The 50,969-nt window shown below is 41.9% G+C and overlaps 1 long non-coding RNA gene across 2 annotated transcripts; it reads right to left on the reverse strand.

Moving 5' to 3' along the window:
• Positions 1 to 1,874: 1,874 nt before the first annotated feature.
• LOC111773556 (uncharacterized) lies at positions 1,875 to 29,357 on the reverse strand. Of its 2 annotated transcripts, XR_011438761.1 has the most exons (4): positions 29,026 to 29,357; positions 28,811 to 28,937; positions 24,224 to 24,397; positions 23,860 to 24,101 (listed from the first exon to the last, which is right to left on the reverse strand). It is a non-coding gene; the product is annotated as an uncharacterized lncRNA (long non-coding RNA). The 2 variants fall into 2 exon arrangements; XR_011438762.1 differs by lacking the exons at positions 23,860 to 24,101; positions 24,224 to 24,397 and adding an exon at positions 1,875 to 2,264 and having other exon boundaries at positions 29,044 to 29,305.
• Positions 29,358 to 50,969: the final 21,612 nt, after the last annotated feature.

Consider the following 50,969-nt stretch of genomic DNA (forward strand, 5'->3'; position numbering starts at 1 on the left):
AACATCAGTACTCCCTAAAAGGGCAAGAATTAAGTTAAATGAGATAATATAATGGACAATACAGCACTGGGAACGAATAAGTATTTGTTAATAGGAATCTGTTTATTCACTAGAAGGACGACCGTACAGTGGAGTAGCTGCACAGAAAGAGGGAAGCCTGGGGTCCGTGCTACTTTATACGGCTGAGCTAAAACAGCAACTCCTCACTCTGTCCACGTCTGCTCCTGGATGAGAACCAGTAACTTCCAAACAATGATACAACCTAAGGGGAATTCAAGCAAGGACTCCATCTTTCTCAACTCCAGTGATGTGCGTGTGTGCATGTGTGTGTGTGCACGCGTTTGTATGTGTGTTGGGGGAGCAGGCGGTGGTGAGATAGGGGAAAGGCCAAAAAAGGAGTTGGAAATTTCCTTGTCATTTTAATAACTAGTTGAGCCAGATACCAAACTTTGTGTGTAAAAAAATATTAGTTTGAGGCCAGCAAGGGGAAAATACGCTTCCAGTAAATTTACAAAATTAATTTTGAGTTAAGGGAGAAAATCCCAAATTCAAACCAGATTCAGAAATTATGACTTCAGCTTTTCCAGAGTTTGTACTGATTAGGCTTGTTACAAATTAACCAGAGGTAGAATGTATTAGGGAAAAAACATAGGAGAGAAAAATAGAATTGATGAGACTGCTCAAACTCAGAAGATGAAATTTCCTGTCCCAACGTTTGCCGCTAATAAATGAGACTCAAGTGAAGGGGTGCAGTAGTTTCTAAGGAGGAGTGAAGGGGTGAGGATTAGGGTTTCACCAAGGAGATTACCAAGGGAGTCAGTTGTTTTGGGCTGGAAGGTCATAAGGAGTGCGTACCTTTGTAGGGCAATAGAGGGAGATGGTAAACTAGAATGGTAGAGCTGGTGGTTGTAGAATGAGGCAGTGAGTCAACATTTATATACTGAGTATCAACAGCTTCATAAGCGTTCAGTGATACACTGACGCATAAAACAGAGCATCAGCACTCAGCGTGTCTAGTTTGGGGGAAAGTAAACTAAAAGCCTAGGTGAGACAAAAGAAGATAAAAGGACTTCTCTAGAACCAGAGGGTTAATAAATCTTGATTGACTAACATTTGAGTAAAAAAAGTAAGAGCTGAATTCTAAAACAGAGGATAGAAATAGAATTTGCCACCAAAGAGGAGGACTCCTGACAAAAAAATTCATTAAATGTCAGGTATACTGGGGATGTGATTGAAGGCCTCCCTTGGGCTTTGAACTTGGCAAAGGTTAGAGGAGGAGCATTTCTCAAGCGCTCCCTTGCCTCCTGCAGAAGCAAGGTGCATGGTGTACAGGAAGAAAAGCCAGGGCACGTGCACCTCTGGACAGGCCTCTGAAACGGAGCATAGTCTTCCTGCTGGGAGTTGTAGGGTTTCTCACCAGCCCTCTCTTCACCGCCTGAGCTGCAATTGCCAAAATGAACAGATTATCACAATTTCAGCCTATGCAACTATCTCACTAATGCTCATTTGCTGACTTTAATGAGTTTCAGAACCAATTTGTGATCATACCATCAGCTCAGGTTTATCACTGAAAGAAAGCACTGGAAGTCTCGTTAGAGAGGTCAGCTCTGCAGAATGCACACACATTGATATGAAAATGAATTCAAATGAATTCTTGTGGGCATTGTAAGGCCTCCAAGTTTCCCAACGCCATTAAGCACAGAAATGTTCTGTGTTGGATGACCTGATGAGCCCGCTCATGTAAGATACCTGTCTTGCAAACTACATTCAAGTATCCTTTTGTTCTCTCTTCAAATTTCACAGCTTCCTCTGTTCTGCCTAAAAAGGAAAACTCGCGACTTCGAGCTGTTACAATAAAACTATTGGCAGCGTGTAAAGTGAGAACAGAGCCTTGCCTTAATTTATCACACCACACAGATTTATTACACATCAGAGTAATCATAGCAACACCATGACTTTGCCGCCTGATAATCTCCTCCTCTGCTCCAGTAGGAGTGTGGTAGAGGGAGCTTGCAGGGCCCCACAGACTTCCTGTATGGTGCTAAGCGCCGCCGGGCACGCTCTTGGCTCAGTGCCACGAGATGATGTGGTACTACTGGGCCATGCAGCGCCAAGATGTGACACAGAGCTGGGGAGATGTAGTGTTTGGACCAAAAACACTAGAAGCCATTTGCCAGGTCTGTGAGAGGAGTGTTTCTACAGTTGCTCATTGCTGGGGGAATAAGGATTCCCAACTCCTTTCTTCTTTGAAGAGCTTCCTCCACCTGAAATATGATGAGAACACAGTTTGAGAACCATGGAAGTGAGGGGGTCCTTTACAGGGCATTTTACCTGCCTTTAGGCAGCACCATACTTAATAGAATCTGAGACCATCAAAGTTAAATCTGTTCAGAGTTTCTGAGGCGCAATTAACAAAATGCAGGGTTAAACACAATCACCCCTCAGGCCAAGGGTCTCCTTCAGGGTGCCAGCCTTGCTCCTGGACTGCCTGCTTCTCATCTCTTCATCCTGGCTCCGAGTCCTGGGGTGCCCAATCAATCTTGGCTGCTTCCAGGGAAACTGCTCTGAGGCTCTAGGGCACTCAGCTTGCCCATGGTGACAGTGACATCCTCACAGAGGACAGCGTCCATCAGAGGTGCCCTCCTGCTGCTCAGCTCGCTCTGGAAGCCTCTCATTAGGGTTTCCAATTTTTAAGATAATGGGAACTTAATGGGGATTATTTTGATTTTCTCTCACCAGCCAACGCTTTTGTAGCCGGAGCCCTGCTGCCCCCAGCTGCGCTGCCTGAACAAATCACATTCTGAGTAAGCGAGAGCTGTGGCCCAGGAGACTGATGACATGACCTCAGAAGCGCACAGGCCAATCCTATTGCTCAGTTTTCTTTTCTCTTATGCCAAGAGTTTACCCGTAACAGCATCTGGATTGCTGGCCATCTTGGTGACCACCTTGGACCCTCCATTTTCCTCCATCAATTTTTAGAAAGAAACATCTTTAACAAATCATCAATGGTTTAATCCATTAATTCTAAGCATTTGGGAAGATCAGGGTCCCCACTGCTCATCTCCTCCCCAGCACATTTTATAAAAATCAAGAATTTAGTCTGCCCACGATCCATGACCTGGTTGGACCCTCAGACAGAGATTTACCCTCCAAGGACAGTTCCAAGACCCAAATGATTAGAAAACTATGTAGGATTAACCTTCACAGGAATCAAATGACTTCAGTAAATATTTTTGGAGACCATTAGGCCCTGGGGATCCAAAGACATTGTCCCGGTTCTCTGCCAAAGCTTTGATTTTCTTCTCGATAAACAAATGTAAGTTTGTTTGTTCTCGCGTTGGTAAGTGGCGATCAGTGGGGTAAATTGGCCCTTGGGGATTTTTATCCTGCCAGAATGATGGCGAACCACAAAAATGTGCAAATCACCATCCTTGGTGGACCACTGTGCCCATTACCTCTCACAGGATAGGCTGGTTTGGGGTGTCCCCTTTCTCTGTTGGCTGTTAGCTATTAGGACTCAGAAAATCCTGAATCTTGGAAATCACTTCAGTCCTATGATTGCTGATTCCTGGCATGTAAGCAACCATGTCAGTCTTCCGTCTGAGGTTCAATGGAGAATTATCACTGTTGACTTGAACTTCTGGCAGTAGGTCTTCATCCCCCAACTAACCACAAAGCAATCAGTATGGAAACCAGAGAGAAAGAGAGGTTGATAAGTCACAGACATTGAGATAAACATGGTCCTAGGTATGTTCAGAGAGGCAACAGGCCTGGATGCTTCAAATCACATTGCTGATCACTTTTGATAGAGGACCCAAGACTGTTTTAACCAAACAATTGTTTTGAGGATGAATGTATAAGCCGGGGAATCCACCGTCCAGCCATTTTGTGAGATGGTTGTCAATAGGTTGGCCCAAAGAGAGGAAGAAAGAAAGGAGTACCAAAGAAGGCAAGGACGATGCAAGATGGGAAGTAGGTAGAAACTACAACGTTGTAAACAAACCAAAAAAGCAAAATTATGTCGGGAGTGGGACTCATTTTTAATTATTTGATGATGATTTTTTTTCACTTTTTTTTTTTCAGTATAAGCTAAACTGTGGACATCCTGGCCACTGGGAATTGATTTCAAGTAGAATCAGCATGTCACAGGGCCCCCCAAGGAGAATTTGGATCAAAGTGTGGTGGTGAGGGTCTGGACATTGAGGAGATGGGAATGAGGCAGAGGCTATAGTCCCCAGTCACCCGACTTCAAAGGATGCCTTTGTCACTGACAGTGTTTAGGAGCACAGACAATGTGCAGACACTTGGCCCGCCAGCCCCTGATGCTGACTGATATGGCAGTGTCACTGTGGAGCACGAGGCGGGAGCTCATTTGCTGCCCTCGTCAGTCTGTAGGTGCTGACTTTGCTGATAGAGGCTCCACCGCAGCCGCAGGGCCTCTTCCCACTTCCTCCTCTTTACGCTGCTTTTCTCATCAGAGAAGCCAAGGCCCACTCTAGCCTGCTTTGCATCTCTTACATCAGAGGTTTGGGATGGCAGATTGCAAACGATGGTTGCACTCTTTTCCTTTTGTGCTCTTGAAGTTTGAGCAGAGAGGCAAAGAATAAGTGGCCCAGTAGCAAACAAACGCCTTCATTTCCAAGATGAGTCTGAAATGAAGGTTGTCTGAAAATGTGGCTGGAGGCAAAGACAACGTTTCAGCGCAAAAGCTGAACAGGATCTCATAGCATCTCGGTTCTACAAATTTTACTTGTTTTGTTAAAAAGAGAAGGAAAGGAAAAAAAAAAAGCCAGATATTATCCCTTTAGGTGGCCTGGTATGAAGAAGAATCTAAAAGGTGTTAACTATTTTTTTTAATTGCAGTCCTCAGCAATTCAACTGGGAGGAGTGGGTTTTGTATTCCAACACAACTGGTTGTGCCCCAGACATGGAAGGAAAGAGGTGAAAGTATTTTATGAAGGAAAAAGTAAAATAATTGTTTTCTGAAATTTTCTACCTTGATAAAAATTAAAGTTTAATTTACAGGCTAAAGGAACATCCTGTTGAATCTTCATCACACCTCAGCTAACACCCTGCCCCTTGCCTCAGCTCTGTCTAATTTTGGCACCTTTCATCTCAGAATACACCATAAATACTAATTAATTTTCACAGCATTCTGAAGTTGGTCAAGTCATTCCAACTTATAGTGATGACAGGTTGAGCAGTAGGTAGCAATTTTCCTTTGTTGTCATTACCCTTCCTACATGCTGGGGAACTGAGGCATAGAAGGCTTCAAGGTTCTGGACCAAATCAGTGGTGTTCCAGGAACCAAGCCTTGAGCTCTTCTGCCATCTCTGGGAAGTGGCTTTTTGATTCATCAGCGGTACTTTCCAAGATTAGCACTTGCGTGTGTCAGCACCTGAGATGACTCCCGTCCAGGGGGGCCCAGGTTCTTGGCCTCTGCTTCATCTCAGAAAAGTTCTCTGGCAGTTGAAAGTGGGGTGGTTGGGGATGGAGGGTGAAGCCTCGGTGAGTCTGAGGGTTGGGCGCTTGAGTGGGTCCTGGAGGGGAAGGAAAAGGGCTCTGACGATGAATTAATATGACTAGAAGGGGTTGCCTCGGAGACTCAGCTTTGTCCTTCAGACTCTGATAAGACGCTGTCAGGACTTGCAGTACCTCTTCCCTTGATAATGAAACATCACAGCACCATGGCCAAGCCTGACCCCTGGCCCCACTGGTCCTGCCCCCTTGGGTGTTGCACACATCCCGTAAACTTTGGAATGAGGCCACCCTGGGTAGGTTTTCTTGAGGCCTTATTTGTTCCCACCTTCAATAGAGATGAACGGGACCCTTATTCCTAGATTGATCAAGGTGGTCCTAGAGTAGCTAGATAATTCAGTATCAGCTGCACTTTGATCATCTTTTTTAAAGTGCCACAAGAGGAAGATGGACCATTTCCACTAGATAGAAAAGATTAGACCAATGGGTGCTTGTTTCCTCCCGTCCTCATGATCTCTTGCCTCAGAAAAGTGGGAGAAAAATAAACTGAAAAATAAAAGTCATTCATTCGATGAATATCCCCTCCCCACAGAGTAGTCCAACTCTGTTTCTCAGCAGGAAAAGGGGAAAGAGGGAGCGGGAACTGACATTTACTGAGTGCCAACTCTATGCTGGGTACTTTCTATAAATAATTTAATTTAATCCTCCCTCACAAGACCCTACTACATAGGTATTATTATCCCCATTTTTAAAGACTTCTTTCTTAGGCTCTTGTACTTAGGAAGCCATGAGGCCAAAATTTAAAACCCGGGGCTTCCTGACTCCACGATCTTGCCATGAACATCGTTATCATGCTCCACTGCCCATTTTGAAGGAAGACTGACTTGATCCTGCTCTCAGGCTACAGGAGGAAGACAGCAGTTGGCTACTGTTGTCTTATACAACATAGTTATCAGAACGTCCTTAATGACAGGAAGGGTCAGGATGTCCAACTTCTTTCAAAACCCCGTTTGGCTGAAGGATCTGATTCATCGAGTGAACACCGTTCTTTCCAGGGTGTGTGGGGTGCAGGTCTTTGCGAAAGGCAATTCGCCTCTGGAGGGAGGTTCTCTACCACTGTTTGTTGAAAAATCCAAATAGAGTTTACCCTTAATCACTTGTCAATCAATTTAGGGGTACCTTAAACTAGAAGGACCTTCAAAATCATACTACTCTTACCCTCATCATAAAAATAATTATAGCCAAATTTATTGAGGGCTTATTATGTGCCAGGAACTATTCTTTAGGCTTTAGATGTGTTATTTAATCCTTCAACGATCCTGTGAGGAAAGTACTGTTATTTTCTCCATTTTACAGATGAAAGTAGAGATGAAAGGCACAGAGAGGTTAAGTAACTTGCCCAAGGTTACACAGGAAAGAAGTGGCAAAACTGGGATTTGAACTTCCAAACCTGGGCAACTTTCGACTATACTTTCTGCTGTCTGTCATCAGGGAAGATTGTACATAGAGAGGAAGGGTCATTTCTGAACTTGGAGAAAGAGATTCTTCTTTCCTCATTTCCCATTTCTAGAGTAAAAGCAACTTTCTGCCACATAAAGCTCTAGGTCCCTTTACCCACACCCGTGTTAACCTGCTAGAGAAGTCTACCGAGTTGACTCCTCAGTCCTTCATGACACAGCCTCGTTCCTCTCTTTCCGTCTCCTCAGCTGGTCTTCAGCATCTTCCTCTTGTGATGGGAATGAGGGGTGACTGTAGACTATGTAGACTAGGATCTTCTTTCTCCGCTGTGGGTCACCACCCTCTGGTGTGGTCATTGTCCTGGACACCCAGAGGCAATAGGAAGTGGCTGAAATTCTACTCCTTAAACACAAAGGATCCCACCCTCATCATCGACCTCACCAAAGAGAAAAGGCAGTTTACCCACACTGACGATGGTGGTTGAGGTTAATGAACATGTTCTTGTATGGTCTAAATATAAGTATGTGGAGCCCTCAGGGGAGAGACCAGATCTTCAAAGAAAGGTCTTGGGGATCCCAGCCTCTATGGCCATGAAGACGGGAGACAGCGAGATTGCAGCAGCCTCAGCTTTTGATTCTGACTGCGAAACTCACATCTGCCTCCCCTTTCATGTGTAAACCAGGATTGCAGAATTACTCACTCCACTCAGATGTGTTAAGAAAGCACAGTGTCTTTTTTTTCTCTAAATCACTCTGATATCCCTTATGAGCCTCCACCTGCTGGGTAGCAAGAGGGGAAAAACTAATTTTAGTTCAATAGGTTTTAAAACTTAGTCATTCAATTATTTAAACAGTTTCTTTAGAGTCAACTCTGTGTCTTTGGGTTAAGGCTCAGTCTTTCAGATTCTTCCCTTCTGCTTGCTTCTCTGTAAATGGTACTTGTGGTTCTGAGATGTGGCTCCTGGCTCCCTCACCCCACGGCTACACCCTCTCAAACATGGTGCCCCAACGAGGGGTTTCCTGGGAACGGGAAGGAGTGCTCCTGCCCTTGACGTTCTCTTAATTTATTTCATTCTTCAGGCAGAGACCTGGAGAGGAGAGGCTGGCAGAGGACAAGGGGACTCCGGCCTTGGCATGGGGTTTTCCGCTCCATGTTCTTCTAGAGTCAGGCTGGCAGAGGAGGCCTGCCAGCCCCTGTCACAAGCAGAGGAATAGTCTCCTTATACTAAGGGGGAAACTCTGAAATCAGAGTGCCTGGTTCTTGAACTTCTAAAGGGTGTAGATTATCCAGGTCGTTTCCTCAAGCTTGTTGCATGTAACCGTCTTGACCCACCTGAGGCTTTACACCTGCAGGCAGGGCCCCTGGGATGTGGGCTGGAGGAGCGATTTAGAGGGGAATTACAATACTGTGTTTTCTGAATATTGTCCCCATTATATCAGTGTAGGCTTGGGGTAGTTGAAGGGGAGGGGGCATTCTAGAATGTGCTTAAAAGCAAACCCTCAAAGGAGAGGCAGACTAGCACAGAGCTTGTGCACAGACCAGGGAGCCCGATTGGGCTCTGCTATTTCCTTGTAGTTTGAATAACTTTGTGTATATGTAAACTCTGTTTTTTCCCCATCCTTAAAATGGGAAAACAGTGGTATCAACCTCATAGGGTGATTGCACAGTTAACTCTGCCAACATGTATAACAAACTTAGATCTCGGCTGTCCCATAGTAAGCACTCAGCAAAGCTTAGCTATCTAGATGCCAAACACATATGAAGTATAACAGACAACAGATTTTAAGCCTTAGAAGCTTCGTAAGTATGATGCAGGGGAAAGAATATGGATTTTCAAAATAGCCTAAGTTGTATGATGTTGAGCAAGTTATATGGCTACTGTAAGGCTTGGTCTGAAAAATGAGGATGAAAATATCATAGGATAGCTGTCAGAATTAAATGAAATAATGTGTGTGAAACACTTAGCAAAAAGTTTGGCATATAACTGAGGCTCAACCGATGTTTCTTCCCCTTTCTCTTTTTGTCAGTAACATGCTCTCTGATAATTGTTTACTGTCATATCCTCAACCAGGAATCTTAAGCTTTTATAATCCCCAAATTGAGCGCATAGGAGAAACCCAAGAGATTCACTGCCAGATTCAAACGGGCCTCCAAATCTGGGGCTCAAGACCCAGAACTTCTCCCTGTCGTGTGAGGCTGATCAGAGGACAGTTCCTGTCTTCTCATCTTCAGACCTTCCAGGCATATATATCTCTCCCTTCTCTTTATAAAAGCTACATTGTAGTCTGTTGGAGGCATTTGCATCTGCTTTACTCACATTGCTCAACCCACACTTGGAGAGAAATGTGTTGCATAAATACTAGCAGATGAATTTTTTAAATATCACTTTTTCTCTCCTGGCACGCCGTGAGAGAAATGAGCAAATATAAACAGAAGCGTATCACACTCAAAACATAGCAGATGGGTTCCTGCTGGGGATCTGGACTTCCCTGGAGTTTACACATTTGGGAGATGTAGGATTATGACAAAATCCCCTTGTAACGCTCTTGCTTTTTGTTTCTTGGGTACAATATTAATTGCTTAATGACTGGGCTTAATGTATACTTTCAGCCCCAATTTTCCTGTTGGGGAACAAGCGGGATGCTGTAAGCACCCTCTGCAGGAGGCATTCTCTTCCTAAGCCCAGCTTAAATCGGGTTTGATAAGGAATCAAGGAGGAGAGAAAAAGAGAAAGTTTATCTTCACTCCATGCTGCAAGGGCAGGGGAAAAAAGGAAGCTCTTCACTTCCTATGTCAGATGGCTTCATGCTTATGACCAAGAGTTTATTATGGATATTAAAAAACGGAAACTGATTGCACATGCTCTCTGACTAATCCTGATTTGAGCCATCTCCATTCAGACTACACATCCTGAGAAACATACCTATACCTGGGGAGTTGATCGTGAGCAATCCTTAACTCCAGCCCACACCTTTAGCCCAGACTTAGTAAGTTTAATAAATAAGTTTCATTTACTCATTCAAAAAATTTTATTGAGCATGTACTATGGACTAAGCACTGTATTAGGAGTGGGAATATAGCCATGAAGAAAACAGGTATGGTCCCTGACTTCACAAAACTCAAGTCTAGTGGGAAACAGACACTTATGTTATAATCTAATCATTCTATCTTACAGGTATTAAAAAGCACAGTAAGCCAATAGTTTCCATTTCCATCAGCCATAATATGGCCCAAGGACTAGGCTTGGGGAAAATGGGAGGTAGGAGCTCCCTGTGGCCTCCTGTTGTCAGAGCTTCTGTGGGGTCTTTAAGACTGCCCCACGGAAGAGCTCCGTACCCACAGTTGACGTGGCTGGCCGCTAGTCTTCATCGGTTGTCCTTAGGGCCTCTCAAGAGAATGCTATGGATGATCCTGCCTGCCCATAATGGTGACTTCTGGATCTCAGAGAAAGCCCCACCTTTAATCATTACTTATTAACCCATTTTTTATTACAAGCATGTTTATCTGTTAGATTTAACAATGGAAGCAGCATGATGTAATGCAAAGACCACAGGCTTTGAAGTGAGCCCTATATTCTAATCTTGGCTCAAACATTATCAGCCATGTCCGCTTGGGTGAGTTATTTTACTTTTCTGTACTGTAATTGCCTGATATGCAAAATGGAGAAAAGAGCACTTAACTCTGAATTGTTGAGATTCTTAAATGAAATAATCTCTAAGAAGAGCTTAGCATGGAGCACGTTCTCCTCCATTATGCTCAGGAACTGTATTCTATATGACATAGGACTTGCCTTTGAAAGAAAACGGTATTTGCATGAAATATTTAATGCCATCATACAACTAGGAGCTATTTGGTAAATGATAAATTATCCCCGTGGCTAACACTGCTCATCCTGACAGGTGCCAACTCTTTCTGCTTCTGCTGCCCTACCTCTGCAGCTCAAAACCTACCTCTCTAGCAAGTGACCCAACCAGGGAAACTCCAAAGAAATCAGACTGCTCCAATAAGACATCAGAATAAGAGATGGCAAGACACTTTATAAACGTTTTAAAATGAGATCCTTAGCTTTGTCACACTAAGTGTAGCCAATGTCTTTTATTTTACTGTTCTTTTCACTCATTGAAAATATTATCTGTTATCTCCAGGATGCTTGAAAATGTTGGGCTGGACACGGAACTTGTGGGCCACATTTGGCAGGCAAATATACTGGTGACATTGCCTTAAGCAATTTCTATGTCCTTCAAGACTCCTGTGCCAGAAATCTGTCAGTCTTTTGGCTCAAGAGGGACGAGATTCCCCAAGGAATCCGACTGGCAGCTCCCTCTGATTGTCCTACAGCTTCGTCCTGAAGCTCTCAGTTTATTGATCCAGATGTTAGTAGGATTTACCACATGGCTAGCTGATGGGGTTGATGCAAAAGCCTCCAAATTTTATACACTAATTAAATAAAATCTTATAGTTTTAAAAACTGGAAACAAATGTAATGTCCAAAACATAGAGGATGATTAAGTTAACTCCATGGATTATTAGTCAACCATTAATAATCCTGATTACATAATTTTCCATATGATGACAGGGAAAAACAATACTATATATTTAGCAAAAAGCGGTGTGCAAAATTCTATGTACGGAACGAGAACAACTGTGTTCAAAGAATAAATCTATGCCTATAAAATGACTGCAAGGAAACATTCTAAAATAACGTTTTGAGTGTTGGAATTATGGCTAATTTTGTATTTCTACTTTTATTTTTCTAATAAGCGTATATTGTTTATATCATCTTAAAAAGCATTTTGAAATGAAGACTTCTGGGGCCTAGAGTATGGACTTCCCTGAGATGATTTTTGTGAATTGTTTTCCAAGAGGATTTTCAGTAATTTTACCAGTTGGCTCAGCTGAGTGTAACTCGAAGCGAGCAGAAGCAGCACTTTTTTTTTTTTTTTTTTTGGTGAGAAAGATTGGCCCTGAGCTAACAACTGTTGCCAATCTTCCTCTTTTTGCTTGAAGAAGATTGTTGCTGAGCTAACATCTGTGGCAATCTTTCTCCAGTTTTTTGTGTGTGGGACACTGCTACAGCATGGCTTGATGAGCAGTGCATATGTCCGCACCCGGGATCCAAACCCCTGAACCTGAGGCCAGGGAAGTGGAGCACGTGAACTTAACCACTATGCCACCAGGCCAACCCCAAGCAGCACTTTTAAGGAACTTAATGGAGACCAGAAAGTTTACCTTGATCAAGTCTTGGGTTCTGGTCTTTCTTTATAGTGTCTGTTGTTTTATTTCTAGCTGCCAAGCCTTGTTAGATTTAAGTCTCCCCACTTCCTCTTGAGATCAAGCTTGGCTCTTTCAAAGTCATGGCATCTGGTTGTGCTCTAATGCGGGATAGGGGTGGGAGGGCTGTGGGGGTGAAACTGAAGGCGGAGTCCAGCCCCCACTGCAAGGTCAAGTGAAGCGGAACCTGGCTGCAGGCTTGAAAACCCAAATCAACTTATTTTCTTTCCCTCTGTTTTTAAGCTAGTCCCCAAACTTCCTCGTTTTGACCTAAAACGAGAACCAGACAGCTTGTGAGTAAATCCTGTCATCCTCATGATCTGAGACAACCTTTCTCGGGGACATTTTATATATTTTTTTTCCAAAAGATTCTTCTGGCAGCCATACAACATTAATATTCCTGGATGCATCTTAGCCCTTGTTCCTTGCACACAGGGTTTTCCTTTCTGGCTTCTTGCGACATTTTAAAAGTCTTCAAGAAGGACTGTGGGCTGGCCAGGCTGACCCCCATGAAATCAGACCATTAGGCATGTTCCAAGGACACAGCATACCTTACTCCTTTTTCACTTAGAAAAGTGTAAAAAGTAGGAGTTATGTCCTAAGTTACCAGGACACATGCCCAGTGGCTTCTAAGCCAAGCTGATCCCGATGAGGCTGCATCCCCGATCTCTCCGGAAAGCCATCGCCCAAGTTGCCCATCGTGTTCGCCCCATGTTCTAGCCATAGCCTTGAGCTGGCCATCTAGCTCCACTATTATGCTTCAAGATAAGGTTTTGGGAAAAGGATGCATTCTAAAAAATCCCAACAGAGAAGTACAAAGAAGTAACTTAAATCGTGCTCTGATTCTTGTCACCCGGATATCATGTGACCAGAAAAGGAATGACCCTGGAGCAGTATCATTTTTCATCCCTGATTAGCAGCCTTGTAGCAACCTGAACAAAGAATTCCAAGCCCTAGGACTCAGAACTTGTAAAGAGAAGAGGACAGCAGTCAGGTGACTTGTCCAGCTGAGTTTTACTAGACAGCCCAGTGTTCACAGTTCCTGAGGAGCCCCAGCTTAGCCTGAGTCAGCCAGGGCGGGCCGAGCAGCAGCGCTGATCTCACCTTTGCAAGCCAACCAAGTTCCCCGCCCCCTCCGCCCACTCAGCTCTTGTCAGCCACCTCTGCCAACTCCTTCATTTTGTTTCTATTTTTCTCCCTCTCTCTCTTTCTGGGCAGCCACCTCCTCTGCTGTTTACCCCCCAACACACCCGCTGATTGCAGAGCTCTGCTGTTGAAGGGTGCTGACTCATTTGTTACTTGGGTATTTTGGGTTCATTACTCTTCAGCCACTTTACCGAGAAGAACCACACAGAGCCAAAACAGAGAAGAGAGGAAATGGGGGCGTGCAGATGGAAGGGGGTGGGGCAGAAATCCAGGAGCTGCTATGGAAAAATTCAGTGGAGGTGCTGTTGTCAAAGCTTGGGCTCAGAGAACAAGGCCACTCCAAAAGCAACAATGGGAAGGAAACAGGGCTTTGATTAAAACTTCATTGAGAGGCCTGGACACACACCCCAGCGTTCTTCCACAACGGAGATGGTGTGTTCAGGAATTCACAAGGATGGTCATTGCTCTTTGGGAATATTTATGAGCAACCACACCCAAGCTGTGTCGACTCGGCCAAAGCAAGGTGGAAGGATGCAGTTCTGGGACAGCCAAGCACCGCCTACAAAATACAATCCAAGTCATTTGCCCTAACCTTCAGTCTCCCACTCCCACTCCACGTGCCTTTGGCTCTACTATCTAGATTTGCTCTGTGGACAATAATCCACTGTGGAGTTGCTGCTGTCCTGAGCAGAAAGACACCACTTATGTTGTGAACAAGGGAAAAATCATGTGTGACAGGTCAGCCGGAAGGTCAGCCAGAAGATTCATAAATATATATGTTAGAGAGGCTTCCAGAAAGTTATTGTTTAGAAATTAATTTTCCTTAAATTGTTTCCCCCTAAGACTACGCAGTGCATGAGGCTTCTGCTTGCATTGTAAGCCTGCCTTGTTCTAGTTCCAATCTCTTTAGTAAGAGTATTGAGTTACTGTTTGTGACATTTGCCATCCGTTTCTAGTTTGGGGCTTGCAAGATTAGCATGCTGGGAGTATTCATTCCTTTCTAATTATGCATTCTTGAATTCAACAAATATTCCTCAAATGCTTAATGTTGGAGCTAGCACTTCAGGTCCAGAGCTCAGGCATGTGATAAAGCTGAGGCTTCTGATGGGCAGTTCTAGAACAGGAGTCTGACCTCTATATAAGAGAAAGAAACTGGTAAGAATAGAGGGAGGACTGATTCATGGTAAATCTTGTGATTTTTGAGTTTGGGCTCTTAATTCATTCTTATGCAGCATGGTATGCTAAAATAGTAGATTGTACCTAACAGCGATTATATGCAAACCATTTTGCTGGAAATAGTGAGAAATGCAAAAAAGGTATATGATGGAAGCCATGTATTAGGATGATGCAACAGAAAGACAGAAGGATCCAGGTAGCATTATTCCACCATCTCAGCCCAAACAACAACAAATCAGTATCATATAGATCACATCCTCTGATCTATTAAAAAATAGTTTACTCTAGTTTCCATACATTAGTAAATTTAAAAATACTTCTAAGTAACATTAGGAATAAATCATAATTGATGGGTCAAAGGAAAAAATCATAACTAAAATTAGCTAATATAGAGAGCTAAGTAATAAAATATATTTTAGAACTTGTGGGATGCAGGAAAAGCTGCAGAAAAATTTGCAGAGAGAAATTTACAAAAGCTTTAAAATGCTTATTTAGAAAAAAAGAAGACTAGAAATTAATGAATCATGTGTCCAACTCAGGACACTAGATAAAGGAACAACAGCATACACACAAAAAAAGTAAAAGAAAAATAATACAGAGGAGAAATTAAATAGAAAACAAAGTTACAATAGAAATGATCAAGGAAACAAAAAGCTGGTGCTTTCAGAAGGCTAATAAAACTGACAGATTAAAATCACTACATATATAACAGAATCGTTTAAAAATAAGACAATGCTAGAAACTTCACGCAACTAAATTTGAAAACTTATATGAAATGACCAGTTCCCTAGAAAAATGAAACTTACTAAAACTGACTCAAGAAGAAATAGAAAATCTAATTAGAGAGATATAGCTATTTTTTGAATTGGTAGTTTAAAATCTACCTACAATAACAAAACAAAACACGTGAGAGTTAGAGGGGTTTAAAAGCAAATTCTAACCAACACTTAAGAAAAAGATAATCATAATCTTGTAAAATCTATTTCAGAGAACAGAAAAAGAAAAAAATGACTACAACTTATTTTATGATGCTGGTGAATTTTGATATCAAATCCAGACAAGGATAAATAGGAAAGGAAAATTGTAGACCAATCTCTCTTAAATGCAAATGTAAAAATCCTAAACAAAATAGTAGAAAATTAAATCCAGCAATGCATTATTATTAATAAATATTATTAATATTTATGATCTGTTTGGGTTTATCCCAGAATACAATACTAAAACATTAGAAAATTTATTAATATAACTCACTACATTTATATATTAAGGGAGAAAAAAACCAAATCATCTTCTCAATGGATGCAGAGAAAACATTTGATAAAATTTAATTCATGGTAAAAATTCTAGCAAATTCATTACAGAATGAACTTCCTTAACTTGTTAAGGGATATCCATCCAAAATTTACAGCAAATAATATACTTAATATATTTAATGGTTAATGTTTGTTAAAAGCATTCCCTTTATTTATTTATTTATTTTTTTGAGGAAGATTAGCCCTGAGCTAACTGCTGCCAATCCTCCTCTTTTTGCTGAGGAAGCCTGGCCCTGAGCTAACATCCGTGCCCATCTTCCTCTGCTTTATACGTGGGATGCCTGCCACAGCATGGTGTGCCAAGTGCCATGTCTGCACCCGGGATCCGAACTGGCGAACCCCGGGCCCCCAAAGCAGAATGTGCATACTTAACCCCTGCACCACCCGGCTGGCCCCAAAGCATTCCTTTTAAAGTCAGGAACAAGACAAGGATGTCTGCCATCACTACTTCTATTAAATCGAGTGCTGGAGGGCCTAGCAAGCAACCATAGGATACAAAGAAATTAGATGTGTCAGGATCTGAAAGTAAGAAACAGACTGTTGTTATTCACAATCAAGGTGATTATCTACACAGAAAATTCAAGACAATCTACAACTATTAAAGTAAAAGAGTTTAGCAAAATCCATACAAACAAACCAAAATGCAAAAATTGGCTGTGTTCCTGTATAGGAGAAACAAGTAATTAGAAACTGTAATAAAAAATAATATTTCCTATGCAGCAAAAAATTAAAAAAAAATAGGAATGACTCTAACCAAGGATGTGTACAACAGTTGTGGAAATAAAACCATATTGGAAGACATAGAATACCTCAACAGCTACTGAGAAACACTCTGTTTTGTGCAAGGAAGACTCAATATAGATGCCAGTTCTTCAGAAGGTAATTTATAAGTTCAGTGCAATTCCAGTCAAAATCCCCAAGTGTTGTTTTGCTTTGGCTTTTTGAGTGGCACTTGATAAGCTCAATGTAAATTCAGAAGGTGGAGCATTCAGAGGCCATAAATAGGCCACCCAATTTCGAAGACAAGCAAGGTTGGGAGAACTTGTGTTACTACATGTCAAGTTAGTGCAAATCAATAGCAATTAAGACAGTGTGAGGTTGACCAAGGGCTATGCAAATAGCCCAGTGAAACAGAACGGAGAGCCCAGAAACTGTCCCAAACTTATACGGAAATGCACCTATGACAAGTGGGTGGTGTTACCAAGCAGTCAAGGTATGGTACCGAGACAATTGGTTTCCACACAGAAAACAAAATAAAACTACATAGTTACCTCATATCATTTACAAGAATTAATTCTAGGTGGATTAGACTCCTAAATGTGAAAGACAAACTTTAAAATTTGAAGGGGCTGGCGCCGTGGCTGAGTGGTTGGGTTCGTGCGCTCCGCTGCAGGGAGCCCATTGTGTCATTGGTTCGAATCCTGGGCATGGACATGGCACTGCTCATCAAACCATGCTGAGGCGGCGTCCCACATGCCACAACTGGAAGGACCCACAACGAAGAATGTACAACTATGTACCAGGGGGCTTTGGGGAGAAAAAGGAAAAAAATAGAACCTTAAAAAAATGTGTTTAAAATTTGAAGAAGAAAATATGGGAGGATATTTTTATGACTTTGGGAAAGGAAATGACTTCTAAAATAAGATACAAAAAGCACAAATCATAAAAGCCCGGATCGACACATTTCATTGTATTTATTTATTTATTTTATTTATTTATTTTTTAAGATTTTATTTTTTTCCTTTTTCTCCCCAAAGCCCCCAGGTACATAGTTGTGTATTCTTAGTTGTGGGTCCTTCTAGTTGTGGTATGTGGGATGCTGCCTCAGCGTGGCTCCATGAGCAGTGCCATGTCTGCGCCCAGGATTCGAACCGACAAAACCCTGGGTGGCCTGCAGCGGAGTGCGCGAATTTAACCACTCAGCCACGGGGCTGACCCCTCATTATATTTAAATTAAAACTTCTTTACAACAAAAAGACTCAGAGCGAGAAGTCAAACCAGCAGCTAGCAGTGTATACATACAATGTATAGAACCAAAAAAGATTGCATTATGAATAAATATATCGCATACATTATTGAGAACAAGACAACTCAACGGGGAAAAATGAGCAAAAGACATGAACAGATCCTTCACAAAAAGGAATCCTAAAACTGGTGAACAAACATAAGAAAAAATGGTTGAGTGTGTTACTAATCAGAGATACGCAAATTAAAGCAAGCAGGTATCCTTTTACACCTATCAGATTCGTAAAATGAAGACAAAATGTCTGAGGGTTGGTGAGGACATGGGAGCTTATAAGCATACAGCTTGCTATGGTTTCCCTCCTCCCAGTAGAATGTAAGTTCCACGAGAGCAGGGACTTCCTGTTGTTCACAGGCATAATCTCCAGAGCCTAGAATAGCGCCTGGCACTGCAGGGAGCTGAGGGCAAGAACCAGGAAAGCTGAAGATGTGTATAAGGCAATACTCCATTCGTAAGAATGTAATTCATAGGAAGATATCCTAGAGAAGCTTTTTCACAAGAGATCATCTCCAAGTATGTTTATTATTGCAAAATAGCAACAAATTGGAAGTAGGAGAGTAGATAAGTAGGTTGTGGAATACTTATACAATGGAGTAATACATGCTGGTTAACATGCATGATTTAGAACTATCATGTACCAGTGTGGATAGAGTATTGTATTATTCTCTTTACTTAAAATATATTTGCTTGAAATATGTCATTAAAAGTTATATACAGTCTTTAAGAGGTTGAAAAAATGTTAAACAAAACTTCAATATAAAATCAAATATGATAATTTATCATAATTTTTGCTACACAAAAGTTAAAAAAATAAAACTGAATATAATAAGAGGTACAAAATGATATGAGAGTCCTGAAAGAGGAGAAATTAATCCCTCCAAAAGGGATCTGAGAAGTGTTCATGCGTGAAGTTGCACTTAATATTTAAATAGTTGGAAATGGAGCAAAGAGATTCCTGGTGGAGAGAATGAAGGCCCAGGTAGAGGAAATAAAGCATTTGGGAAATGTGGACCATTTTCAGGGAACGTTTAGAAGTTCAGTTTGACTGGGATATCGATTGAGTACAGGAGAATGGTGAAAGACAGTCTGGGATAAAACCTTGGAGAAATTTAAATACCAAGTTAAAATTTTGGGTGAGAAAAATCAAAACTGTGCAAGATGTACTGTGCTGCCTGGATTTGTGTTCCAAGTAATTAGGCTCTACTTGAACTTATTTCCTTGGGAGTGCCGCTTAAGATATTTTCTTAATGAATTAGGTTTTTTCACTTAAAAATTAATTCAATTTTTATCAGTAAGACACCAAAACATTAATAATAACATACTTATTCAAGGAAATGATACAATTTAGAGAAAGATATGAGCAAATGCAGATATCTGCTTCACTTAAGTGCTTTTCTTCATGCTTCTTTCACTATTATCATTACTTAGTTTAGCCACAATTTTCCTCTGTCTGGAGTATAAAACAACTTTTTCTTCACTTGACCTTATTTTTAGACTTAAAAGCTCAGTGATTCATTTGTTCATTCACTTCATTCTACTAATATTTATGATAGCCTAAGCCAGGTAATACGTGGTCCTTGCTTTCATGGAGCATATATTCTAGAATAAGACATATAAATAAACCAGCAATGACAATAGAGGTAAGAGAGGGATGCAGAGGATGTTCTTGGGAAACAGAGGGGCAGCACCTAACCAGGGAGTTAAGGAAGGCTTCCTAGAGGCAGAGATGTCTGAGAAGGATGTGCAGCATCCTTAGTTAGCCAGACCAAAGAGGAGAGGGTAGGAGAGCATCCCAAGAGGAAGTTCAGGGGCGTGAAACATCCTGTGCATATAGTCAAGTATGATCAGAGAAAAGAAAGTGTTAGAGTGTTCTACAGGGCCAAAGATGTAGGCAGGGGCATATCATAAAGAGCCTTGTGTGTTAATTTTATCCTGAAAACTATTGGGGAGCCATTGAAGTATTTTAAGCAGGGAAATAACATGATCTGATTTGCATTTTAGACAGATTATTCTGGCAGTAGTGTGGCAGGTAGGTTGAAGAAGCAGCAATGAGCAGACAACTATGATCCAAGTGACAGATGTCAAAGGCCTCGCTAAAGTAGAAACGGTGGAGATGAATTCAAGAGATGGTGGGAGACAGACTCTAGAAGCCTAAATAACTGATCAGGTGTGTGGATGAGGGAGGGATGAGTCCAAGGGGATGGCCACGTTTCCAGCTTAACAACTGTGTGGATGGTCATTGAGGCAGGAAGAGAAGCAGGTTTATGGAGGAAGATGCGTTTAATGCAGACCTGTTATCATCGATGTGGAGAGAAGTTTGAGTTGGATACATTTGGGACAGATCTGGGGCTGAGGGTCATGTATGGAAGCTGAAGCAGTATGTTTGATTAAAGACCACAAAAGAGAGTTCACAAGTAGGCTGGGGGACCAAAGGCTGAAGACAGAGCCGCCTTCTGTCTGATCAAAAAATAACATAAAAACATATGAAAAAGGAGGAGACACTGATATCACAAAAATCAAAGGGGAAGAAATGTCAAGGAGGGAGTATTCCACAGTACTAAGTTCCATAGAGTGGTAACGTGAGATATGAATAGGCCACATGGAGGTAACTGGTAACCTTAGAGAACAACTTTATTGGCATGGTGAGGACGTTCGCCGGGTTGCAGTAGACTTTCAAGTGAATGGGAGGTGAAAGTGGAAACAACAATAATAGGTGGACTTTAAAAACTTGGCTTTGAAGGAGAAAGAAAGGGCTAGAACCAGGAGAGGAGTGTGGAAGGGGGAAGTTGTTTTTAAAGAGAGTAGAGATGACCTATTTGTGTGCTACCAGGAAAGATCAAGTAAGGAGGAAGTTTGGACTAACAGAGAGAGAGGGGATGATTAATAGCGTGAGAGTTTCCTGAGGGGGAAGCAGAGACGAGGTGGAGGGATTAGCCTTGAACCAGAGAAAAAGTTACCCTGCATCAGGAGGGAAGGAGAGAATTAGAGTTTTTAGTTTTTAGCTACTGAGGAAGGAGCCCAGGGAGTTCCAAGCTGATAGGTTTAATTTTCTCATGCAGCAGAAAGTAAGATGATTTGCTGAGAGTGAAGATGTTGAGGGTTTGAGGAAAAAATGGAAAGGGTGGAAGAGCTATTGGGAAGAAAAGATAGATGGAGCAGATTAGCGGCAGCTTGAGAGCTCCCTGAAGCTGAAGCAAGGGAATTGGCGTGATGGCTTGTAGCTGCCTGGGTGCAGAAGTGCAGAAGGCAGGGAGTCAATAATCAAGGGTGGAATGTTATAAAATGGTTGAAATACAAGGACAAGGAGGAAGAAGGCTGGGAGTAGGTGGCTGGAGAGGATAAGAGGATAGGCCACTGGGGTTGAGGAGCCAAGGAAATATAAGATCATGTGACATGAGTCTTCCGTACAGACATGGGAGTTTCACAGTTTGATAGAGGCGTAAGAGCTGGGGGCAGAGAGAACAGGGAAGGACTGTGAGCTCGATGCCAAGTCCTAGGTGAAGATTGGGAGACACATAATTCCAGCCAGCTCTGATGATTCAAGACTGCAGGGTAGTTTGCCACCAAACAAGAAACAATCTGAAAGAAGGCAGTGAGGTGTCCTTTCAGCATTCCCAATTAGCTACTCATTTGTTCTTGTTCGTTCATCCACCCTTTCATGCCAATCCTTCAATAACCTAAAAATATTTATTGAACATTCACTGTATGCCAGAAGGCCATCACTGGAGGTAAATAAGACATATCTCAATTCATCAGTTCTAAGACGCACATTACCTGCTCCCCCTCCAATTTTTTTTAAGATCTCTGAAATCAATTGGGATGCGTCTTACACTGATGTCAGCCAGGCCGCAGTCATGATGTAGTTGTCATGGTCTGCCTAGACTCAGACTTAGTCATAGCTGTTCATGTTGTCATTACTTTAATTGAGTTAAGTACACTGTTGGTAATAACATGTTGACCTTAGTTGCTGTTGAAATTACAAAAAATTACACTATGATTTAGCATTGAAATGAAAAGTAATTGTACTTGCAGAAGGCATGGAAATAGTGGGACATGAATCTCATATTAGTGAGTGCCAGAAGCAGGCATTTATCACTGGAGAAATTACCACAATTCCATATCTTATTGCAAAAATCAAGAACCAAGTGTTTTATGGGACCTGTGAAAGAAAAAATATCCACAAGCAAATTAAATTGGGTTATGTTTTGTTACTGATATATACACGAAAGAACTGCCTAACATAAGCCAAATGAAGGCAGGGAGAATTGTCCCATATTTCAAAGCTGTGAGAGGCTGGTATGAGTGATTCCTGGGTCACACGGTTATGCTTAAGGCATTGGGTCATAGTTTAGTTGGCAGGATTTTTTTCTTTCTTAGTAATACATAAAATTATGGTGTGTCTTACAATTAAATGTGTCTTAGAATGATGATATATGATAACTCATGTCCTAGAACTATCAAAACATTTTCCTTCAGAGAAACAGAGAATGTCAGAATCACAAGAACCAACACCCTCCTTTCCAAATGAGGAAACTGAGTCGCAAGAGGTAGGTGTCTGGCCCAGGATTACGCCCACAGCTTTTCAGAGGCAGAGGAAATGTATTTACTAAAGAGGGTGTTATCATGCCATGTGGCAAAAGGAGCAAGAAAAGATAAAAATTACACAATGGCTTAATGGCCAGACCTCCATTAAAAACTCTATGATTGCTTTTTTTCCTATTGGAAAGACAATAAACGGGTTTAATAATTACTAATCTTTGACAATATGCTTCTGATTTATGCCCACCATCTTATCTATTTAATCTCCTTAATGACTGGCCTTGCTGGTGATTAAATAGTTAATATTATAGCTTAAATATTTCATAGAGCAGACACTCTGTGTCCCTTTTTATTTTTCCCAAGAAATTTTCAAGATACATAAGTCGGTTTTAAAATAGATATCGATAGCAATCTATTATTTGATATAGTTTTTTTCAATACCTAAAAAACTAAGTTGCTTCACTGTTAGTCCTTCCCTGGAGCTGGGATAGTTAAGGAAAGCAGGTGTCCAAACTTGAAAGGGAGGATTAAACCAAGAAGCGCAGTGGTATCCATCCCGTCCAACTGATGAAACAGCCATGGAGTAACCAGAGCGTTATCTCTCCCAGCCCCATTCCTTCCAGTCCACACCATCTTAGAAGCAATCTCTTTGTTTACTGTACACAGCTCCTAATATTAGTAAGAAAATATAGTAGAGGGTGTGCAAATAAAGATGAAAGATAATTTTCTAGTTTTGCAGTGGAAAGCTGCAGACTCTTGTGGTGAGAATTTTATTGCTAGCGTTTGGAGGTCATCTTCCTAGGTTGAGCATCTTAACTGAATAAGACTCAAATTTGTTTTTTGTTTGTTTGTTTTGGTTATAATAGCTGCTACTATTTCCACTCTTACTAAGTAATGGCATTCTGATCACCAGCCACACCAGTCAGTTATAAATTACCTCCTATTTATAAGTGTATTTCTCTGAAGGATGTACCAGACACTATGAGGGATGCTATTCCTCCTCTCTCCGTTTTAGGCTCCTTTTCTCGTTCAGCATTTCCAATATAGGAGAGGTTTCCTGTTTTCTGATAGTAAAATTGACCCATAGTATATCTTCTTATGTATCCTTCTGATCCTTTTTCTATGCATGCTTTTCAAAGTTAAAATATCAGTTGTATATACAGTTGTGTATCTTGTTTTGCTTACTCAACATTGTTATGTAGGCATTTTCTTATGTTACTAACACTCTTAAGGATAACTATTAATAGTTGCATAATATCTCACTGTGAATGTGTCATACTTTTTTTTAACCCGTTCTCTTGTGATTGTGGCTTTAGGGTGTTTTCAGGTTTTTGCTATTATAAATACTGCTGTGATGAACATCTTTGTGCATTAATTTTTTTTTCTGTGTGAAATGAGATTCAACTCTTTTAGGCTGGCTGGGTATTTTTATTTTTTATTGATTTATTGATTTTTGTGAGGAAGATTTACCCTGAGCTAACATCCATTGCCAATCCTCTTCTTCTACTTTTTTGCTTGAGGAAGATTAGCCCTGAGTTAACATCTGCACCAATCTTCTTCTATTTTGTATGTGGGATGCCTCCACAGCATGGCTGAAGAGTAGAGTAGGTCCACACCTGGGATCCAAATCCGTGAAGCTGAGCCACCGAAGTGGAGGGCGTGGAACTTTAACCACTTGGCCACCAGGCCAGCCCTGGCTGTGTATTTTCAAATATACAGAAATGAGAATTAGTGAATTAGTGGCCTAAAAGTGGTAAATTTGTTTAAACTGACTGTATTTAAAAAGAGGGATTTTTTTTTTGTAAGCATATACATTTACCTTTCACCATCAGGGGTGGACTCCTTGTTCCAGAGAATAATTGGGCCCATGTCCAGCAGCCTAGGATGTATCCTGCTCTTTCACACTTTTCCAGAACAGGGAAAGACATTGGGGGTGGGTGAGCGTGGGAGAGTTAGAAGAAACAGAGGTGATCTGTGCCTGGCAACTTCTGCTCTGTGACCAGAAAAGATGGGAATTTCTGTAAAATGCTTTGTGAAAATCATTCTTTCCTGCCTTTCCAGTTAAATGATACATTCCGTGAAGACAGAGTGGACTCCAGGCCTCCATGCACTGTTCATCCTCTTGCAGTCATTACAAGACTGTATGGTTAGAGGAGCCAGGAACCCAGGACATCCAGGATCGGGGCCAGGAGACCAGGCTCTGGCCTGGGTGGGAGAAATCCCCTAGCTTAGCACCTAGTAGCTTCAAAGGACAGTTTGATCTGAAAGCCCTTAGGTCATGCTTTCTAACACAGCTGTTAGAACACATACCCTGTAAACAGGAAATGCCTTAGGAAGTACAACTGAGTACTTTATTTTTATTTTTTAAGAAACTATTAAAAAGCCTGAGCAGAGGATGACATTTATCTGGTACTGCAGTTAACAAGCTGAAGCTGCTCCCTGACTGCCCTGGTTTTAGGTTCTGGGCAGCTGTGGGCCCACTGCTGTCTAACAGGTGTTTAAATATTCCCAAATTACTCTCTAACTCCTTTTGCCTTGTAAAATGAGTGTCTCAGTCAGGGGAGTTGTGGGTTACATAGTCGTCCTCTTTTGCTTTCCTAAACCCTAAACCAATATTTAGATACATCTGTGCATGGAATATGGAAAATTTAGCACTGGGCAAAAGGAAAACCATGTAAAACCATGTAAAACCAAGGACTGCGAGGCTCTGGTTGGTTGAATAGCTTTAGGAAAGGCTAAAATTAAGAATTGCTAACTTCTAGAAAAGACTTATGTGTATCGCAGACACAATACTCATCTGCCGCTTGCACCAGGTTCCACTCCCACCCCCTGCCCTAGCCATGTACTATTTGTTTCAGTCACACAGCCTCACTAGCTACGCTGTTTCACACCACAGGGCCTTTACACATGCTCCACAACACCTGGAACGCCCCTATTTCTCTCTTCTTGCCTGTTTATTGGTAAATTCCTGCTCATCCTTCACAGCTGAGCTGTCACTTGACTTGATTATAGCATGAAGACAGCACAGTATAGTGGAGAGAACTTGGACTTTAGAGTGAGGCATAACTGGGTTCAAATCTTGGTTCCATTTTTTACTTGATGGGTGACCTTGGACAAGTTGACTTGACTTCTGTGAGGCTATTTTCTCCTCAGTTAATGGAGCTAATACCTTGCTCACTGGAGTGCAGTGAATATTAAGTCACAGTACTATATTAAGTACTTGGCATACAGTAGACACTCAATAAATGTCAGTTTACCTTCTGCCAGGCCCATCTTCCAAGCCCTCCTTAATTTTCTAGACAGCATCATTTCATTCAAAACTTAGAGTAGGATCCTGTGTCTTATCTCTGAGACTGAATATCTACATAGCATTCAAATTCTTCATGCCATGCCTAAGCTATAGGGTTTCCAGAGGGAATTTTTAATTCACTTATTTATGAAACAAATATGTATTGAATGACATCAGATGGCAGCTAATCCTAGCACTTGTGTTCTCAATATGTTTTTCCTTTCTTTAGAATAAGGTTGCTCAACTTTGACACTTTGGACAGTTGGGCCAGCTAGTTCTTTGTTTCAGGGGTTGTCCTGTGCATTTTGGGATGTTGAGCAGCATCCCTGACCTCTACGCAGTAGATGCTGCTAACAACCCCCCCAACTCAGAGGTGACAACCCGAAGTATCTCCAGACACTGACTGCACCTTGGATGAGAAAAATTGCTTGAGCACTGTGCTCCCTTTGTTATTCCTCTCTCTAGGCTCCATGTTCAGCCTTACTGGCACCTTTCATAAAAATATGATATTTTCTCAAGTCTTTCAAAGCAAAATCAATCAAACACAAAACTCTCTTCCCTCACAGCAAAGCTCTCCAAAAGGTGAGGCTGCATTCTTGTCCCTGTCCATTCATTTTTCCACCTGCTGCGTCAGGCTCCCCTCACCCCCTTCAGGAAGCGCTCTGGCAAAGTTCTTACTGATAAATGGCTAAACCCTGTATCTTCTTTCCACTGCGTACTCTGCTTGGCCTCTGTGACGTTTGACACTTGATAAATTCCAGGGTGTCTTTCTTTCCTGGGTCTTCTTTGACCCTCTTTTACAAACCCTACTGGCATCTCCTTTGCTCTGAGTCTGAAATTCTGTCATTTCCCAGAGCTCTGTTCTTGGTCTTCTCTCTTCTCTTTCCCTGGCACACATTCACCTTTTCTCAAGGCTTTAGTAGAATATAAGCACCAACTCCAAAACCTTGAGTTCCAGCCCAGATTTCCCTCTTGAGTACCAAACCCATATATCTGCTTGGGTGTTTCACAAACATCTCAGAGAGAACTTACTGTCCTCATCTCCTCTTCCCAAAGCTGCTTCTCCTCCCACCTTCCTGTGCCCCATCTCATCTGCCCAGTGGAGCACAGTGTGAGCATTAGGGTCTGGTGATAAGATATTAGGTGCTTCAGGAAAGATGTTCATCTTAGGTCACCCAGTCACGCAAGGCTAAGTCAGTTCCTCCCTGTCTAGCCCCTCTTCACAGCCCACTGGCTGTAGTCCACATAGAACAGCGAACCTTAGTGTTAAGTTAAATGGGATAACCTCCGTAAAGCACCTGGCACGTAGTAGGTACTCCATAAGTGTTAGCACCCTTTCCCTGTTATTTTCTTCTGGAAGACACACTCCAGAACATTATGAGTTGTGTATGGGCAATGAGATTATTATAAGTGATTTTTTTCTTGTGTTCTCTAAATTTTTTCCCATTGAAATCATTTTTGCAACTAAAGAAAAAGGTTTTGCTAAAATACTCTTACCTGCGCATCTGATCATGCCACTCCTCTCTGTTGGCTGTTCATTGCCCTCATGGTCAAGCCCAAACCTCTAAGAATGGCTTGATCCTCTGTGATTTGGCCTTATCTAGTTGTGTAACCTTATTTCTTGCTCTACCTCCTCCCCCACATTACACACTCTGGCGACACAAAACCTCTTCCAGATCCCTGAAGAGGCCAGGCTGTTGCCTGTTTCTGCTAGAATTGTTCCTCTGTTTGGGGACTGACCCATCCCTTCCACCCCTCCCCTTCCATCCTGTGCCCACACACAAGTCCACACTTAGACACACACTCTGGGACATCTGGCTAATTCTCGGTTCTCAGTTCAAACACATCCTCTCTGAACCTTTTTCTGTTTCTTTTCTTTTTTAGCATGCATCCTTCTCAGCTTTATTTTTCCTGTGTGCTGGAGTCCTTTCACCTGCTAGACAGAATTGTTTCCATTTCTTAATTTTCAATAGTGGTTCAGTGCCTTCTTGCCTTTGATGGTAGTTCACGTTAATGCTTGTTGACTTATACTCGGTCAGTCTAGGAGTTCTGATGTGGCTGGTTGGACACTCCAATACCTTCCTTTATTGTTGTTAAAGAGAGGAGATGGGACTTCAGACCCTCCTGTCCCCAGGGCTGCAGCAGATACTGGTGTACAAGCTTGTCCTGACCAGTTTGATTTTCTCTCTTGATTGGTGCAGGTTGCTGATAAAAAGTATAATGGGTCCATGATCATAGTTGTTGTACTTTGTGCAGTGAGCATAAATTCTTAGTTTGTTCCAGATCACTCGGCCTGGCCATGGCTTCCCCTGGAGCCCAGCCACGTGCACAGCGAAAACTTTGGGGCTGATCAGGCGCTTGTAAAGGAGAGAGAGCCGGTAGTCTAGATTGCTAGTTTATTAACAGCCAGATGGAAGAAATGCACAGGGCAAGGAACAAGGAAAGGGTGCAGAGCTTCCATATGCCACTCTCTCCACATCTCCTCATGTTCACCAACCGGGAAGCTCTTAAACCCTTTTCTATCTCTTAGTCTCCAAACTAAAAGACAACATGCTCTGCTTTGTTGCTTTTTGCCCATTTAGATCTTTGTTAGAGCATCTAGGATGCTTGATTACATTTATTTGTTGACTCATCTGTCTCCCTCTAAGAGACTGTGTTACTCCTTTAGGGCAAGGACTATGTCTTTTGTTTGGCATGTAGGAGAGGCTCATTTAAGTTTTATCTAACTGAGAAGCACTGTGGTAGACTCTAGGATGGGAGCAAGGAAGTGAAGTAAGCAGAGTGCCTACTGCCTTTCTGGGGCTTGCGATCCCATCATGGAGATGAATGTGATTAAATGGAATGAAGAAAGAAGAAATTGGAATAAAGGCTAAACACTTTATATGCTTTCTCTCTCATTTAATCCATGATATACTTGGAAATAAGTGCTATTATTTTGTAAATATGGAAAATTGAGACTTTAATGAGGTTAAGCGACTTGACCAGGCAGCTAGTAAGCTTCCAAAATTGAAACTGCTGGTCTAAACACAATAATGTCTTTGACCCTGCAGTTTGAATGAAGTCCTCAAAAATCTATTCAGAGAGAAATTACCATCAGGGGTCACCTTGACCACTTACCTTACAAGAAACTTGGATTCCTGCAAAAGAATACCCAGATGTCAGTTGATTAATCCAAGTTTTCAGGGGCTGAGATCTCTGCTACTCCTTCTCAATCCATCCTCTCACCTCCAACTGTAGAAAAACACTAAAAACAGAAACCTCCCTTAGTTGCTGGATCCACATCTGCTCGCCCTAGGGAACTTCCTGGGTCTCAGAGACGAGGAAAATCTGACCTGTGTGTGCTCAGGTACCTGGAAGGGAGTACTTCCTGGAACACAGTGAGAGCAGGAGGCCCTGATGATGCAGATTTGGGGCTCTATTAAAAGATGTTCCTCTTAGGTTACCTAGTAACCGGAGGCCAAGTCTGTTCTTCTTCCTTAGGCCCTCTTCCTGAAGCTCTGGCTGCGGGCCCACACGGAAGCCTGCCTCCTGGTAGCTCTGTTAATAACTTTAGAGTCAGATTGAGATCAGGCGGCCTCCATGCTGGCACCAGCCATTACCCTCTCCTAAGATAAGGAGACCAAACATTAGCTAGCTGGTAGCAAACAGTGCCGGAAACACACCCACGCCTTCCTCCCCTCACCCCTTCAAATGAGCAGCAAAATGCCACTCCTGTCCTTATTTGGATAGGGAAATAAAGAACTGAATACCACCTCGACTGTTTAAAGTTGCTTTGGCCCAGAGAGGTTCTCCCACAGAGAAATCGTTCTTCATTTCCCGATGCTGAATCAAATGCCTTCTTTCCTTCCTCCAGGAATTCTCCAAGTAGCTTCACCTGCCTGAGCACCTTAACTCTGTGACCTGAGATTATATACATACTTAACCCATACTGCCGACCCTAATCATTATATGTAGATACAGGATGCAGTTTAGCAAGTATTTTCTAGCCACTTGATGTAATTTGTTTTGTATCGTGTGTATCCGAATAGTTATAGTTCCCCTTGGGACTAAGCAACCTATTTCTTCAGTGTTGCCTGGTGTGGTCCTCTGACCGGCAGCGTGAGAACCAACTCTGGAGCTCGTTAGAAGTGCAGATTTGCAGGCTTCACCCCAGACCCATGGAATCAGAATCTGCATTTTAAGAAGATGCTCAGGTGATTTATATGCTTCTTAAAGTTTGCAAAGCTCTGGGCTGAAGTATTGTTTGCAGACACACAGACCCTTCTGTGATGCCAGTGTGGTGGTCCGTATGCAGGGCAGGCTCACTTTTCTCTGTCTCCCAAGATCCTCCAGTGTAGGCAATAATTCTACTGATCCTTTTTGTATGCTTTTGTACATACTATGTATTTTTTCAGTGCCCTTCACAGATAGCTTTATTGGTAGTAAATACTAATAAGGACAAGAAATATTTACTGAGCATTCATGTGCTGGGTGATCTACACGTGTTATTTCTTTTAATCAATATTGTATTAGTTTGTTCATGCTGCCATGACAAAGTACCACAGACCTGGTGGCTTAAACAACAGAAATTTATTTTCCCACAGTTCTGGAGGCTAAAAGTCCAAGATCAAGGGGTCAGCAGGTCTGGTTTCTTCTGAGACCTCTCTCCTTGGCCTGCAGAGCTCTCTCCTCTCTTCTTGCTGTGTCTTCACGTGGTCTTTCCTCTGTGTGTGCGTGTGTCTGGTGTCTCTCTCCCTGTGTCCAAACTTCTTCTTCTAAAACAGATTGGATTAGGGGCCTCCTAATGGCTTCATTTTAACTCAATTACGTCTTTAAAGACCTTATCTCCAAATGTGTCACATTCTGAGGTTCTGAGGATTAGGACTTCACATCTAAATTTTGGAGGGATGCAATTCAGCTTATAACATCCATAAAGTGGCTAATTATTATCATCCCATTTTATGGATGAAGAAACACAGGTTTTAAAAAGTTCATCAACTTGATTAACGTCGCACAGCTAGTAATGACGGAGCCAGAGCTGGAATTTTTTGTTTCCTCGTGAGTTTGCTTACTCATTTATTTAGCAAACACTTCTTGGATATCTGCTGTGTGCTTTGCATTGCAGTGTGTGATAGGGATACAGAAATCATGCTTCCTGCTTTCGTAAAACTTCCATTTTTGTGGATTATTTTTTATTCTTGAATCTATATGCTTACCCTCTCTACTGTTACAGATATTCATTTTTGTCTAGCCTCACACCATTATTTATTGCCAAATTCAAGAGAACAGTATAATGACTTTCCAAACAAAACCAGGCTCTGAAGCCATCCAGCCTCACAGACACCTAGGTGGGACTATAGTGTCTTCAGGTCAGTCCTGGCCATTTCCCAGGGTGACCAACTCACCCCGATTTCCCTGGGACTTGGGCTTTCCTGGTTTTAGCACTCAGGAACCTCCTCAGCGCCAGGCAGACCATCACAGTTGGTCCCCCTCTTATTTCCTGCCTTGTGCCTTGCTGAGACAGAGGATGAGGAAGGAGCAGACGTCATACAAACAGAGCCCAGCTTCAGAATCAAGATGGATTGATGGGGCAGTGAGGCTTCAGCTTTACCCAGGCCTCTCTCTACTGCTGCTGTGGAAACGGTCCAGGTCAGGTCAGCCTATTGTCTCCACAGACGGGAACTGAATAAGGAGATAAATGGAACATCTCAAGCCTCAGCTGTTCTCCACATAAGCATGACGCTATGAATGAACAAGATAATCTCTCAAGCCTCCTCAGCGCAGGACGCAGGAATTCCTGAGTCCCAAATATCCAACTGTCCTTCCTTGGAGAGTAATCTCACTTTCAGTTAACAACATGTGAGAGCTCTACCAGCCGGGAGCCAGGATGGCCCAGGAAGTCCTCTGTGGGTCGGCCATGTTGGGAGAACAGAGAGTGCCTACTCCAACGCCAGAGCCCTTGGAATATGCTGAAAGGAGCTTCTGAAAGGCAGCCAAATCCTGTTGCGTAATTGATAACTGCAGCACAGCCCTGCAGACCTGCTCGGGGACTTCCCTGGTGCTGATGCATCTTCTGCTGCCCACTGTCTCTTTGGGACTCGCTTAGATGAGGCTTCTGGCAAGCTCCCGCATATGGAAATGGCAGGCTCCTCAGCTGGAGAGGTGCCAGGCGCACTGTCCTCCAGCTCTGCCTTTTGTCATTCTGTTAGCCCTCGAGGCTTCGATGAAGGGGTGAGGGAATAAGGAGTAGTCAGGGAGCCTCATAATTAGTTAAATCTATGGAAACTCCTAAATAAGCAATTTAGCTTTTTAACAAAAAAATAGCCAAAATGTATGCATTTTATCAATTTTCTCACCAAAGCCAAGGTTGTCTATGGAATTGGGACCATACGTTCTCCTGGCAGAATGGCCTGTCACAAAATCAAGGGTCTCCCGTAATCTTTCTGATTTCGAGGAAAGGGGATTCCTTAGATATATTTAGTCCCTAATTATGCTTCCTGCATTCCAAGTTAGTCAAGGAATTAACTGACACATGTTTAGGAACCTACTGTGTGCAACTGTGGGATCATCAAAAATATATTTAGTCTTTGTCTCAGGTTCCTGGCAGAGTTCTTAAAACTCTTGGAAGTTCTGAGCGATAGGAGTGTCTTTTGCTATTCATAGAGAGCTCCTTGGGACCACACCTGAGTTTTTGCTAATGAGATGACTCAGCGTGGGACCCCTAGATGGCTTTAGGAAGGAGGTTGGTCACTAGAAAGACCAAACGTTCAGCCCTACTTGCTGACCTCCAGGGAGGAGAGGGAGCCAGAGATGGGTTATAAAAACTCTTGAACAGTGGAACGCAGGGGGCTTCCAGATTGGTGAACACTCTGCTGTGCTGGGAGGGTAGTGTACTCGGAGAGGACATGGGAGCTCCACACACCCCCGTCCCCGGCACTGCATACCTGCCCTTATGCGGCTCTTCCAGGTGACAGCTTCCTGAGTTGTATCCTTCATAATAAACTGGTAAATGTAAGCAGAGTGCTTTCTTGAATTCTGTGAGTCGTACTAGGCAATTATGAATCCTGAGAGGGGGCGATTGTGGGAACCCTCAAATTTGTAGTTAGCCAAGCACAAGTGTGGGTAGCCTAGGCTGACGTCTGTAGTGAAGGCAGACTTGTGGGCCTGTACCCTCAACCTGTGGGGTCTCACGCTAACTTAGCGTCAGCATTGAATTGAATTGTTGGACACCCAGTTGGTGCAGGAGAATTAGAACATTGGTGTGCAAAACTCTCACACATTTGGTGTCAGAAAACATCACTCAGCAATGAACATATGAAGCACTGAGTAGGAGAGACAAAAATAATAGATGGTTATCAGGGTTTACAATCCAATTGCACATGAAAAAATCGCACAATTCACAGCCATTTTGGTAAGTGCTCAGCAAGTGAACTGCTACATCTCCTTAGACCTTGATTTGACCTTGAAGTCTCTCTCAACTTCAATATAGTTTCAATTTATGTATACTCTAAGGTGCACAGACTGTAGGGCTGTCAGAGAAGAGCAAGAGGCACGAGATGGCTCCTACCTCTACATGGCCTCAGAGGCCCTTGGTTTCGGAGCCTGCTTTCCGAAGGGTCTGCCACTCTGACCAGCTGCAGTGCTGGCACGGCCGCGAGAGCTGGGTGATAGCCATTGTTTGCTCGCAGAGCACTTGAGGCCCCATGCCAAAATGAAGGTTAGGTTGGCAAACGTTTGCATGCCCTCTGGGAAATTAAGAAACTTCCCCATGCCACTCAGCAGTTTCCTCCTGACATTTTATGCTTTGTTTTAATTTTTTTCCAAAAAAGAACACCACCGAGCCTCCTTCTCTAACTGGGAAAAGACTTTTTGATATTTCTTGTTAATCAGAAACTTCCAGGGAGACCTCTGAATTCCCATCTCCCAGAAAAACATTTGTGGCTTCAAAAGTGCTAAAAAGCAGGGGACTCTGAGACTTCTGAGTAGGTGGAGCAGTCACCTATGCACCCAAGGGTGGTTTGAAGACGGCTGGGAAGGCCTCCTGGCCAGAAGTACCTCCCAGTCTTAGAGAATGATTCCCTCGTGTGGGATCTGGAGACATATCAGGCCTCAGAGGCCCTTGAACGTGAACCCTTAGAGACAATAGCTTAGGATCCTGGAATCACTGAGGTAGAAGGGAGCTGAGGGATAATTTCGCCCAGTCCCCTCCTTTCACAGTTCAGAGACAGGGCTTGATTGTCCTGGGGCCTTGTATGGAGGACAGTGGCCAAGCTGGGCTATTTCTAAGCATTACCAGCACTTGTTCAGCAATACTAAGCTGCTTCCTTAATCTGTGAGGAGAGAATCTTTTGCTAGCTGTGAACGTGACCCTTGGGGGACGACTGAGGAAGAGCAGCCTAGAGGGGCTAAGGTTTCAGGAGGAAGGAATAGGGCCCAAGACAGTGACGGGTCACCAACCACAGTTCTTGCATTTCCCCTGGAAATATGGAGGGAGGCATAGCAAGGCCCCACTGCTCCTGGCTCTTCTGCCCAGAGGCCAGGCTTAGTGAGAACTTGCTCTAGAGGTCGGTCTGCTCAGGCTGCCATAACAAAGGACTGCAGACTGGATTAACCAACAGAAACTGATTTTGGTTTCTGGTGAGGCCTCTCTTCCGGGCTTGCCGGAGACAGAGGGAGGGAAAGAGAGAGAGAGATCTATCTATAAGGATCTATCTATCTGTCTTATAAGGATACCAGTCCTCTGGGATCAGGGCCCCACCCTTTCGACCTCACTTAACCTTAATTAGCTCCTTAAAGGCCCTTTCTCCAGACACAGTCAGGATGGGGAGGTAGGGCTTCAACACACGAGTTTTGAGATGACACAGTTCAGCCCACTGTGGGGCTGTCATTTTACTTGGTGGAGGATCTCAAGTTATTGGTAAGCCACTCATCCTGGCAGTGACGAGATTTTAGCAAGAACTGGGTTTGCCATTCAAGGCCCTTCTATTTTTAGTTGACAAATATTGCAGTTTCACAGGACACAAAATAGTACCCACATCCCTCAGAAGGACACCCAAAGCACCCCTCCCTCGGGTGAGTTGGGTGCCCCTCTTCTCTGCACCCACAATACCCTATGGACGGAGCTCTTACCCTTGCATTCCTGATATAGTTCTGTGATGACCTGTTTATCTATCTCCTCCAATAAGTGGTGGATTTCTTGCCAACAAGGCTTACATCTCCTCTCATTCGTGTTTATATGCCCAGCACCCTGCTCAGTGCCCATAACCCATTAGATGGATGAAAAAAATGGCCTCCTAAAGCTGTTGAGACTGAGTCAGATAAACCATGAAGCTAATGAAGCTTAAGCATCAGGGCCCCTTATTTGCATGTGGACATACCCAGCAATTTTGAAGTCACAATTTAATATTCGTTTCCTTAAAGAGATCCCCCTCCCGCCACTCCCCGCCCCACGACCAAAAAAGCTATAATTTGGGCTCCATAAAACCTAGGCATGCCCCTGGGCTGCTGAGATGGGGTGTGGCTCTCTGCTGTATTTAACACTGCTTCCCCTCTCTGTTTGCCACTGGAAGCACCTCAAATACATTTCTCTTTCCCTGACACTTTTTGAGAGATATAATCTAGTCACTCAGCCATATTTTGATCAAAGGAAATGGAAATACTGGAGCTGTGTGCCTGGCAGCATGGAATAAACTGACTTTCAAAAATCGTATTAATTAAAGAAAAAAATAAGATGCCCCAAGTGTGATTCTAGGACAGTTTTCTTCCCTCCAACTGTTATGGTCTTCACAGAGAGGCGCAGCACAGTCCCGTGGGTCAGCCTTTGCACCCTATGTGCCTTTAGGGCCTCAGTCACTTGCTGGACACTCAGCTTTGGGGGGCAGTGGTCATTTGCTCCTCACACCTGCTCAATCGAAAGTCTAGCCAACCCGACGTCTCATTAATGTCTCGCAGTAGCCCACTTCTCGCTTCGCCTCTACCATCGCTGCCTTGGTCTCCTGCCTAATTATTGCAACCAGCACCAACTGGTCTTCCTCCTTCTGTTCTTGCTGCTTTCAATCCATCCTTCACGCGATAGCCAGAGTGACCTTTGCTACAATTCCAAGCTGATCACGCAGCTCCCATGCTTGCCTCCCTTGCTAGCTCCCCATTACACTCCAGATAAAGCTCAGATTCTGTGGTACTACGTGCAAAGTCCTCAGGACCTGGCTGCTGACTGCCTTTCCTTCCTGTCTCCCCAACTCCTCACTGGCATTTCAGGGCTCGTCGTATTGAGTTACTGGTCATTCCTCGAAGGTGCCCAGCTCTCTCTACCATCTGGGCTTTGGCACACGTAGCCCCCTCTGTCTAGAAGCTTCTCCTTCGACTTTGCCCGGACTCTCTTTCACTTTCAGTTTAGGTTAGTGCTCTCCTATAGAAATATTACATGAGCCACACATTTATTTAATTATAAATTTTCTGGTAGCCACATGTTAAAAAGTAAAAAGTACGTGAGCACTATCGCACAACAGTAATATCTTACATGATACAACAGCAAAAGTGGAATGCAGTCCTGCTAAAACAATGAAGCTGTGTTTAATGGAAAAACATTTCACACTGCCTCAGTTTTTAACTTTAAATTCATTAAAATTAAATAAAATTAAACATTCATTTCCTCAGTCATACTAGTCACATTTCAAGTGCTCAATAACCCCATGTGACTAGTGGGGTTATTGTGGCTATTGGACAGCAAAGGTTTCCGTGTCACTTTCTCTGACATCCCCAGTCTGCCTGGGGTGCCCTCCCAGAGGTTACTATAGTATTTTGTGCTCATCGCGATCACAGTACTTATTGCGCTGTGATGTAATTGCCTACTTACTTGTCTCTGCTTTTCATTAGACTCTAAGCTTCTTGGCAGTTAGGACTTTCTCTTATTCCTCTTTGTATTTTCAGCACCCAGCAATCCTGGCCTAAAATAGCTGCTCCGCTGGTTTGTTTGAACGAGATTGAATGCCTGAACAGTGAGGATTTTCTCCCGGCCTTTCAAAGCACAGTAAAATCGGATCCCTGACTTGTTCTAGGACCTCCTCTCCTGCCACCCTCCCCTTGCTCTCTCTGGGGCAGCCACCCTGGCTTCTTGCCATTCCTTGAATGCCCTACGTATGTGCTAACCTCAGGCCCTCAGCACTATGTTCCCTGTGCCTGGAAAGCCTTTCCCCTGGAGAGCCAGTCGGCTTTGCTTGCTTCCTCATTGCATTTAGTTATCTCACTAAAGTGCCTTCCCTGGCCCGCTTTTTGAAAATAGGCCTCAATCTGCCAGTCATTTTCGAACCCCTTAACTTTATTTTTCATCACGGTGCCCATCACTACCTGGCATGCTATTTACTTCATGAATCTGACTCTCCCTACTAGAATACAAGTTTCATGAGAGTAGGTACTTTCTTGTGTTGTTCAGTGCTGTATTTCCAGAAACTAGAAGAGTCTCTGGCACCTAATCAGAGCTCAATAAGTATTTGTTGAGGGGCCAGCCCCATGGTCTAGTGGTTAAGTTTGGCTTGCTCTGCTTCGGCAGCCCAGGTTTGGATCCTGGGCGCAGACCTACACCACTTATCAGGCATGCTGCGGCAGTGACCCACATACAAAATAGAGGAAGATTGGCACAGATGTTAGCTCAGAGCTAATCTTCCTCAGCAAAAAAAAAAAAAAAAAAAAAATATTGAGTGCAAGAATTTTAGCCTAGCTATCATAGGGGAACGTAGGGAAAGGAAAAAGATAATAAGGCACTCAGAAGCAGAGTTCCAGAAATTTCAACAGTTCTCCCACTTCAAATTTCAAAATGTTCACTGGAAAGTTACCCAATGATCAGCTTTTCCTTGATTTATAGCACAAAAGTTGCTGCAGAAGAAGAAGTATAATCATGAGTGTTAAGAGATCAAGGCTTCATGCCACCAGAACGAGGGAACCCTTGATTCTCTAAAGGCAGAAGGGTTGGATGCGTGGAATGTGGCTACTGGAAGCTTCCATGGCAGTTGGTAAAGGAGACTGCCAGTTGGACTGATGGAAGGGACTCCAGCAGGACACGTGAAACAGAAAGGGGCAGGTAGGAAAGCTCCTAAGAAAAGCAGTCAGACTGGATGCTGGGCTGCCCCAGGTCTGAGGGGCTGTGAGGCCTCGCAGGGCGTGTAAGAGCGGGAGGCAAAGATCTAGGTCTGAGTCCGCTTACTGACCGCTTTGGAACGTGACTCTGTGACATGGGCAAACCACTCAGTCATCACTTTGTTCTTACTTGTAAAATAGTGACAATTTGTATTTCACAGGGTTGTTGTGAAGATGACATGGCAAGATATATGTGAGAGTGCTCTGTAAACTGTACGGTATTTGTGATACAAGTTACTAGAGCTGTGGTCGTTTTGCCGTGAGTTCTCCTGTCTGCCCACCCTACACATTCAATCATTGAATTTATTGGTTGTATACAACTCAGGGCTCTTGTAAACTTTTATTTTGTCATAAAACTCAGGCTCTTTCTTCTTGAAGGTCCCCAAGGATTCAGAAAAACGACTCAATCTGGCCTTGGAGAACCATCATAATTTGTGATTTAAGAAGCTACATTTGGCATTTCAACGAATACTGTTTTCCAGTGATTTCGTATGCGAATTTCTTCTCTCCCCAGATAGACTGTAAGCTGCTTGTTGTTAAGAGCACAGATTTCAAAGTCATTTGGTCCTGGGTTTAAATCCTAGCTTTGCTACTTACTTGCTGTGTAGGACTTTGGGTAGGTTACTTAATCTCTTTAAGTATTAGTCTTCTCATTCACAATATTGACATCACAATGATATCGTTTGTAAAGTGTTGTTGTGAGAATTAAAAGAGACAATGCATCTAAAGTTCTTAACCCGGTACCTAGTACACACTGAGAGCCTAACCAATTGTCCCTTTGGAACAATCGCTGCCAGCACACCACTAGGCACATGCTAGTATTGGATTTTCCCAAAATACTTGATTGAGAATTGGAAGTAAAGCAAAGAAAGCAAAGAGTAATTCAAGGCCAGTTTTGGCTTTAATTTCCCAGTTTATCAATAGCAAGTGAAAGAGTTATGGCTTCCTGACCCAGGCACAGACTTCAACAGTAATAAAAAAGGAATTCATTTTCTTCGGTTGACAACTGATAAATCTCCCTTGAATGGCAGTGGGTTCGGGTAGAGGAAGGGGATATTGGAAATTAGTCCTGAGACGTTGATGGGATGGTTGTGGGATATAGGTATGAGCCATCATATTTTTGAGAGTATTTTCCAATTTCAAATCATCTGCCCCATTTTTAGACCATGTATCTTGATTTTTGTTCAGAAAATTTGATGGGTACAGTTATAGATGTGTTATTGCACATCACCAAAAATGATTAGCCTTATGTTTTATTTATTTGGTTATTTGTTTAATTTATCCATACAATCAGCAGTTTTGAAACTACTGAGTTATGTGGTAGGTTTTAGGGATCAAAGATAAGGCATAGTTTTGTTTTCTTTTTCCCTTGAGGAAGATTGTCCCTGAATTAACATCTGTGTCAATCTTCCTCTATTTTTTTGGTATGTGGGACACTGTCACAGCAGGGCTTGACAAGTGGTGTGGGGGTCTGCGCCAGGGATCTGAACCCGCAAACCCTGGGCCACCAAAGTGGAGTGTGAGAAGTTAACCACTAAGCCACTGGGCTGGCCCCAAGCCACAGTTCTTGACCTCATGTTTTTCAGCAGGAGACAGACACATAACCAACTATAGTGAAACGCTGAATGTGCTATTTTAACAGTTATGTACAAAATGACATGAGGTATATTTTCCCCTTATGTGTGTAAGATTTTTAAAAATAAGATATACAGGGGCTGGCCCTGTGACTGAGTGGTTAAGTCTGTGCCCTCTGCTTTGGCGGCCCAGGGTTTCACTGGTTTGGATCCTGGGTGCGGACATGGCACCACTCATCAGGCCATGCTGAGGCGGCGTCCCACATAACACAGCCAGAAGGACCTACAACGAGAATATACAACTATGTGCTGGGGGGCTTTGGGGAGAACAACAACAACAACAACTAAAAAGATTGGCAGCAGATGTTAGTCCAGGTGCCAATCCTTGGGAAAAAAAATAAGATATACATTTTTAGGTAGAATTACTTTTCATCTGAGCCAGCCCTTGCTGTCCAGTGGTTAAGATTCACTGCTCTCTCCACCACTGCCCGGCTTCATTTCCTGGTCCGGGAACCACACCAGCTGTCTGTCAGTTGTCATACTGTGGCAGCCATGTGTTGCTGAAAGCTATGCCACCGCTATTTCAAATACCAACAGGGTCACCCATGGTGGACAGGTTTCAACGGAGCTTCCAGACTAAGAAAGACTGAGAAGGACCTGCCACTCACTTCCAAAAAGACTGGCTGTGAAAACCCTGTGAATAGCAGTGGAGCATTGTCTGATACAGCACCGGAAGGAGAGAGGATAGCGCAAAAAGACTGGACAGGGTTCTACTCCGCTGTACACAGGGTCACCAGGAGTCGGAATCAACCCCGTGCGCTAGCGACAATAATTTTTCATCTCAGTCTTTTGTAGACATTATTCTTCTCTATTCTGGCTTCCATTGTGGTGCTGAGAAATCTGTAGTCAGTCGAAATATCATTTCTCTGTGGATGATACCTTTTGCTTTGACTTGTTTTAACGTTTTCTCTTGTGAATCTGTGGTTTTACTCCAGAGTGTCTAGAAATCTGGTTCTTTTTCTTACCAGGGATTCATTGTGATTGCTTAAGTTGAACATTTGTGTCTTTTGTCAGTTCTGGAAAATTACTAGCCATTATCATTTTGTCAAGTTTTCAAAAAATCGTGGTAAAATATACATAACAAAATTTACCATTTTAACCATTTTTAAGTGTACAATTCAGCAGCATTAAATATGTTCACATTGTTGTGCCACCATCACCGCTATCCACCTCCAGAACATTTTTCATCTTCCAAAACTGAAATTCTGTCCCCATTAAACATAGCTCCCCCTTCCCTCGACCCCTGGCAATCACCATTTCAGTTCCCACCTCTGTGAATTTGACTACTCTAGGTACCGCGTATAGGTGGAATTATACAGCATGTATTCTGTCATGACTGTCTTATTTCACTTAGCATAATTTTTTTTTCAAGGTTGATTCATATTATAGCATGTGTCAGAATTTCCTTCCTTTTTAAGGCTGGATAATATAATATCCCATTGTATGTATATACCACATTTTGTTTTTCCTTTCCATCCATTGACAGACACTTGGGTTGTATTTCCACCTTTGGGCTATTGTGAATAATGCTGCTATGAACATGGGGTATAATATCTGTTTGAGTCCTTACTTTCAATTCTTTTGCTATATACCCAGAAATGGAATTGCTGGATCATATGATAATTCTGTTTTTAAGTTTTTGAGGAACCACCCATACTGTTTGCCATGGTGGCTGCACCATATTCCATTCCTACCAGCAGTGCATAAAGGTTCCAAAATTTCTCCACATCTTCACCAACACTTGTTATTTTCCGTTTGGTTTGGTTTGGTTTTGGTTTTCTTTCTTTTTTTTTTTTTCTTCTTCTTCCCAAAGCCCCCCAGTACATAGTTGTATATTCTAGTTGTAGGTCCTTCTGACTCTGCCATGTGGGACGCTGCCTCAGCATGGCTTGATGAGTGGTGCTGAGTCCGTACCTAGGATCTGAACCAGCAAAACCCTGGGCTGCTGAAGCAAAGCGTGCAAACTTAACCACTCAGCCACAGGGCCAGCCTTTTTTGATAACAGCCATCCTAACGGCTGGGAAGTGGTATCTCGTTGTGGTTTTGATCGGCATTTCTCTAATGACTAATGATATTGAGCATCTTCTCATATGCTTATTGGCCATTTGTATATCTTCTCCAGAGAAATGTCTATCCAAGTCCTTTGCCCATTTTTCAATAGTGGGTTGTTTTGTTGTTGAGTTGTAGGAGTTCCTTATCTATTCTAGATATTAGTTCCTAATTAGATATATGATCTGCAAATAGTTTCTCCTATTCCATGGGTTGCCTTTTTACTCTGTTGATAGTACCCTTTGATGCACAAAAGTTTAACATTTTGATAAAGTCCAATGTATTTGTTGTTTCTTTTGTTACCCATCATGTTCCAAGAAATCATTGCCAAATCCAATGACATGAAGGTTTCTCCCTATGTTTTCTTCTAAGAGGTTTATACTTTCAGCTCTTCTGTTTAGGACTTTGATTCACTTTGGTTAATTTTTGTATATGGTAAAAGGTAAGGGTCATTTTTTGCATGTGACTATCCACTTTTTCTAACACCATTTGTCGAAAAGACCATTATCTCTTTAAATCTTGCCTCTCCTCCTTCCTTTGTAGACTCTCTTTTGGAAAGCTAAGTAGACACAGATTTAGCTTTCTCACTTCATCCTCCATATTGCTTATTCCATTATCTTTGTAATATTAATTCTGTATAATTTTTTCAGCTTTTTTTTAATTTTAATTTTTATTGTTTATTTTTTCCTGTTTCTCCCCAAAGCCCCCTGGAACACAGTTGTATATTCTTCATTGTGGGTCCTTCTACTTGTGGTGTGTGGGACGCTGCCTCAGCGTGGTTCGATGAGCAGTGCCATGTCTGTGCCCAGGATTCGAACCAACGAAACACTGGGCCGCCTACAGCGGAGCAGGCAAACTTAACCACTCGGCCACAGGGCCAGCCCCTTCAGCTTTTTTTTACTTTACCAATTTTTCTTCTGAGTCAGTCTACTGTTTAACCTGTCCACCAAATTTTTTTTTTTTTGAGGAAGACTAGCCCTGAGCTAACTACTGCCAGTCCTCCTCTTTTTTTGCTGAGGAAGCCTGGCCCTGAGCTAACCTCTGTGCCCATCTTCCTCTACTTTCTATGTGGGACGCCTACCACAGCATGGCATGCCAAGCAGTGCCATGTCCGCACCTGGGATCTGAACTGGCAAACCCCGGGGCACTGAGAAGCAGAACGTGAGAACTTAACTGCTGTGCCACCGGGCCGGCTCCTGTCCACCAAATTTTAAATGCAATTTTTACATTTGTTTCATTTCTAGAAGACCTATTTAGTTGTTTTCCAAATATGTCGGTCTTTTTGTGTGTGTGTGAGGAGGATTGGCCCTGAGCTAACATCTCTTACCCATCTTCCTCTTTTTGCTTGAGAAAGATCATCGCTGAGCTAACATCGTGCCAATCTCCCTCTGTTTTAAGTGGGGTGCCACCACAGCATGCCTTGATGAGCAGTGATAGGTCTGTGCCCAGGATCCAAACCCATAAACCCTGGGCCACTGAAGTGGAGCATGCAAACTTAACTACTATGCCACTGGGCCAGCCCCCTGGTCATTTTTTATATCTCTTATTCTTTACTTATACTTTAAATTAATTACCTTACTTTTAAAACGTATTATACATACTTTTTTGATATTCTGTAACCATTGATACCTATATTTAAAGTCTTGGCAGGTGATTTTTTTCCCCTTCATGTTGTTTCTGCTGTCTCTCACTCAGGAAATTTTGTGTCCTCATGTATTTTGAGATTTTTGATGGTGAGCTAACATTCTTTGGAACTTTATAGGAATTCTTAGAGAATTTGTGTTTGCTTTTGCCAGAGGCTTGGGTGCTACCAATCTGGGACTACTTTGACTAAATTTTTGATTCGGGTTTTTTTGGAACAAGAAGAAAATCTGGATTCAGCCCCCAAACTTATTTGAGGTCTCGCATGTGGTTAAAAATTCACAAAGGAGACTTTTGGACCTTGTATCAAATGCCATGACTGATACATTAATTGTTTTCCACTACATTCTTTTGAGAGGTATACGTGGGTCTCTTTTAACTGTTCATTCTGTGTTTAATCCTTTGCAACTCCTGGATAAACGTTTGGGTCTCTGATCTTACTCTTGAACTTAGGTGGACTTGAGACTTATTGTGCTGCCTCCAAGTGGCCATTAAAACAAGTGCTGTAGATGACTGTGAATTAGCGAATGCAATAGAACACTGTGGGTCAGCAAATGCTCTAGAACAGCCCCCAGCTTTAGCCTGCGCCCTCCTCATCAGGTTCGTGCTGCAGTTTCATCTTTGACCTTTATTTTCTTGTCAAACAGGAGATGTTAGTTAAATTTAACCTGGTGGTTTTGAGAGGTTTACAGCAGAAAGGTTTTTCAGATGTGAAATTCTCTGTAATACCACATGCCTCCATGAATTATCACAGCTCTAAATGCTGTGATGTGTCTAACTTGATTTCTGGTGTACGCTTTATGTGTATTATTGTAACCCTCACAGCAAGTCTGTGAGATATGTATTATCATTATTTCCATTTTAAAGATGAAGAAACTGAGGCATAGAAAAGTTAAGTAATATGCCCAAGGTCATATAGCCAATAAGTAGTAGGTATTTGAATCTGGGAACTCTGCCTTCAGTGCACATGCACTTAAGGACTTCCATCAATCATATTCAGTTTCTGTTCTGTGCCCAGCACTCTTCTTTCCTGCTTACAATCAGAATGAGGAAGCAACGCAGACTCATATGGAACCATTAGAAACCAATGCAATATGTACACTAATTCTTTGTTATGTGTACTGATTCTTAAGTATTAAAGATGTTTACAGAAAGGGTGATCAACGGGGAAGTTTCCTGCCAGTTTTGTACTTGAAATAGTTCTTGAGAAATGGATTGAATTGACTAAGCAGAAGAACATGGAACAGGGAAGAAATCCAAAGGGGAGGAGATATAAGCCCAATGTCAGAAGTAGAAATGAGCATGATAATATACGTTTGAAAATCCTGGCTCATGAAGCAGAAAGTCTTCTTCAGGAAGAAATGGCTAAGGTGTGGAGGAGCCTTAAAGCCAGATAAAGAAATTTACTTACAATAGGTAGAAATCAGGTTTAAGGAAGATATCTTTGTAACAGAATACTGGATAGAAGTTATCAAAAACTGTAAAGGGGCTGACATTTTACCCCACCTGCAAGCAAAAAAGTTAGTGTGTTGCATGACGATGCAAGAAGACACAAGACTCCCGAGTCAGAGACAAAGGACTTGATTATTAATGGCACAGCAAATGGCATGTGTTTCAGTTTCACATCCATTCTCCTTGCTCCTCAAGTCCCCCAGAGGTGATGCAGAGGGAATGCTATATACACCGTAGGTTTGTGTCACAGCTGAGGAACCTCAAGCTTAAGAAACTCAAATCTCAGGGCTGGCCCCATGGTGCAGCAGTTGAGTGCACACATTCCTTTTTGTCAGCCCAGAGTTCGCTGGTTCGGATCCTGGGTGTGGACATGGCACTGCTTGGCATGCCATGCTGTGGTAGGCATCCCACGTATAAAGTAGAGGAAGATAGGCATGGATGTTAGCTCAGGGCCAGTCTTCCTCAGTGAAAAGAGGAGGATTGGCAGCAGTTAGCTCAGGGCTAATCTTTCTCAAAAAAAAAAAGAAAGAAAGAAACTCAAATATCTTATATGGGCTACAAAAATATCTGCCTGAGTTTGCCTGGGAGGAGATATTATCTTCATTGTACTAGACAATACACAGAGCTGTTCTCTGCTCTAGAGGGAGACAGTGCGAAAATAAGGCCATCTGTGCCTCTGCTTACAAGATGGAGACCAACATGAGAAAGCCGTGAAAAATTGTTTCCCAACGGAAGTAATCTGAAAAACAGCCATGTGAGTATGAAGTGTTTAGGACATTTCATGTTAGCTCCATGAGAGCAAGGATCTTACCTGTTGAAAGCTAATCCCCAGTGTGATGGTATTTGGAGGTGGGGCCTATGGGAAGTGATCAGGTGATGAGGGTAGAGCCCTTATGAATGAAATTAGTGCCCTTATAAGAAGAAACACCAGAAAAATGATCTCTGTCTGCCATGTGAGGATACAGCAAGAAGGATACCATCTCCAAATCAGGAAGAGGGCCCTCAACAGACATCGAATCTGCTGGCACCTTGATCTTGGACTGCCCAGCCTCCAGAACTGTGAGAAAGAAATGTTTGTTGTTTAAGCCACCCAGTCTATGAGAATTTATTATAGCAACTGAAGCTGACAGAACACCTGTTGTCAGTCTTGTTCACTGTAATAGTCCAAAAGGTTAGTGTAAAATAAGCCTTCAATAAATAATTGCTAGATGAGTTTAGTGCCTAACAATTTTTTAGTGTTTATTATGTGCCAGGACTAGTACTAGTCACTTGGGAAGTGTTAACTCATTTAATCCTCATAACAATAGGTACTTTTATTACCCCATTTTACAGATGGTAAACCTGAGGCATAGAAAGTTTTAATTAATTACTCCAGATTACGCATCCAGGAAGTGGCGGAGCTGGGATTCAAACACCAATATATGATTTCAGAATCTGTGCTTTTAACTAGTATGATGACCTGCCTCTCAATGCCTGCCTGGTGGTGGTGGTTATTGAAAAGACAGATAAAAGGGGCTTTTAAAGGAATGGTTGGATGGCTTTGGTGATTTCCTGGATATAGGGGATAAAAAAAAGGGGAGTTTTGATCTTAATGAAAATGGTGGAACGATGTACTTTAGAAGCCCGCCTCTCCATAAAAGCAACTCAAAATTTGGCAAAAACTGTCAGAATCAACTTTTTCAGAATGCTGGAAACTAACTATATGCTTGCAGCAATTCTGGAAGAACATATTCTAGTAAAACAGCTGAATCTTGGTAAGAATAGCATGTTTTATGGTGTTTTAACTTGACTTAGTCCCATCTCCAGCTCCCCAGCGCAGTGGTAGCCTTGAAAATCAAAGCCTGCATTCTATACTAGTACCAGAGGGAGCAGAATGAACGCCACTTGCAACTATTTATCCTTGGTTGATCTGCCTGTGACTCCCTGGAGTCATTCAAAAGGAATGTTTTATCTCACTTAACTTGGAACTTGCCTAGCCCTAGAGCCGCTACCCAGGGTCATCTGTTGAAAACACTTACAGGCAAATGTTTTAGCCTTTGCTTCTAAGGCAATTGACACCAGTTAGGGCAAACAATAGATTAATCAAATACCTTTGGAGAAAAGGCTGGGGAATAAGATGCTTTTAGGGAATCAGGGTTTTGGAAAGTTCTGACATATTTCTGGCAATCTAGAAGGCCCAGGGCTGTTCACATGCTCAAGGAAGACCAGAGAAAAGTCCTAAGCTTTGACCTCTAGTTGACCTGCACAAGCTAGAAGCAAGGGCCAAGGCAGAGTTCTAAATTTCCTGGCTGAGTGTTGAAGGCATGCCCCAATAAACACATAGAATCCCTCTGTAGGGCCGGCCCAGTGGCGCAGCAGTTAAGTGCGCACGTTCTGCCTCGGCTTGGATCCCAGGTTTGCCATGTTTGGATCCCAGGTGTGGACATGGCACCACTTGGCAAGCCGTGGTAGGCGTCCCACATAGAAAGTAGAGGAAGATGGGCATGGATGTTAGCTCAGGGCCAGTCTTCCTCACCAAAAAGAGGAGGATTGGAGGCCGATGTTAGCTTAGGGCTAATCTTCCTCAAAAAAAAAAAAAAAAAAAAGAATCCGTCTGCAAAGACTGGAAGATTCTTTTGTTCCAGGTGTTTTAAGAAAATCTCTGTACATTCATTAGCTGACCACTAAGTTAACAGAACAGAGGTTTCAGTAGCCACACATGACAAAAAATACAGTCTTTACAAAATTAGTTCATTTAACAAACAACACTACAGTAAGCAGCAACAACAAAGAGTGCGGAAGGAGTAGAATCTGGTTTCAGAGTTTTCAAACGATAATAAACAAAATGTCCAATTTTCAATAAAAAATTATAAGGCATGCTCAGGAATAAGAAAGTATGGCCCATTCACAGAAAAAAAAAATCAATCAACAGTAAATGTTCCTGAGGAAGCCCAGATATTAGACTTCCTAACCAAAGATTTTAAATGAACTATTTTAATATGCTCAAAAACCTAAAGGAAATCATAACTAAAGAACTAAAGAAAAGCATGAAAATGATTCCTCATCAAATAGAGAATATCAATAAGGAGGTAGAAATTGTAAAAATAAATGAAATGTAAATTCTAGAGTTGAAAAGTACAATAGCTTACATGAAAAATTTACTAGAGAGGCTCAGCAGCAGGTCTGAGGAAGCCAAAGAAAGAATGAACTACTGAAGATAGGTTGATTGAGATTCTCCAGCCTGAGGAACAGAAAGAAAAAAGAATGAAGAATGAGACAGCCTAAGAGACTTGTGTGACACCATTAAGGGAACTAACATACGCATAGTGAGAGTTCCAGAAGGAAAGGAGAGAGAGAGAGAAAGGGGCAGAAAGAATGGTTGAGGAAATAACGTCCAAAAACTTCCCAAATTTCATGAAAAATATTTATCTACACTCCAAAGAGCTCAGTGAACTCCAAGAAGGATACACAAAGACACATCATAAACTGTTGAAAGCTCCAGGCCAAGAGACACCCTTGAGAGCAATGAGAAGCAATTCATCACATACAGCTGACTCCTCATCAGAAACCACAGAGGCCAGAAGGCAGCAGGAAAATGTATTTAAGTGCTGAAAGAAAAAAACCTGCCAACCAAAAATTCTATATTCATCAAAAATATCCTTCAGAAATGAAGGAGAAATTAAGATATTCTCCGATAAACAGAAACTGAGTGGGTTTTCTATTAGCAAACCTGCCCTATAAGCAATGCTACCGTCCATTAGGCTGAAATGAGAGGACACTAGACAGTAACTCAAATCCACGAGAAGAAATAAAGAACACTGGTAATGATAACTCCATAGATAAATATAACAGACAGCATTAATGTACTTTTGTTTGTAACTCCTGTTTTTTCCTGTCTGATTTAAAAGACAACTAAAGCAATAATTATGAATCTATGTTGATGGGTAAACAATGTATAAAAGTGTAATTTGTGACAATAACAACATAAAGGGAGGGAGAAACTGAGGGATGCAGGAGCAAAATTTCGTATACTATTGAAATTAAGTTGGTATTCATTTGAAATAGATTATTATAAACTAAGACGTTAATTGTAATTCCCAGGGAAACCACTAAGAAAATAACTCAAAATATATAGCAAACAAATAACAGGGAATTAAAACGGTACCCTAGAAGGTGTCTATTTAATACAAAAGAAAGTAGTGATGGTAGAATTGAGGAACAAAAAACATAAGACATATAGATAATAAATAACAAAATAACAGAAGTAAGTCCTTCCCCATCAGTAGTTACATTAAATCTAATCAATTACTTAACGGATTAAACTCTCAATTAAAAGGAAAGATTGGCTAAATGGATTTTTGAAAAAACATGATCCAACTACATGTTGTTTACAGAGGACTCACTTTAGATTTAAAACCATAATTAAGTTAAAAGTAAAAGAATGGAAAAAGATATTGTACACAACAGTAATGAAAAGAAAGCTGGAGTAGATAGCCTAATATCAGACTTTAAAACAAAAATTGTCATAAGAGACAAAAAAGGGCATTTTATGATAAAGGAGTCAACTCATCAATAAGATACAACAATTATAAACATGTATGCATCTAACAATAGAACTGACCAAAAACTGACAGAATCAAAGGGAGAAGGAGCCTGTTTTCTAGTACATATATACAGTTGTATATAGTAAATACATACAGTTGGAAACTTCAATACCCCACTTTCAATAAAGTATAAAACAAATAGACTGAAGACCATCAAGGATGTAGAAAACTTCACAGCACTACAAACCAGCTAGACCTAATAGACGTTACAGAACATTTCACCTAATGACAGCTATTCTTCTTAAGTGCACATGGAACATTCTTTAGGTTATACTATTTGATAAGCCGCAAAACAAATCCCAATAAATTTTAAAAAACCGAGATCATACAAAGTATGTTCTCTTACCACATATAATGAAATTGGAAATCAATAACAGAAGTAAATCTGGAAAATTCACAAATATTTGTAAGTCAAACAACACACTCTTAAACAAACAATGGGTGAAAGAAGAAATCACAAGGGAAATTAAAAAATACTTTGAGATAAATGAAAATGAAGACACCCTATTGTAAAACTTATGGGATACAGAGAATATTGGAGGAATGCTCAGAGGAAAATTTACAGTTTAGACACTTTGTTAAGAAAGATCTCAAGTCAATAATATAACATTTCATCTTAAGAACCTAGAAAAAGAAGAGCACATTAAGCCCAAATCAAGAAGAAGGAAGGAAATAATAAATATTAGAGTGGAAATAAATGAAATAGAGAATTAAAAAATAGATAAATTCAATGAAAACAAAATTTGATTTTTTAAAAGATTAACAAAATTGCCAAACATTTATCTAGACTGAACAGAAGAATAGGAGAAGGCTCAAATTACTAAAATCAAGAATGAAAACAGACACCTTACTACTGACCTTACAGAAATGAAAAGAGTTGTAAGAGAATGCTATCAACAATTTTATGCCAACAAATTAGATAACCCAGATGAAATGGACAAATTTCTAGAAACGTGCAAACTGCCAAAACTGACTCAAGAAGAAATAGAAAATCTGAATAGACCTATAAAAAGTAAAGAGATACAGCAGTAATCAAAACCTCCCAAGAAAGAAAAACCTGGGACCAGATAGCTTCACTGGTGAATTCTACCAAATGCTCAAAGAACCAACACCAATCTGACATGGACACTTCCAAAGAATAAAAAGCAGTGAATACTTCCTAACTCCTTCTATGAGGACAGTATTACCCTGATATCAAAACCAGACAAAGACATCAGAAGAAAAGAAGACCCAAGATTAATATCCTTTATGAATATAGATGTAAAAATCCTCAATAAAATGCTAGTGAACCCAGCAGCATGTAGAAAACATTATAAATCATGACCAAGTGGAATTTATCCCAGAAATGAAAGATTGATTCAATATACAAAAATCAGTCAATGTAATATATTTACAGAATGAAGAGGAAAAACAGGATCATCTTAATAGACACAGAAAAAGCATTTGATGAAATTCAACACTCTTTCATGATAGAAACACTCAACTAAACCAGAAATGGAAGAGAAATTCCTCAATCTGTTCAAGCGAATCTAAGAAAAACCCACAGCTAACAGGCTACTTAATGGTGAAAGACTGAAACCTTTTCTCCTAAAATCAGGAACAAGACAAAAACGACCGCTCTTACCATGTCTAGCCAACACTCTGTTGGAAGTTCTCACTAGGGCAATTTGGCAAGAAAAGAAATAAAAGACTCCTAATTTAAGAAAAACTATCTTTATTCACAGATGATATGATCTCTATACAATTTAAATATAGAAAACCCCAAAGAATACACACACACACACACACACACACACACACTGTTAG

The sequence above is a fragment of the Equus caballus genome, chromosome 5, assembly GCF_041296265.1.
Source record: "Equus caballus isolate H_3958 breed thoroughbred chromosome 5, TB-T2T, whole genome shotgun sequence".
NCBI lineage: Eukaryota > Metazoa > Chordata > Mammalia > Perissodactyla > Equidae > Equus > Equus caballus.